The 72,089-nt window shown below is 35.4% G+C and overlaps 1 pseudogene; it reads right to left on the bottom strand.

Annotated features, from left to right (window-relative positions):
* Nucleotides 1-34,203: 34,203 nt before the first annotated feature.
* LOC101720726 (NADP-dependent malic enzyme-like) lies at nt 34,204-56,957 on the bottom strand (annotated as a pseudogene).
* Between the last annotated feature and the right edge of the window lie 15,132 nt (nt 56,958-72,089).

Below are 72,089 nucleotides of genomic sequence, written 5' to 3'. Positions count from 1 at the left end.
TTATATCTACTATAGTCTTATTTCATTCCTTTTATTTATTTTAATTTAGTTTGTTCATTTTTAGTTCTATAAGTTGTAGTTTTAGCTTATTGATTTGAGTTATTCATTTATAATACTCATGTACAGCTATAAATTGTCCTTAAATATTGCTTGTACTGAATTACATGAGTCTCAGCATGTGTTTAAATTTTCATTCATTTCAAAATAGTGTCTAGTTTTCCTATTGATTACTTCTTTAACCCTTGGTTATTTCAAAGGCTGATTTTTAAAAACATCTATATATTTATGAATTTGCTAAATGCAGTTCTGTTATTGATTTTTTGTTTTATTCTGTTGTGGAAGAACACACTTTATATGATTTCCATCCTTTTAATTATATTGAAGTCAGGAATGCTTGTGTATGCTTATAATCCCAGTACTCTAGGAGGCTGAGGTAGGAGGATCATAAGTTCAAGTCCAGCCTGGGGAACTTAGCAAAATAGCAAGACCTTATTTCAAAATTTAAAAAAATTAAACAAGCCCTGGGATGTAGCTCATTATGAAGGTCCAGTGTTTAATCCCCAGTATTGCAAAATAAAGAAACAAGCAAACAAACAAATAAATATATTAGTACTTGTTTTATGGTATAATATATGACAGATATTCAACAATATTTTATAAGTGCTTAAGAAAATGCATATTATGCTGTTTTGTTATTGTCTTCTGTGTATATATGATATTCAGGATTAAACTCAGGGCTTTCACACAGAGGTACATCTCCAGCCCTTTCTTGTTTACTTACTCATTTTCAGACAGGGTCTTACTGAGTTGCTATGTCACACAGGCTGAAATTGAATTTGTGATCCTCCTGCCTCATTCTCCTGAAATGCTGGAATTATAAGCAGGTGCCACCATGCTTGACTTGTATTGTGTTCTTGTTAGATGAAGTGGTCTGTAGATGTTTCTTAGATCTTGCTGGTTGATAGTGTTGTTCAAGTCTTCTGTTTACTTTCTGATCTTCTGCCTAGTTGTTCTTTCCATTATTGAAGGAGGGTAATGAAATCTCAATCTATTATTGTTCACTTGTCTGTTGTCTTTTAATTCTATCTTATTTGGTTCTTGTATTTTGGACTTATGTTCTTATGTACACATATGTTTATAATTGTTATTTCTCCTTAATAGATTGAATCTTTGATCATTTTATAATATTGTTTTTTGTTTCTATCAGCAACTTATTTGTTAATGTCTATTTTGTGTATATTAGCTATCCTAGCTCTTCTATTACTGTTTGTCTGGTATAGATTTTTTCATCCTTTTACCTTTGAGGGACTTGTACTTTTGAATCTAAACTGTACCTATTATAGATACTATAGAGTTATATCATGTTTTTTACTCATTCTTCTAACATTTGCCTTTCATTTGTATAGCTTAAGCTGTATCATGTAGTCTAATTACTGATGAAGTAGAATTTATGGCTGCTATTTTGGTATTTTTTTAATATACCTTTTGTCCTTTTGGGTTCTCTTTTCCTTCTTTAGTGTCTTCCTTTTTGTTAAATAGATATTTCTTAGTATATCATTTTAATTACCTTGTTATTTCCTCAATTATATTTTAGTTTCTTACTTAGTGTTTGCCCTGGGGATTATAATTAACATTTTATAGTAACAACTTAGGTCAAATTAATAACAATTTGCTATCTATTATATACAAAAATATTCGCTCCAATCCTTTGTTCTTATTATATAAATTGTACCCTTATACATTGTTTTTCTATCAATGCAGATTTATAATTATTGATTTACATAGTGTGTTTTAATTTTGATAGATGCAAACCCGCAAAGCTATTGAGTAAGCTAAACATCTCCAGCACACCAAATGCAGTAATCTTGAAATTCCCATTATGTTATATCACCACCAAGTAGTTCTTGAACTAAATCTCCTCATGTACTACCTTCTTAGAAAGATTAGTGGGAATACTCCTGTTGATAGACACAGAGAATAGAGGACAGTTAATGTTTATAACAGTACACAATTGAAAATTAAATCCTAGGTGTTCTCAATTAATAAGAATGGGCTAGATGAACATTTGCATGTATTAAATGAGATATCAGCTTTTATTTCTACCATTTGAAGCCATGAGTGAGTGATAATGTCAGATACTTTGGAATAAAGGACCTATACCGCAGCAAAACTTTCTCATCAAAATGTATGATAAAGAATTTAATTTAACCTAAAAAAGTGTTATCTTATTTGAGATACAGCCTAAACCTAGATTAGAATATTACTTTATTGTTTTCTTTTTGAAAAATATTAGACAGTATTTAGTTTATAATTCATTTAAATATTTTTTAAAATTTTTTATTAATTTTATTGGTACATTTTAGGTATACAATATAATGACATTCATCATTGGAAATTTACACCTTTACATAATCTCTCTTGGTTCTTATTTTTCCCCATTCCCCAGCCCTCCCTTCAACCCCTCCATCCCTCCCTATTTACAAAGACTTTGTTTCTATTTTTTCATTTTCTCATATTAATTCCATTTCCTTCTTTCCTTTCCCCCACCCCTCCCAGTTCCCCTTCCCCTTTGCCCCTTTTCTTCTTATTTCACATTATCTATTATACCTTTTAGTTATTATTTACACTTTCAGTTTCTCACACTAGAGAAACTATTCAGTATTTACAAATGTGTGTCCTATTTATTTCACTTAAGAGTATTGCCTCAATGTGCATCCATTTAGCTATAAATGTCTCTAACTTCTCATTTTTTATGGCTGAATAGTACACCATTTTACTAAAAAACACATTTTCTTTATCCAGTCTCCAGTTGATGGGCAATTGGGCTGCTTCCAAGTTTTGGCTATTACAAATTGTGCTGCTGGAAGAGAGGTTAGGTAGAATTCTTGAAGACATTGGTGTAGGAAAAGATTTTATGAACAGAACCTAAGTTGCCCATGAACTAGCACAAACAATCAACAAGTGGGATCTCTTCCTATTAAAAAGCTTCTGCACAAAGGCCGGGGATTTAGCTCAGTGATTCTGCTGCCTGCCTCGCAAGTGCAAGGACCTGAGTTCGATCCCCGGTACAAAAAAAAAAAAAAGAAAAAGAAAAGAGCTTCTGCACAGCAAGAGAAACCACCAACAGTGTGAAGAGACAACCCACCATGTGGGAAAAAATTGTCACCTGCTGTTCCTCAGACAAAGGTCTACTATCTCTAACCTATAAAGAACTTACAAAAATCAGACCTCCCAAATTTAAAGACCCAATCCAAAAATGGGCATCTGAAATGAACAGACATTTCTCAGACAAAGAAGTAGAAATAGCTAATAAAGATATAATTTAAATATTAAATGTATTGATTTTTTTAACCTCTAGGGGAGTAAAACAGGAAAAAATGTCAACAACTTAAGAAAATAGTTTCAATTGGTTTTGATTGACAACATGGACACCCTACAAGAAAATTACCAAGAATTGACTGCCCTTGAAATGACCTTATAAAAAGCCACTACTTTGACTAGCTCTTGACTTTTCTCTTTAAAAAAAAAATTCAAGAAGGATCTCAGGGAGACTGGGAGAAAAATGTATGTTGACAGATGAGTGAGCCTTCCAGTGCTGTGCTGCCAGGTAAAATGAGTCCATTGGAGTTGCAATCCATTTCTTCTACAGCTGCAAGGCAGCTGGAGGCATGTTTCAGTACTTGTTAATGTAGACCCATTCCATTTGGAAACTGTCACAGGAAATAGCAATTTGCCATTTAATAATTCATTTGTTGCTGAAGTCAATAGCTTGGAATGGTATGTGAGACATCCCCTATTTAATAGCAAGAGCTTGAGCTATATAGCTCCCAAGGTCATAACACCTTGCTGGTTTTTGAGGCTTGAAATTTAACAGCACAAAAAAAAAGATGACCCTATATGTACATAAGATCTCATGGAAAAATTTCCCCATTAATTCCTCAAAAAGGTAAACTTTCTTTTGAAATATTAATAATGTATAAATGCAAATACACAGAGTTTATGGAACACTCCTTTTCTAATAGAAAACACTCCCCAGAAAGCTCACCTTACTCAGGTGATGGAGGTAGGAAGACAGGGCAAAAGTAAAAATATTCATTATGTCCAAAGCTTTACGTATGTTTTCTCACCTAATTCTCAAAACAGAAGTATGGTAAATGTATAATTGATATTGTGAAATATGAAGAAAAGCTCCAAAGGAGTAGGGGAAGTGGCAGGGGTAGGGGAAAGGAAAGAAGGGAAAAGAAAAAATATGAGAAAAGGAAAAAATGGAAACAAAGTCTTTATGAATAGGGAAGGCAGAAGAGGGTGAAGGGAGGACAGGGGAATGGGGAAAAAATAAGAACCAAGATACATCACGTAAAGGTACAAGATACATCACGTAAAGGTACAAGATCCCAAAGATGAATGTAACTGTAGTGTATAGCTAAAATGTACCAATAAACTTAATGAAAAAAAAAACCCCAGAAGTATGGTATTGGTGCTAGTTCTCATTTCACAAGGAAATAAGGCTATAGAAACAATATATTTTTTTAAATTTTACATTTAAATTTTTTTATTTTTATTTTACATTTCAAGCTTTTATTATATTTTATTAGTACATGTTTGCAATGCAAGCAGTTTACAATCATCTTGGGGAGTGTTAGATGTACGTATTACAGCTTGTTTTTTTTTTAAATCCTCACCCCCTTCCCTCTCCTTACCCTTACCCTTCCTCTGGTTCCCCTATCACCTGTTTTGTACTTGTTAATATTATTTTTCTTAACACATGTCATGGCATATAATGTTTACATTGATTGGGGGTATTAGCTTCCTGTACATGGTACACATTTATTCCTCTTATTTTCCCTTCTCCTCCCCCTCAACCTTCTTCCCTTAGATCACTTCCTTACTGGGTGTTATCTGTCCCCTTGTACCTTTCTATCTATCCTTTATCATTTTCTTTGTTTGAACTTTGCCTCACTCAAATGAGAGATACCATACAACAGAATTAGTAAATACTAGGACAAGAAACAATAATTTAAGTATGAAGTACTAAACAATACATGAATTAATTGGATTGAAAGTCAAATCTGTCCTACTCCAAAACCTGTATACCTTTTATTACATCATGGTAGGCTTATGTAATTCAAAACTAAAGGGAGTTGGGAAATTTTTAGTGGTTAAAAAAAAAAAGAAAAAAAATCGCTTAAACTTGTGGAGGAGTGCTGAAAACTTACCCTTATGAATATATGCTTTACTTTCATGCTTTATTCCAGTTCAAAGTAAAAGAAAGCTGAAGAATATACTCTGTGAATCTGAATTCTCCAAGTTTGGTTCTATGGAACATTAATAATGACTGATTTTTAGAGATATCTGACAAAAGGGTTAAATTACTTTACCAAGATGCTTGGTTAAACAAAGTCAAACAGATTTCTTCACTGTTGAATTTTCAAAGCTTTTAACTGTTAATATTCATGGAAAAGTTCCAAGAAATGCTACAAAAACACAAGTTTGTATTTGTTACAGGAATCTGCTTTATCAAATTTGTTTCACAGAATGCCAACTTGAAAAATCCTCTTTTCTGCTGGTTCAGTGACTGACAGCCGGTGTGAAGGAAGAGAAGCAGGTTTGCTGAGGAAAGAGGAGGAATGACTTGAGTACCTTGGGAGTCAGGGAGATGTATTAAAAAATGGAAGCAAGGAATCTTAAGTCTGCTTTATAATTGTGTTTATAGTTGACTACACTTGAAGAAATACCTCAAAAACCCAACACTTTCAAGGCCTAATTACCCAACAATCAATTTTTTTATACCAACAAGTGATGGCTAGCTATAAATTGGTATAATGAATTTGTTTCTATTGCTGTTTCAGTGTGACTAGCGCAATTTAAATGGCAGCTTTTTCCCATTGCCTCACTCTATGACAACATTATTCAACCAGCAAATACAGGTGGGCCATGCCATAGAAAGAGCTGAGGATATTATATGAAGATGGACCAAAATAAAGGAGTAGAGCTGCAGTTCTCACCTGTGTCACCAATGTCAGCCTCCTGTGTAGTTATAGTCAGTGGTTGTTTATGTCCTTAAATATCCTCACACTCCCCCCCTAAGAAATCATAATGTCTAAAACTTTGCCACTGAACATATATTCTTTGGGTTAAGTATTGCCCTCTCTGGACATCCAATTAGAAATGAAAAACACCACCAGAAAGAGTAATAAATGAAATCAATTAGCACAATTTTTCAGAAAATTTTTTTCTAAGGAGAAGAATAAGGTCTCACAGGTGGAAATGAATAATTGGTTTCTGTAGAACATGAAAGAAAGACTTATTTCCCACTTAAACTATGGACACCAAGCCAAGAAAAGCCTACAAAACAAAGCAAATGCAAAAAAAAAAAAACCTCCCTAAGCTCATTTTTTTCTATAATAGACATCAATTTCTATAGCTACAAATAGAAAATCAGTCCAAGAGACTTCACAATCCAGTGTTGTGGCCAATGTAGAAGGAGGTATGAATCATAGTGGTGATGAAAGCTCTGCCCTGTCATTTGCAAATACTGTTCAAACATATATTTGGAGAGACAAACAAGATCCATGAAACAACTGAGGACTAAAATATGTGTTACCAACTATAAAGAAAATAAGATTTCTATAGAAGAAGAAATGAGTGTGGGCTGGAAAAATAAAGGAAGCTTTCTGCAAAGGGGACAACTTGAGCTAACTTTTTGAATTCTCAAAATTAGAATAAGATACAGAAGTAGTAGTTGTTTCTATAGGATCAAGCAGAGTTAGCAAATTGGTTTCATCTCTTGTTCCAGTTCCAAATAATATATAGTGACTGCTGCCTGCCTAAAGCACCATGTTGAGAGGGATACTGTAACTGCTTCCAGGCTCAGAATAAAAGAGTGCTATGTTCAATTTAATGTTATCTGTCAGGGACTACAAACATCTTATCTGGATATGGAAGTAAGAGCTCTGCAAAGGCAATTTTGAGCTGATACTGATAAGATCAAACATCTCAACTATACCTGGCCCAAGAGAAATCAATAGAATACAGTCCCTCTCCACTGGAAAATCCTTTTCCCTATGGTCACATAATTTGTAATGGAGAATCTCAATAACCGTTTCTCAGCATTATTTTCTTTTACAGATAGGCAACAGCCACCTTGTAACATGGAAAATTTTAATTTTCAGCTTAGTTGAGTTCAAGTCATGTTAAACGGTTAAAAAATAATTGATGGGCTCTGTCTTAAAAATTATGTATGCAGTAAGAATGTTAAAACACAACCTGCTTAAATGTCTGAGAACCAAAAGGATCTATTTCTCTTTGGTGCCAATTTCTGGCTCTACACCAGATGGGCCTACTAATGGCTGTGGGCCTGTGAGTTTTAAGAGGAGTCAGAGGGATGGAAAATTTCCATTACAATCCATCTCCATGCTACCCTCACCATGGCTCTTCTCATAATTATATCTCTTCAGAAATCAGAGGAATCTACATCTTTTTTAGTATACCCTTGGTTTTTATGAATCTAAGATTATATTTGAGTATATTATGTTTAGTGAGCTTTGCTTTTTTTCTTCACCAAATTGTTGTGTTTCCCTTTAAGAGAATACTTTGTGTTATGTTGTCATAGCAACAAAATGTGCTAGTAGGTTCAAAAACTGACATTTCCCCTTCATATTATTATTCATGAGGCAGACACCATTTTTCCCATCACCTCCATCAGTACTAAGGGGTCTCTCCATTTAAATGTAAATTGACTATAAAGAGATAAAAGGCTCTACTTTCACTTGCCATGAAAGGTGTCCCTCTTTGCTGGTTTTTTGTTGTTTTTTTTTTCCTGTGCTTCGGATGCAATACCTCTAGTGACAATCTTTAGAAGCTGAAGAGACATTTGCCACTCCAGCCAAATCTTGGGCCTTTTTTTTTGTGCACATATTTTGCCAAAAGAGAAGGAAAATTCTTATCAGTAGAGGGAATAATTCTGACTACTATTTATAGCGAATAAACTTTCAAATTATTTACACAAATATCTCAACCAGTTGTCTTTTCTGGGCTTTAGACAGGCTAACAATATTTTACCTTCTCTACAGTCTTCAAAACTAAAGCATGCACAATCAGCTTGTTTCCAGTTTTAAAATAAGATATTCAAAAGCACTTCGCTAATGGTGGTTTTTGTGCTGATAGGCCTCTGTGAGAGCACACAGAATGTTTGTTTTCCAAAAACCTCTTTTAACCACGTTTTACTCAGACAACTTGTTCAGCCCATGTTTTCTTCTTAGCACAATGTAGGTTCCAAGGAAGCAAACAGCTTCAGTTCCATTTAACATTTGTATAGTATGAAACCATGAAAGCAAATGCATTTGTGAACTTGTCTTTCTTTGTTCATTTATCTTTTTAGATTTTTTAAGTAAAGAATAATCTTTTTACTTTTTGATATCAGATCAAATGAATGAGGTTGAGATTTTGGTCTCAATATAAATGAAACAATTAGATGAATTGGAGATGAAGTTTTTTTTGTTGTTGTTGTTCTTTTTTTTGGTACCGGGGATCGAACTCAGCACTCTGTGCTTGTGCGGCAGGCGCCAGAACCACTGAGCTAAATCCCCGGGCCTGGAGATGAAGTTTTTAGAAAAATATTTGAAGGCTAATCCAACTTCGAACTATTGCTGGGTTTTGGCATACTGAGGTCTCCTAGAAGTGTTTCCTAGGTTCTTCTTGTCTTAAGCAAAGAATTGAACAAAATGAGCACAAATAATGGCAAGGTTTTACATTTATTACAGGTAGGAAAAAGCACATGTTCTGCAGATAGAGTGTGGCCCAATTAAAAGCAGGAAAAGTAGTATACTTTACAGGATGAGAGCAGACCACTGTGAAAGAATAAGTTCAACGGTGGCTTTTTGTGTCTCCATTACTCAGGCTGAGTTCAGATTTAGGCTGTCCTATAAAAAACCTGCTTGAGTTCTTGCAAGAATTGAAGATAGCACTTTCTGACTGATGTAACTTGCAGGGCTTTGGGAACTGTTCTGTGCATACATCCTGGAACTTTGTAATTAACAGGTTATGCCCACTTCCCCAGCCACTGCCACACCCTAGCCTCCTGCCTCAAAACTATTAGAATTTTGAAGTACTTTTGCATGAAGAGAGGAATCTTACAATTAATCAAATGGCTATGGATAGGACAGATAGGAAACAGAAGTCCCCTTCATTTCTTCTAATGTTGGTAATGACTTCGCTAAATTCTTGGTGGACTTTTCTGCCTCAGTAAGTGGAGCCTAAAAAAAGAATGATCTTTCTTTCTCTCTTTCTCTTTCTCCTTTCTCTCTCTCTCTCTCTCTCTCTCTCTCTCTCTCTCTCTCTCTCTCTCTCTCTCTCTCTCTCTCTTTCTTTCTTCCTCTCTCTTTCTTTTTTATTGATATTATTTTTAAGGCTGTTGAAGGACCTCAGTTTATATTGGGGCCATTAATGATTACAGTGGCAATATAGTTAGATATTCAAGCAATAAAATCAGAAACATGTTGATTTGCATTCTTGGTATGGTATTCACTAGGCATATATGGTCATGGGAAGGTAAGTTTAATGTCTAGGGTTTTAAAATTTCTCACCAACAAAATATATTTTAATGTTGTGCCCAGATCGCGTAGTCCCAAAGACCACCAGGAAGCCAATCCCGATGTAAGCACACGAGGGTCGTTTATTCAAGCTCGAGCAGGGACTCTCAACTGTCACCGACGCAGCGGGTCGAGATTGAGAGCCCCTAATTTCAAATTAGCGGGGTTTTTATAGAGGTTACAGCAAGGTTTGGAGATTTTCCACTTAGCAGTTACATGATTGGTTGACAATTAGCAAGCATGAAGTGTACATTTCTGATTGGCTAGGTGCATCGAGGGTTGAGGGGTGGCTACATGTAGGTTTTAGGAGGGAAAAGAGGGACAAAGGTTAGTGGCCGACTGTCACGTACTGATGGTCAGCACATCTACAGATTGTTCTATGGATAGTGGGCCCGGAACATTCATTTCCTGGACAAACAGATGGCTGAGTAATTAATTCAGGAACTTTGCTTCGTTACAGATTGTATCTTTTGTCCCAAAGCAAGCACATTTTAACCATTAATTTGTGAGAGACTAGGGGAATAGTGGATTTTAGCAAAATGGAGTCGCTTTGGTCTCACACTTAAAACAATGTTTATATTATTTATCATCATGAACATAAAGTGAAATCATTCACGTTATATGACTAGTCTAATATCTGATATATAGTAAGTATTTACTGAATGTCAACTAGTTTTATTAACATAAAAGCAGGAGCTAAGCAAGCATGGAAAGCCCCCTGAAATGTCGTGACTAACCATATTCTTGATGTGAAAATTTTGTATTTGGTTCTTTGATTTCAATAAATAGGGGATATATATCCAAATTAAGTTTATCAGTGAATGATTTTCACCAAACTCAGAAAAGCTTCATAAAAGCTTTATATTCAGATTAGAAGAGAACCCAAGTCACACACTTAGAAACTGTTCAATTTATATGCACTAATTTTTGGTATTAAAATATTAAAATAATTCTATATTTAAGTAATTTATCTTGAATATAACTGGAAATTCTCTGGCTTATATTTAAACAACCTTCTCTTCTTACTTCTCTGATGAAGAACCACTGATCTTTATGACTGTTTTAATAACTCTTAACAGAACCAGTATTTAATCACAGAATTAGATCTAGAAACTAGCATTGGGTATTTGCTAGTGCAAAGAACTCATTTTTCAGATGAAAAATGAAGCTGTCATGAGAATTAACATGTCTAAAGTCGTGATGATACTGAATGACAGATGGTCTAGAACCCAAGTTTCCTGCTTCCCAATCCATTGCTTCTACTATGAAATCATTCTGTGAAGCACTGGCTCTGTGATAGACATTACTAATAATCTTAGTTGAGTTTCTCCTGATAGAAGAGGCTGAGACAATAACTTGGCTATAGAGCATTCATATAGGAAGTCATTATAAGAACCCAAGGTAAGTGAGGGAACAGGGAAAGCAAAAAAAGCCAATAAAGAGTGTCCTATTGACTAATTTAATTGACAGCAATGATGGCTCAATCTTGTTGGGGACTTGGGCAAAACAAAAAAGCATTTAGAAAACACTTCAGAACTTTCTTGAAAGATTAGATGGTTAGTGCATTTATTTACTGATCTCCTTTTCTTTAAGGATTAGCTTCAAGCACTTCAACAACATCAGCTTGCCATGCTGCACCTTTGTGTGAGTTGAGCAGCCTTTCAATGCTTTGGAGACAGTGTTAAGATGTAAGAGCAGAGACATTATTGAGTGCTTGAGGTGAGATGAACTGTCTACTACAATTGCACTGAAATCAGATAAGCTGAGAGGCTATTTTTCAGGAGAGCACAAGTGTTTGCCATAAGAAATTAAAATATGAGCAGCTATATCTATCACATCTGGTCTGACACAATTAAAAGCCCATATGCAATTCTCTAGTACCTCTCCTACCTTGTAATAGCAATCGTGAAGGGAACCTTGAGATTGCAAGGCCAAAGTCCAAAGCATCCTGGATGGAAGTCATCATATGGGAGACACATACCCTTTAAAGTCATCTTAGGACACACAATGGACTGTATCTAAAGAAGAAATAAACTTTTGTTGTATCAAACCACTGATATTTTACAGCTTATTTCTGCGAAATATTTAGCCTATCCTAACAGAGGCTCTGTCATCACAAGTCAAATTATCTTAAGATATCCCTGAATTTCTATAGGTGTACTTTAGTGAAATACTCCACATTCTTTATAACCATTACTATTTATTTTTATTTTTTTTTATTTTCTTATTGGTACATTTTAGGTATACAATATAATGACATTCATCATTGGAAATTTGCACCTTTACATAATCTCTCTTGGTTCTTATTTTTTCCCCATTCCCCTACCCTCCCTTCAATCACCCCTCCACCCCTCCCTATTTACAGAGACTTTGTTTACATTTTTTCATTTTCTCATATTATTTCCATTCCCTTCTTTCCTTCCCCCTACCCCTTCCAGTTCCCCTTCCCCTTTGCCCCTTTTCTTCCTATTGCACATTATCTATTATACCTTTTAGTCCTTATTTACACTTTCAGTTTCTCACACTAGGGAAACTATTCACATGTGTGTCCTATTTATTTCACTTAAGAATATCACCTCAATGTGCATCCATTTAGCTGTAAATGTCTCTAATTTCTCATTTTTTATGGCTGAGTAGTATTCCATTGTATAAAAAAAAATCCCACATTTTCTTGATCCAGTCTCCAGTTGATGGGCATTTGGGCTGTTTCCAAGTTTTAGCTATTACAAACTGTGCTGCTATGAACATGGGTGCACATAGATCACTGTGGTATGATTCTTCTAATTCTTTGGGGAAGATACCCAGAAGAGGAATAGCTGGGTCAAATGGGACTTCCAGTCCTAGTTCTTTGAGGTATCTCTATACCAATTTCCACAGTGGTTGCACCAGTCGACACTCCCACCAGCAGTGGAGCTAGGTTCCTCTTTCCCCACAGCCCCACCAGAATTTGTTATTGGTTGATTTCATGATAGCAACCATTCTTTCTGGGGTGACGTGACCATCACTATTTTTGTCCATAGGCTGGTCAACATTAGAGCTACAACCTGCAAGCAGAGTAAAGAGAAAACTGAATGTAAAGACTAGATATATATTCTGAAATATTATTACCATACTTTAGTCATTAAGATAACAGACCACAGCCAAACTATAGTTTAACTGATATAACTTCTCAGCTGTGGTTACAATACTTACATCTATGGCAACACTTCATTAGAGTAATAAAGAAAATTATTCTAACACTGATTCATTTTCCTATCTATCAAAAGTTTTTGCTTTTTTAGGCATCATGACTTATGCCATTTTTGCCGGTACTTTCTTCATAAGAGCATTTAGCACATCTTTGTCAGTGAAGATTCAAGCTGTTCAATGATAATTTTAGTAAGGCTTTAGAGACAATATAATTTTTACTCACTTAATTTTCCTTTGTATCATTCTCCTTTGTTATTCTAGTGATAGAAAACACACATCTACGGTCTGAAAGCCATATTCTTGAGGCTTTTCAGAGACATACCCTCAATAGAGAGGCCCAACCCTCAAACATCTATCTTGGCTTCATCATCCTGTACTACTTCTTGTGTTTAGCTCTGAACTGCTGGCCTAGATGTAAGTATTGTAACCACAGCATAGTTGATTTGGCAGTTAATCTATCATTTGACTGAGCTTTGTTACCACAATAGTTAACGTACGGCAATAATGAGGTCTAGAGTATGTAACCAGTCTCCACATTAACTACTTTTCACTGTGGTCACAGACTATAGCTAACACATGCGATACTTTTTGTCATTGTTGTGGTGTAGGACTTTGGCCAAAACGATAAACCCACTTTTTTCCCACTGGTCAGTGTTTGTTTACCTATTTATACTCTTTCTGGTTTTGATTATTGTGCTGCCACTCACCACTGACGCCAAGGCAGCAAACATAATCTACTAATAATAAAGAAATAAGACACTTTCTTGAACATTTTAATTCCATTAACATATCAGAAGACTTCTTGGCTAGCTGGATATTATGCACTGTCCAAATAGTTTTGGTGAAAAAATTCTAACGGACATTTCCAATGTCATGCAAAAGCATCCTGGAGTGCTATACTGCAAAGTGAATGTGCTAGGATGCATCTCAGGAATAAATTGGACCATTTATTGCAGTCCTTTAGCTATGAGCATGACCATTCTCATCGGACAAGGTAAAAGATTACTGTTCAATACTCATACTTTTTTCAAAATGATTCAGTACATTTGAGACTAATGGTGGTATTTAAGTCATGTTCTTTCTTACACTGTAATTAAATTAACTTTAATTAGTTTCTCTCCCACCTCACCCCCACCTCAGTGCTTCATATAATTGAATTTCCATTTTTCCTCTAAAAATCTGAGTCATCTCCTGCAGAAACTACTAACATAGTTATTAAAATAACACCGAGAGACACTGTATAATAGCATGGCAGCAGTCAAAGAGGAGGAGGAAGAATCACTAATTCATTTTTGTTTGATTATAATGGTTTAATTTCTTTTTTGGTCACTGAATATCTATTGTGTATGACACAGTCCTAGGAATATTCAGTGATATGGAGTCATATAAAGAAAATATATTTTAGTTATCCAGAAAAAGATAATTTAGTATGGAATAAGATATAATCTAGTTACAGATACAGATAGATGACAGATAGATAGCTAGAGAGCTAGCTAGAAAGATACTTTAAAAAATGAGTTCTTAGGGCTGGGGATTTAGCTCAGTGGTTCCGGCGCCTGCCTTGCAAGCGCAAGGTCCAGAGTTCGATCTCCAGTACCAAAAAGAAAAAAAAAAATGAGTATTTAGGGAAATTTCCAAAGGTCCATTTGAGCTGTGCCTTTGGTATATAAATAGTATGTCATCTGATCTACATAGAGTAATAGTGAAGTCTTTCAGGGAAAAGAAATAAACAACATGAACAAAAGTATAATGGTAGCAAAAGGAAAGGCGGTCCTTCAGATTGACTTACTTAGTCCTATGATCCAGGAAAGGGACTAGTGCTTGATAAACTAGAGCAACAGACTCACCCAGATCACAGAGGGCCTTAAATCACAGACTGAGAGAACTTTACCTAATGCAGTTAATAATGGGGTGTGACTGATGAGTTTGAAACTGGAAATTCATATGATGATTCTGTGCTTGGAAGATTAATCTGGTAGCAGTGTGTATAATGGATTAGAGGTGAGTAAAAATAAGTGTGCTTGGGAAGGATCATTATAAACTAATGGCACATTACACACTGATTAATACATACCTTTAACCTACATATATTTAATTATACACACTCCATAACAGAAGGAAAATAACAACAACAAAAAAATTGCGAGCCAGGAGCAGTGACACATGTTTGTAATCCCAGCACTCAGGAGACCAAGAGAAAAGAATAGTGAGTTCAAGGTCATCCAAGGTTACATAGTGAGACATTGTACCAAAAAATGTGACATGTTTTGTCTACCATTCCATTCAAGAAATGCGAAGCCTACATTAAGCTTGAGGTGGAAGCATGAGTACACCATTTCATTAGCCAATCCCTCATTTCCTATGGGCCTCTCATATGATACAGGACTGTCATATCTCACCACAGATGCATTTTGTTTTGTTATAGCATTATTCCCAAACTGACTACTTTGAAGCTTACAAAAGGGACCAATTCCAAACCTCCAGCAATTACTGACTGCCATGGATCTTTTGTGCATGATATCAGTTTTCAAAATGATGTTTTCTGAAGAATTTAATACTAACTTTTAAGACCTAACCTCTATGATTGTAGTGTGCTGTGATAAGCCAAGTGAGATCTAATAGGGCCTTAAATAAGCCTGGTAGTAGACAGGAAGAGACCAAAAAGATTTCTGTATCAGAAATTTAATCTACATTAGCTATTAAACTGGGTAATAACTCCTAAAGTTGAGGCATGTACAACAGGATTAATAAAAATATGGAATTTGCTATAAATAGAGGATTTAGTCAAAGGTGAGGGATAAGATAATGAGTCTTGTACAAATTGAGTTGGAAAGCTAATGGCCCATTAGTCCAAATTTCCAAAAGAAAGAAGCATGGATTAGGATCTGGGTCAGTGGTTTCAAAACTTTATTATACATTGGAATCACCCGAGGAGCCTTCAATCCTAAGTAAAATAAATCAGGCACACAAGTTTAAATATCACATTGTTTCTCTTGTGTGAGAAACCCAAAGTGTAAATAAGGAGCAAAATGAAGGACGGATATTGGGAAGTAGAAAGAACTTGTTCAAATGGGAAGGGAAGCAATGGGGCAGGGGGAAAGGAAGGAAAGGAAAAGGGATTTTGAAAAGAGATTTCAAGGGAAAAAATAGAAGCAGAGCTTTTGCAAATGGGAGGACAAGAAGGGTTGGAGGGATTGGAGGAGAAGGGGGCAAAAAACAGAATTAAGATGTGTTATGTACATGTACAAATCCCCCATAATGAATATGATCATTAAGCAAATATATACTAATAAAAAGTTTAAAAATGCTGGTTCCTAACCCAAGAATATATTATTTAATTAATATTGTTTACATCCTTGGTATTGGGAGCTTTATAATTTTTAAAAATAATTTTAATGTGCAGTAATTCTGTAAACTGACATAAACAGAGAAATAGGGATTAAAATAAAAACTTGTGGCTAATATACAGAGAGATGATAAGTAAAACTTTAAGAAGGTTGGCAATTACTTTGCAGGTAAACAATATAAAGATAGAGGGCAGAGCCTTGGAGGACTTCTGTCCAGATATTGGCCATAAGACCATGATACTTCAGACAATAGATAACTGAGGTTAAGGATGTAGTGTCTTGCCACAGATAGAATAAAACTATGAAGGCAATGGCCAAAACCTCTATCATAAATAATAACTATCACTTCTTTGTGTCAACTACTCCATGCATTAATTACCATCATTATCACCATCACTATCACAAACAACAGCAGCATTACCAGCATTGCCAACAATATTATCCAACATTCACTGAATAGTTATGATATTCAATCCACATGTACTGTGCTCGGCAACTCAAACACATTATTTTACTTTAATCTTCACAGCAGTCCTATGATGTCCTCTTATTACAAATAATGAAAATGAGGCTTAGAGAGAGAATTAATAATTTTTCCCCAGTACATATTTCCAGACCCAAATTTGAATCCAGAAATATCTGACTATACAGCCTGGAATATATACTCATGCTATGCTTCTACTGCTCCAGGTAATTATTATCAGTAATAACAGAAAACAAATGCCACAAATGCCATGAACTTTCTAAAGAACTTTCATATCCCTCTTTTATTTGAGTCATTTGGAGAGGACATCAGTGGCCTAGTTTTACAGATGAGAAAACTAACTTGAGAAAATTTACATGATTTCTTTAAAGGAACACAATTTTTTCTTTTTAAATTAGGTTAGCACAGATTCAGAGATTTTATAACCTTTTCTTTTGGAAGATTTCTAAGACCTGCTATCCCTCCCTGATTGGATGAAATACTTGTTTTCTGTGTTCCCATGGCCTTCTGCTTTTCCTTTCAGCTCTTACCATACTGCATTCTAATTGGTTTATAAATATCTCTCTCATTATACTATGAGCTTAGTGAGGACAAAAATCTTGAGCTTCTTATTCGCTCTCATGTACCTCAAGCCTTAGAACTAAACCTATCATCCATTAGGTGCACTATAAAAGTTGGTTTAAGTAAACTGAATTTATTAAAAAATTTATAGGTGGAATGAGGAAATAGGGAGAACAACAGTCTCTGTCTTCTTTCTCAACAAGTGTAAAACTGGCTGGTCATTGTCTACTGTATGCATTATAATAATCTTCAAAAATTACAAGAGAATTATAGCATTTATATGCATAGCCACAGAATTTTCTAGATTCTTTTCCACAAACATGAAAGTTTCTCTTTTCATCCTCATGCTAATGTAACAGGATAGCACAAATCAATAAAGTAACCACAAAACATTTGTAAAGATGATACAAATAAATATAAAGATGTTATTTCCTGAATTGGAAGACAATATTGTTAAGATGTTCATACTACCCAAATATAAAAATTCAATGTAATCTCTATTAAATCCCATTAGCACTGCCTTTATATAAATGAAAAGATATCCTAAAATTTATATAAAATCACGAAGGACTATGCATAGCCAAAGCAATCTTGAAAAAGTAGCTAAAAACATCATAGCTAAAGACACCATACTTCTAATTTCAAAAAATATTATGAAGCTATAGTAATCAATACAATATGGAATCTGGATGATGACAGATGAAGGCAAACATGGAACAATGGTCCAGAAGAGAGAGCACAGCAATAAATTGACATATATATTATCAAGTGATCACTGACAGTGATGCCAGGAACACAAAGCAGAAAAACAGTTTCTTTAACACATGATTTGGAGAAAATTGGATATCTGCATGTAAAAGAATTAAATTAGACCCTTTTAGCCCAACATACACAAAAATCAACTCAAAACGTATTAATGATTTCCACATAAACTCGAGAAACTGTAAAATTCTAGAAGGAAAAATAAGGAAAAACTTCTTGATATTACATTTAGCAATAATTTCATAAACATAACACCAAAAGTACCTACAACAAAAGCAAAATTTATTAAGTGGGACTACATCAAATGAAAATGTTTATGAACCTCAAGGGAGCCAACAATGTAAAAGCAACCTACAGAATGGGAGGAAACATTATGTATAGATTGTATATCAGATAATGGGTTAATTTCCAAAATATATAAAGAATTTTACAGCTTAATAACAAAAAACTAACAATCTAATTTGCAAGCCATCATATCATCTACCAATCTAACTTCTGAATATTTATACAGAAGGACTAAATTCAGGAAGTTAAAGAGACAGTTGCAGTCCAATGTTTATGCAGCAATATTCACAAAAGCCACAAGGTGAAAGCAAACCTAATGTTCCGCCACAGAAGAATGTTAAAACAAAATGTGCTATATCCATACAATAGAATATTCTGACACAAAATTACACCTTGGATGAGGATATTGCACTGTTTCAAATAAGCCGATAAGCAGACAAATACTACAAAATCCCACTTACCTGAGGTTTCTTAGTCTAAATCACAGAATCAAAGAATGGAAAAGTAGCTGCAAAAGATAATAGAAGGATGTATAAAATTTCAAAGGGTATAAAATTTCAGTAATGTAATTTGAGTCACTTCTAGAGATTTGCTGTACAACACGATGTCTATAGTTAACAGTATTAAAATGCGCATTTAAAAAGCTATTAAGAGTATAATCACATGTTAAATGTTCTTATAATAAAATTAAAATGAAAAAATAAAAGCTAACTAAATGAAGAAGAAATACTGAGGAAAAGTAAAGAATTGGTTTTCCAATTGGGAACTTGACTCCTTTCTTTATCCCTTGATTTTGCTGAGAAAACAGAGAGGAATAAAATGTCAAACTGTTTCCTTCTGTGAAATGAACCTAAAATAGAACCTGGAAGTCCAATATTTGTGGATTTGACTAAATCCCTGCTGTGAACTTCTTTTCTAATTATTTGCTTCTTTCTCTTCAAAGCACAGGGAACATTTATTAAAAGTGAGATAATGAAGGTCTAATTCAGTTTTCAGGTTTTATTGCATAGGGGATTCAAAATGCAGTAGTCAACAAAGATCCTGACCTTGACATTGAATGTGAGATACATGAGTTGGTTTGACACAAAATGAACTAAATTAGCTATTTAAGGATGGTATGAGAGCAATTTTATGATGGTGGTAATGAAAAATGTAAATGTATCAGGAGACAGTCAGCAGAAAGATCAGAGGTAGGATTAGAAGAGAACTTTTATGTGGGCAAAATCACAATGTAAGAAAATAGGTTGAGTTTGAGAAAAAACTTGTACTTCACCCAAACTAAGACACACAGAGCCAATCATTTTGAAACTATTGTCATATTCTTTTAAGACTAATTTCCAAAAGAAGTGTGGACAAGCTTACATGTTTTAGGCTCAGTAGAAAATCAGTAAAATTAACAACATTGTAGGCCCAAACATCATCACTTGCGGACTTCTGAAACAACATGATTTCAGAAAGCATTCAGATTCTGTCACTTGCTTTATTGGCTCACAAAAATTTTTCTGAATGTTTAATCCTATTCTGTGTTGCCAAAACACCCACCAGTCTGCAGTGGGCTTGGTTTATGCTAAGCAAAGGAAGAAAATGAACTCCTGGAAATTCTGCAAGAACCATTTTTAATATTGAAATTCTACATGCTGTGATACATATAAAAAGAGGAATTTTTGTCTTTTTTTTTTTTTAGTTTTTGCAAAATAGGCCAATTCAGGAAACAAAAAAGCAAGGAAACAACCATGGAATAAGAGAAAAGTCTGAAGTATAGATTTCAAAGGACCACAAGTAGGAATTTTGGCAGGTAATTCCAAGGTTTTTGTAGAAAAAGATAAATTGAAGCAATTTTCTATATAATCTGAAGTACTTTTCAGAAGTTACCTGGATCTGGCACCTAGGATCAAAGGTACTTGTTTCTACTCATTTATTGCAAATATAAAGTGAATAGCAGGCAAAATGCAATTTGCAGAACAACTTTCATCACCCATAAAAGGACAGTTGTTAGGTTCTTACTTTCTCTTTGAAAAGATCTAAAAATGGCATTTTTCATTCTATCTCAGCTATGCAGTCCCAGTGACATGTGAGACTCACTTCATTTTCATAAAAGTTGCATGTCCCTTGAAATTAGGAATTCAGACATTCTAGCCTGCAGCTCAATTTCTTGTTTTTCCAGTTCCTCACATAACTTTGCTGCAATAGGACTTCTGTTTCATCAAGACCTCCTCTCCATTTTCCCTCTATTCTCAGTTACCTAATGCTTCACTTTCTTCCCATTCAGTTTATAGCTGATAGCTCATCATCTTATGAGCCTTTTAGAAATGTTGGAGAAAGAGCACTGGACTAAATTCTACCGCTGTTCACGGCAAAAGCCACCAGGAGACCAGAAGTAGAACAGAACCCTCTCAACAGATCAAAGACATGTACTCCATACTTCCAACAAAAACTCCTTCTATGAATGGAGACGAGTTCTCTTTCTCCAGCTGGTGACAGGATCATGTGACTTTCTCCTTTCCTCTGTTGAAATGATTACTTTTGGGGGTGGATCTTCCAATGCTGAGCCAACACTACCAACCCTATAGTGAAACCACTTTCTACATACTGCCAGATCTGACTTCTAAGAGTTTGTTCTGTTAAACAAATTTCTATCTATGTCCATACTTTTTTCTTCTATTATCTTTATCCATTTTTAGGATTAGCACAATGTTCTTTTCTTAAAATGAGGGGAGAAGTGTTCCTTCTTTTTTCTGTTTTAAATGTTTGATATAATTTACCAGTTAAAATGTATATGAGCCTGCTGTTGTCATATAGGGAGGTTTTCAAGCTAGGAATATACTTTCTTTAATAAGTGCTATTCAAATTTTATATTTCCTCCAGAGTTAGTTTCATTAATTTGTCTTCTAAGTTACTTCTTAGAAGTTGTCAAATTTATTTCAAAAAAGATTTTTGTAATATGCTTTCTATATCCTTTTAAATTCTGTAAAATCTGTGGTAATGTCTCCTAGATCTTAATATTGTAATTTAAAAAATGTATAACTGATATTGTGTAACAGGAAGTAAAGGTCTAAAAGAGCAGGGGAATTGGGAGGGGTAGAGGAAGGGAAAAAAAGGAAAGGAAAAAATATGAGAAGAGGAAAAAAATGGAAACAAAGTCTTTGCAAATAGGGAAGGGTGGAGGGGGTGAAGGGAGGGCAAGGGAAGGGGAAAAAAATAAGAACCAAGAGACTCATGTAATGGTACAAGATCCCAATGATGAATGTAACTGTATTTTATACCTAAAATGTACCAATAAAGTTAATGGGGAAAAAAAAAGAAATGTTAATGCTCATTTCTTTCCTTTCTTTTTTTTTTTGTATTGCCAATAATATACTAACACAGATGAACCCTACCACCATTCACATGTTCCTCATAAATTTAAAAGAAAATATAAAATCTTTAACAAGGCCCTGAATTACCAACCACTGATATCCCTATTTCTAGCCAGCAGCTTTTTCTAGCAACCAAGACTAATTTCACTGTTTTTTAGAATTCAATATATATGTTTCTTCTTCAGAGTAATCTTGAATTCTAATTTAAATTAGATCTCCTCACAATTTGTAACTGTAAATTTACTTTCACAATTGCTTATTTAACATCCATATTACCATGAGATTGCTTGATCCATGAGGATGGTGATTATTATATTGTTTACCACTGTATACACAGTACCTAGCACAATGGCTGGTATATGCCATCTAATTGCAAAAAGTTAATCAAAGAATAAATAAATGACTAATAACCAAACAGTGGAATTTTTAGTATTAATAGGATGTCATTTATCAACTCAATTATTAAATATACCTCTAAACTTTTTTTTTTATTCTTAAGTTCTTTTATTGGTACATTCTAGGTATACAATACAATTACATTTGTCATTGGGTGATTGTACCTGTACATGATGTATCTTGGTTCTTATTTTTTCCCCATTACCTGTGTGCCTTTCACCCCCTTCACCCTTCCCTATTTCCATAGACTTCATTTCCATTTTTTTTTCTTTTCTCATAATTTTTCCTTTCCCTTCTTTACTTTCTCCTTCCCCTCCCATCACCCCTACCCCTTTGGACTTTTCTTCCTATTTCAAATTATCAATTATTCACTTTAATCATTTTAACCCTTATTTATACTTTCAGTTTATCATACTAGAGAAACTATTTGGTATTTACACATCTGTGTCCTATTTATTTCACTTAAGAGTATGACCTCACTATGCATCCAGTTAGCTATAAATGACTCTAGTTTCTCGTTCTTTATGGCTGAGTAGTACTCCATTTCATAAAAGAAACACATTTTCTTTATCCAGTTTCCAGTTGATGGGCACTTGGGCTGTTTCCAAGCTTTAGCTATTACAAACTGTGCCGCTATATACATGGGGGCACATATATCGCTGTGGTATGATTCTTTTAATTCTTTTGGGAAGATACTCAGCAGGAGAATAGTTGAGTCAAATGGGACCTGTAGTCCTAGTTCTTTGAGGTATCTCCATACTGATTTCCACAGTGGTTGCACCAGCCTGCACTTCCACCAACAATGGAGAAGGGTTCCTTTCTCTCCACACTCCCGCCAGTATTTGTTATTGGTTGATTTCTTGATAGCAGCCATTCTTTCTGGGGTGAGGTGGAATCTCAGTGTTGTTTTCATCTGCATCTCTTGAATGACCAGTGATGTTGAACATTTTTCATATATTTATTTGCTGCTTTTCCTTCTTTGTCTGAGAAATGTCTGTTCATTTCAGAAGCCCATTTTTGAATTGGGTCTTTGAATTTGGAAGGTCTCTAAACTTTTTGACCACCTCAATATGATGTAATAAAAGAAACAAGAGCTTTAATCATTAAAAAGTAGAAAATTTTCAGTATTTACTTACTGCCCAACTAAAAAATGAGATGTAACTGAAAATTTTACTAAAACTTTTATGGTATTTTAATATAGTAACTAGTACTAAACTAAATATAAAAGTGAATATTTCTTTTATAAGGAATAACCAGAGGAAGGGCCATAGGAAAAATTCATTTCAAGTGTCAGGAAAAATACATAACAATTGGGTATATACAACTAAAAGTTACAGGTGTCAAAGCAAATGTGACTAATGCTCTTCTCTGAAACCAGATAAAAACAATGAGGAGAATGATAAAGAAAAAAAATTCATCGTCAATGAAACATAAAACACAAACACAACCCTCAGTTACAATGTAAGAATATGACCATCCAGTACAGAGGAAATTGGTTGAATGAAGAAACCAAGAGTATAAGACAAGTCTCAGATCTATAGTAACATGAAAGGTTTTATACAAAGTAGATATACATCCTTAGGAGTCTCTTAAAGATAGTGCCCCTGAGCATTCTTAAAACCATAGAATGGCAGAAGAATAGGGCCAAAATGAGAAAATATGCAGACTTGTCATCTGTCAGTGGGTGTATGTGATAAAAAGGCCATTGGGAGTCAGCCCTGCTCAATAATTATACAGACTTTTAAGATACACACTTCATTGCTGATCAGTCTTCCAGTAGTTCTCAACTGGGTATGGTAAAACCCTCTACCATTTAGGGCAGGATTTCTCAACCTAAACACTACTGATATTTTGAACCACTTAATTTCTTGTTGTGAGGGCTGATCTATGAATTGTAGGATGCTTAACAAGATTCCTGGCCTCCCAGTTTTGATCATCAAAAATCCTTAGATATTGCCAAATGTCTCTGCATTAGCCAAGTTCTCCAGAAAAATGAAACCAACAGGAGATACATATAGATATGAATGAGACACACACACACACACACACACACACACATACACACACAAAGAGAAACAGAGAGAGAGAATGACAGAGAGACAGATAGAGAAAGGGAGAGGAGAGAAGAGAAAAGAGAAAAGAAAGAAGAGAAGAGAGGATTTATGAGAAGTAGATCATAAGATCATGAAGCTGAAACATCCCATAATAGGCCATCAGCAGGCTGGAGACCCTGGGATGCCAGTAGCATGGCTCAGTGTAAGTCCAAAAGCCTAAGAATCCAGGAAAGCAATGGTGAAATTCTCCGTCTTGGCCCAATTCCCCAAGAATCAAGGGGAGCTGCTGGCAAAATTTCAAGAATCTAAAGACCAGAGAGCCTTGAGTTCTGATATTCAAGGGCAAGAGAAGAATGTGCCAGCTCTAGGATAGAGAGAGTGAATTCACCTTTCCTCTGCCTTTTCCTTCTACCTGGGCCACCAGCCAATTGGATGGTGTCCACTCACACTGAAGGTGAATTTTCCACATTCAGTCCATCAATCCATATAAAAATCTCTTCTGGAACCATCTTCACAGATAACTTGGAAATAAAGGTTTACCAACTGTCTAGGTACCCTGTAATCTAATCAAACTGGTGCCTAAAATTACAATAACAGTACCTGAGTCAACAAAATGATACTGATTGACAACTATTAACAGGGAACATCTGTAAATAAATGGGTGTTTTGATTGACAAAATAATGGGAGATTGTTAATGTCATTTACCGAATAATATATATATATATATATATGTAATATCATATATCATATAAATCATTTAGTGAATAGTATACATAATCAGTAAAATTACCTCTGTCAGATTGAAAATTTCCAAGCTTGGTCAGGAGTGGAGAAAGAGATTAGTTTCAGGTTAGTTTAGATTTTTTGATATCTAAAAACTGTACTTTTTATTAATGCCTGAAAGTAACTAAAATGCTTTGATGTCTGTCTAGTATGTCACTTGGGGACACAAAAGATACATCAAAAAAGTAGATTTTATAAAATTGGTAAAAAATAAAATTGGTCATTGAATTCATAAAGATCAATCAATTTGATAATTTTGTTTTTAAAAGAACTGACATTATTTCAAAATAATATACAAATATTAAGGAGACAAAACTTTGTAAAATTTACTAATTTCAAGTCAAAGACTGAATCTGAGGCACACATGCAAATCAATCACTTATAAATGGAACTAAGAACTTAGACTGGTCTCAATCCTCCTGAAAATATACAATAAAATTCTCCAAAATAGAAAGTGTTACTCAAGAATATTATGCCTATCTTAGCTAGCTGTCAAACATAAAGATAACTGACAACTATCATGTTACAATGATGCATATATATCCATTTTTATAGCAGCACTACTCATAATAGGTAAAACTTGGCAGTGGCCTGTATGCCAACCAACAGATGAGTGATAAAAAAAATGAAGTATATATACACAATGGAGCACTACTCACCCATAAAGAATAAATATGAATTGTTTGTAGGAAAATTGATGCATCTTCAGATCATAATGCTAAATGAATTAAATCAGACATGGAAGGATAAATATTGCATTTTTTGTTTTATGAAAAACACCAAGTATAAATAATTTAAAGTGAAAAATAGAAGGTAGATGATAGGAAACAGCTAGCTATTCATTGTAGCGATGAGAAGGGAATCTAGGGAAGGAGAGAGAGGACAGAATGAAGGAGAAGGGGAAGAAAAAAGGATCAAAATGCAATATGTATATGCACCTATTTCCCAGGATGAATGTATTATTATTTATCATAAACTTATATTAATAAAAAAACTATAACTACATTCACTAACTCAGGATAGAAATCAAAGCAATTCTGAGAAAAGAAACGAGTTCAAAATCAAAGAAAAGAAATAAGAATGGAGAATAAAAACAATGTGAATGGATTTATAATGAGCATTAAATCTACTTAAATGTAAAACTAAAGTTAATAGCAGGAATCATAGAATACAAAAACCATATGGCTATACAAATATAGAAAAGTTAGTGAACAAAAAATAGAAACTGGTGACAGTTTCACATCAGATGCTGAGAATTGAGAAGAGCCTATCAACATCTACTCTCTACTTCTTCTTTCCCAGCTAAATTCAACTTTTATTTGGGGAAGCCACATAACCAGCTAAAACTTCAGTCCTGATTGGTCATATCAACAAGTTGTGGTCAAGTAGATATAAGCATAACTTGATATTTGACACTTTCTGAAAGCACTTTCTGAAAGCACTTTTAAACAGATGTGTTTGGCTGATGTCTCAGTCTGTTTAAGAAAAATACCACAAATACCAAAATACCATAAACTGATTAGCTAAAAAAAATACCACAAGTTTATTTCTCACAGTTCTGGAGGCTGAAACATCCAAATCCAGACAGATTCTGTGTGGTAAGGAATCGTTTTATGCCTCACAGATAGTAGAAAGCATGGTGGTCTCTCTGGGGCCTTCTTTTTAGTTGTTCTAATCTTAGAGCTCTTAGAGCTCTGCCCTCATGAAATAATCAGCTCCCAAAGCCCATACTTCCTAGTAGTATCATTTGGGGGAGATAGGACTCATGCATGATCGTTTCTCGGCCTTTTGGCTAAGATCAAGTGTAGGACTCATGCATGAATTTGTGAAGATCCAAACCTTCAGAACATAGCAGTTGTCACAATACTTTCTCCTTGTTTTAGATTTGAATGTGGACTTGAAGCTCAAGGTTACGTATCATGATGTTGCAGGAATGAAGTTGAATGACTACAAGTTAAGGGCATGTAGGCACATAGGGTAAAAGATGAAAGAAATCTGAGTTCTTGGTGGCTTTTCTGAGTCATAGCAACTCCAGAGTACCTACCCCTAAAATTCTAACTCCCTATACAATGAGCAAACTCTTTTACATTTAAGCCACCATTAGTAGGATATTTTGTTATTTTTAAACAAATACATTTTAAACAACACTGGAAGACTGGAGGTGTAGTATATAAAGAAGAGATACTTTTGATCAAAACAATTTTGTATTACTATGTTCTGGCATGTCAATATATTACATTGTTTAGTATTAATCTAGAAATAGTAACCAAAAGACTTAACAATAAAGAAAAATACAAAATATAAATAACTATCCCTAGATAATGTCTTAAAAAGAGGTTCATTATCTGACAAAAAAGCCCTCAAATCATAATTTTACTTGAATTTATGAAATGCTGATAAAAGTCATCTGGGAAAATAAATATATGAAACTCAATACAATTTTACAAAAAAGACTAATTCAGAGGAAGATACAATATTTGATACTAAAATTCCAATCATTAGAACAATAATACATATATATATATATCTACATAAAATTATAAATGTTTCAGAAAAATATTTTAATCTGTAGAAGAAAGAAGTAGGATTACCTACCACTTCAAATCAATGGGGAAAAAGAAATTCTTCAATAATGATGGTAGAAGAGCTGGTTGGCAATTTGGGATTTTTAAAAAATATGTGTTTATACTATCCTTTAAGATAATTCTAGATGGATTAAAATATTAATTACAGACTTCCACTTCTCATAAAATGGTGCACTCATTTTATCCACAAGACTAAAACAAGAGTTTTTTTATTTTTTTTAAATGCATGGCTTCACTCTCAAGAAAGAGAGGAACAGATGTCAGAAGCAAAGGACAATAAGCAGCAAGCTTACAATCTGATCTTTCAAAATACTCAAATATTAATCATTTCTTTCTCTTTTTTTGGTACCGGGGATCGAACTCGGGTCCTTGCACTTGCGCAGCCGGCAGTGAAACCACTGAGCTAAATCCCCGGCCCTATTAATCATTTCTTTATTATGAAATACTTCAAGGTTCTTTCTTGTAGATATTTTAAATGCACAATCTATTATATATAGTCACTGTACTTTACAACAGCATATCAAGATTTTTGCTCCTACCTAACTCTAAATTAGTATCTATTGATCAACCTCTTCTCATCCTTCTCACCTCTCTACTCTCCTCAGCCTCTGAAAAACACCATTCTACACTGGACTTCTAAGAGATTAACTTTTTAAAGATTCTGTCTAAGATCCTGAAGTGCAGGATTGACTTAATCCACTTAACGTAATGATCTACAATTCCATTAATGTTGTTGCATATGACAAGTTTTCATTCTTTTTATGGATGAATATTCCACTGTGTAGTTTCACCATATTTCTTTATCCATTCATCTGTTGATGGATTGTTTCCATAACTTAGTTATTATGAATAGTATGGTAAAGAACATGGGGACAGATGTCTTTTTGACATATTGACTGCATTTCCTATGAATATACAGGCAAAAATTGATAGCTGGATCAAAAGGTAGACATATTTTTCTTTAAGAGACTCCATACTGTTCTTTGTAATGGCTATACTAATTTACATTTCTACTAGCAGTGTACATTTCCTTTTATTGACATTCTCTTCAGATCTTCAGTCTTTTTCATAATAGCCATTCTTTCAAGAGTCAGGTAACATTGGGCTGGGGATTTAGCTCAGTGGTTCTGCCACCTGCCTCGAAAGCTCAAGGTCCCGAGTTTGATTCCTGGTGCAAAAAAAAAATAAGAAAGAGTGAGATAATATCTTATTGTGGGTTTGGTTTGCAATTCTAAAAAAGAGTGAGATAATATCTTATTGTGGGTTTGGTTTGCAATTCCCTCTAAATTACTTTTTGAGGCAAAAAATTACTTAATACAAAATATCAACTTGGATAATACAAGAAATAACAATATTTCAAACTTATTTATAATACAGATGCAAAAATTATAAATAAAATATTAGCAACAAATAACATGCACAAATAAAAATAAAATGTGCACTTTAAAAGACAATGGCAATATGTGGATTAATCTAGGATTGCAAATACGTTTTTTTTTCTTTCTTTCTTTTTTTTTTTTTTTGGTACTGGGGATCGAACTCAGGTCCTTGCACTTGCAAGGCAAGCGGCAGAACCACTGAGCTAAATCCCAGGCCCAAATATGTTTTAATATTACAAAATCTATGAATAATAATTTTAAGAGTGAAAGGGAAGTATCAAATCATCATACTGATGCTGCAAAATTTTTATAAAATGTTAAACCCATGCATGAATGAAACAACCACTTATGGCAGACTACAAATATATTGACTATTCCTTCACTGGATAGAAAGTTCTTTTTTTTTTTTTGGTACCGGGGATCAAACTCCAGACCTTGCTCTTGCAAGGCAGGCGCTGAAACCACTGAGCTAAATCCCGGCCCCTAGAAAGTTCTTGATACCAAAACAACAGTAGACTTGTTACAGAAAATATTCGAAATATTCCATTTTTAAAATTTTTGATGTGGTTAAACTAAAATTTATTATTTTATTTTAATGTAATAAAACCATATATAATAAAGAAAAATAATAACAATTCTATTAAAAAATAAAATTTCATAACAAAATAATTAGTGACAATGGTAAATACACTATGTATCATGATCTTAAAAGAATATATTTTCAGTTCCTAATCTATTTCTCAACTCATCTCCTAAGAAAATTATACCTTTTTTTGCTTAAAACGTTTTAATTATTAACAAAGTAGCTGACACTCCTCATTATTTTGAATAATTTCTATTTCACAATAGCTATTATATATTTTGCTTCTTATTTACACTTTCAATTTCTCACACTAGAGAGACAATGCAATATTTACATATCTGTGTTAGATTTATTTCACTTAAGAATATGACCTCGGGGCTGGGGATTTAGCTCAATGGTTCCACCACCTGCCTCGCAAGTGCAAGGACCCGAGTTCAATCCCCGGTACCAAAAAAAAAAAAAAAAAGAGAATATGATCTCAAGGAGCATCCATTTACCTAGAGATGTTTCAAGTTTATCCTTCTTTCTGGCTGCGTAGTACTCCATTATATAAAAAATCATCTTTTTTATCCACTTCTTGATTGACTGGCATTTGGGTTGTTTCCAAGATTTAGCTGTTTCAAACTGTGCTGTTATAAATAAACATGGGTGTACATACATCGCTGTGGTATCATGATTTTAGTTCTTTTGGGAAGATACCCAGAAGGGAAATAGCTGGGTCAAATGCAACCTGTAATCCTAGGTTTTTGAGGAATCTCCACACTGATTGCACTAGTCTATATTCCCACCAACTGTGAGAAAGGGTTCCTTTTTCTCCACAGCCCTTCTAGCATTTGTTGTTGTCAATGCAAATTAAAACAGCATTGAGATTCCCTCTCACTTCAGAAAAAATGGCTATCATCAAGAAATCAACCAATAAGAAATGTTGGCAAGGCTGTGAGGAAAAGGAACCTTTCTCTATTGTTGATGGGAGTATAAACTGGTGCAACCAATATGGAAATGATTAGGATATTCATAAAAAACTGAAGCTAGAGGTTCCATTTGACCCAGCTATTCCTCTTCTTGGTGTCTTCCTGAGAGAGTTAAAAACATCATATCACAGTGATATATACACACCCATGTTTATAGTGGCACAATTTACAATAGCTAAATCTTGGAAACAGCACAGATGCCCATCAACAGATGAGTGGATAAAGAAAATGTGGTTTGTGTTATATAATGGAGTACTACTCTACCACAAAGGAGAATAAACTTGAGACATTTTTAGGTAAATGGATGCCCCTTCAGACCATATTCTTAAGTGAAATAAATGGGAGACACATGCTTAAATATCACATTGTTTCTCTTGTGTGAGAAACCAAAAATACAAGTAAGAATGATAGATGTTGTGAAGTAGGAAAAAAATGTTCAAATGGGAAGGGGACCAAGAAAGGGGAGAGTGGGAAGGGAAGGAAGGGAAAAGAAGAAAAAAGAGAATAGAAAAAAATAGAAGCAAAGCTTTCATAAATAAAGAGAGGAAGAAGGGGTGAAGGGAGAAAAATGGGGAAAAAAGAAGAATCAAGATATATTATGCACAGGTACAAATTCCCTATAATGAATGTGATCATTATGTATATCAAAAGTGTGCCAATAAAATTAATTTACAATAAATAAATAAATACATACATGAATAGACTAAGAAATATAAAGTAAAATTAGGAAGTGGTATAAACAAATGTGATAATATTTATTTATTCATACTTTTTGATTCTACTCATACTTTTTGTATAGTAAAAATGAGCTTTCAATTCTCTATTTTTAAAATTTCTTCAAATATTTATACATTCTTAAAATAGAAAAGCAAAACATAAATCACAATGGTAAAGGCTGATAAATGTGGCTGTATATTCAAATTCCAATTAATAAACAACATACAAAGTTCTTTTATAGCAAAATGGGAAAATATTTGTAATATGTATGTAGAATGAAAAAGGAACATATAGGAAAGGCTGTGGCAGAAAAGGAACCCTTCTACCTACACTGTTGATGGGAATGTAAAGCAGTAGAACCACTATGGAAATCTCTATGGACAATCCTCAAAAAACTAAACATAATATTTCCACTTAACTCAGCCATTCCACTTTTAGGTATACAGTGATACATGTATACTCATGTAAATAAGACCACAATTGGTAATAACTAAATCTTGGAAGCAGGCTACATGTTCACCAACAAATAAATGGATAAAGAATGTAGAGAATGTATACACAATTCAAATACTTTTTTTAGCAAAACATTTATTGGTACTTTTTAGATATACATAATGATAACATTCATCATGGGGAATTTGTACCAGTACATGATATATCTTGCATCTTCTTTTTTCCTGTCCCCTCTTCCTTATGTACAAAAGATTTGTTTCCACTTTTATCCTATGATTTTCTTTTATTTTCTTGTCCCTTTTTTTCCTTTCCCCTTTTCTCTTCCTTGTTCCCCTTCTCATTTGAAAGTTTCTTCCCATTTCCCAATGTTTATTGTACATTTTAGTCCTTATTTTCACTTTTGATTTCTCACATCAGAGAAACAATACAGTATTTTAATATATGTGTTTGATTTATTTCACTTAAGAGTATGGTCTCAAAGTGGATATATTTATCTAAAAATATCTCAAGCTCATCCTTCTTTATGGCAGAGTAGTATTCCACTGTATTAAAAAGCTCATCTTCTTCATACATTTATGGGTTGTTGGGAATTTGGATTGTTTCCAAGATTTGGCTATTGCAAATTGTGCCACTACAAACATGAGTGTGCATATATTGCTTTGGTACAATGCTTTTAATTCTTTTGGGAAAATACCTGGAAGGGGAATAGCTGGGTCAAATGATTTTAGTTCTTGGTAAAACCTCCACATTGATTTCCACAGTGAAGTAAGGCTTCCTTTTCCCCATGGTCCTTCCAGCATTTGTTATTGGTTGACTTCTTGATAACAGCCATTCTTTCCACAGTGAGATGGAATCTCAGTGTTGTTTTAATTTGCATCTCTCAAATGAACAGTGATGTTGAACATTTTTCATATATTTATTTGCCATTTCTACTTCTTCATCTGAGAAGTGTCTATTTATTTCAGATGACCACTTTTGGATTGGGTATTTAAATTTGGAGGGTCTGATTTTTTTTATTCCCATATATTCTAGATATTAGTCCTTTGTCTAAAGAACAGCTGGCAAACATTTTTTCCCACACTCTGGATTGTCTTTTCTGTTGTGGTTTCTCTTGCTCTGCAAAAGCTTTTTAATAAGATGAGGAGATCCCAGTTGTTGATTCTTTGTGGTAGTTTCTGTGTTACTGAGGTTTTGTTCATAAAGTCTTTGCCTACACCAGTCTCTTTAAGAGTTCTACCTATTCTATCTTCCAGCAGATTAAGTGTTTTTGTTTCAATATTTAGATCTTCGATCTATTTCAATTTTAGTTTTGCATGGTGAAAAATACAAGTCCAGTTTTAATCTTTGGCAAGGGGAAGGCTGTTTTTCCAGCACCATTTATTAAAGAGGCTGTATTTCTTCCAGTATTTGTCTCCTTTCTCAAAGACAAGGTCCCTGAGTACGTCTGAAGTTGTTTCTGCATCGTCCAATTTGTTCCATTGATCCTGAGGCACTTTTTTTTTTTTTTTTTTGCGAGTACCATGCTGTTTAATCACAGTAGCTTTGTAGTATAATTTTAAGCCAGGAATTGTGATCCCTTCTGCCTTGCCTTTGCTGCCCAGAATTGCCTTTGCTATTCTAGGTCTCGTATGGTTCCAAATGAATTCTTTGTTACACAATTCAAATACTATTCTGCCATACAGAAGGATAAACTTGAGTCATTGATAGGAAAATGGATGCACCTCAAAACCATAACGTTAAGTGAAATAAATCAGAAACATAAGCCTACATATTCCAATGTTCATCTTATATTAGCAACTCAAAAATGTAAATAAAGAGTAAAGTGATAAATAGATAATAGGAAAAAGGGAGATACTGTGCATCTTTTGAAAGGGGCCGGGAGATGGAGGGAGGGGGAAAGAAAAGCAGGGAAGGGGATATAAAGAGAATTAAGATGTGTTATGTACAGGTAACAACTCCCCACGAGGAATGTAATCATTATGTACTGCAAACATGTACTAATAAAAAGTAAATATTCTATTTTGAATAAAAGGAAAAACATACATATAATCTGTATTGTTAGTGTATGAAAGCACTTTCATTGAGCTCAAAGATGAAGCAGCCCCAGGTTTGAGCCTCAGTAGTACAAAAGCACTCTCAAAATTGTTCATCAACTGCTGAACAATATTAATAAACTAGAATACATAGATTGATGAGCATGTAGGGATTGTAGCACATCAATTGCTGGAGGAATTTTAAAGAGCTAAGTTTTATGAATCACAACTGATAATATTTAAAAGAGCATTAAATTGTCAATACTAGACTTTAAGCTGATAAAAACGATGATCTCTAAGGAGTAAGATGACAGAAGTAACATAATTTTTATTTTACACACTTCTCTATTTTTGTGCTTAATTTGTGCTGCTTTCATAATTTAAAGTTATAATTGTTTTTTTGAGTTTTAATGTTGATCATATTAATTTATTAATAATTTCATTCTTCCCATTAATTTCTTATATAAAAAGATTAATTTTTCAGTAGTAGGTACAACAGCATTTAAAGAGCATTTGGGCAGAATAACTAAGATAGAAACCAAAAGGTAACCAAAAGGTAAATGAAGCAAAATTATCTAGTGTAAAATTTATCCTAATTTGTATTAATTTTCCATAAATTTTTAGATTGTTAAAATTATCTTAGTCTAAGCATATTATGAATCATTGTAAAAGATTCCAACATTTACAAATTATGAAACTCTTCAAGATCTCACTATGGAAGTTTAAAATTTCAGCTCTTATGCCATCTGTCAACTTTGGTCTGTATATTCTGGGCCTTCTCAGGGGAAGAGTAACAATCAGGGAGAATCTGGTCATATTCTGTGCTATCCATCTGAGAGGAGACAAATGCTTCTTTGTTTTGTGGTTCAGGATAAACTGCGGCTGTTTTTTCTTGGTATGCATCATTCACAATCTTTACTGCAATTTTCAGTGAAATATCTCTAATAATATTCAAAGGAGGATAGAGTTGGCCGTCTTCCAGGTGTTTACCTGATACTTGCTGAGATATAACCTCAGCAGTAGTGAGAAAGATCTTATCTGTGATGTTCCTCAGTCCACATGCCGCAACTCCAGGGAACACATAGGAATTGTTCCCTTGGCCAGGATATAGGGTCTGTCCATTTGCAAGAGTAACTGGATCAAAAGGACTGCCACTGGCAAAAACTGCACTTCCCTGAGTTATTTTATAGCACTGCTCCGCAGAACATTCTGCTTTACTGGTTGAATTACTCAAAGCAAAAAGAATAGGTCATTCGTTGAAGGCAACCATATCTTTGAGAATTTGCTCTGTGAATGCACCACAAATTGCAGCAACTCCTATGGGAGCAGTTGGTTTCATTTCTTGAACAATGGCTTCTAGGTTCTTCATTTCTTTGGGTTCATGGGCAAACTTCTCTTTCTCTTGTGTTAAGGATGCACTTCCCTTTACTATTAATCCTTTTAAATCAACCAACCATATTTTTTGATTGCTTTCTCTTTTGTCAGACCTTCCTTCTCCATGGCCATAAAAATCAGGTGTGCAATCCCTAAGGCAGCCTCTCCAGCTCCTTGGCATAATATTGTTTGATCAGATAGTTTGTTCTTGGTTATTCAAAGAGCTGCAAGGAGACCTGCAACTGCAACAGATGCTGTTCCTTGAATATCATCATTAAATGTGCAATACTTTTTTCGAGACTTGTTGAGAAGATGAAATGCATTTACACTGGCAAAATCTTCAGACTGAATAAGGCAATCCATGCCATACTTTGAAGAAAGTGCCTCCATGAATTCATCCAAAAAGTCATCATATTCTGGACCCCTCACTCTTCTCTGCCGTAGTCCAATGTACAATGGGTCATTAAGTAACTCCTCATTTTCTGTACCTGCATGCAGAGTCACAGGCAGACAATGCTGAGGATTCACCCCTCCACAAGCAGTATATAATGCCAATTTACCCACAGGGATGCCCATTCCATTACAACCAAGGTCTCCCAAGCCAAGAATATGCTGTCCATCAGTCACCACAATAGCCTTAACAACATTTTGGCCATGCATTTAGATTTGAAGCAATATGCCCTCGATCATGGATTCTAATAAAAAGACCTCTTGGCTTCCGAAACACTAAACTATGTTGTTGGCAAGCGAGACCCACAATAGGAGTGTAAACAATAGGCATGAATTTTTCAACATCAGACATTAGTACTTTATAAAAGAGCTTTTCATTTCTATTTTGAAGATCCATTAAGAGAAGATACCTGTCAAAGTCAGAATTCAGACGTTTAAAATTTTTAAGTACCCTAAGGACCTGAAGGTTCTGACTGATGAAGCTAGGTGGTAACAATCCATGAATGTTCAATTTCTGTCTTTCTTCCAGAGTAAAAGCCAAGGCCTTGGTGAGGTGCGAGTCACGCGTCAGCAGGTAGCCGCCTTGGTCCGTGTGGAGGCAGCGCAGGGTTCGGGGCTCCTTGGAGGCTGGCGCGGGGCGGGGTCTTCTGCGTGCTGGGGCGCAGCGGAGGCTGTCCAGGCGACTCCACCGAGTTCAGAGGCGGCTACAATTGTTTTTCAACTTACATATTTCAATGGGAATTCCACTCTGAAAGATATCACTCTAGGGAAATTACAAACATGGGCACAAAATTTGATATATTATATGATTTTTATAAATTTTATGAAACCTCAATATAGACACATCCTTAATATTAAAATGTAAAGAGACAACTAAATATATTATGATGCACACAAATGATGAAATAATAAGCTAATATTAAAATATGTTTTTAAAGATTAATGAACAAAGGAAACATTAAGAGATAGTAAGAAAAAAGGTAGCTAGCTCAATGATTTCATTTAGTGTCAAGTTCATAGAGCGGTTTCACAAAGCAGTCTGAATAGAGAGAGGGGAAATGGTCACTGTTTATTAACGTCACTATTATGATAGTAAGAGAGCAATTAATCCCCTATGAAGATCCAATCAATGGTTTTGGGAGGAACGAAATGACCCCTGTGAGAGATGTAGTTTTTCTGTTTTTAATTTTGTTGCTTCCCAGAATATAAAAATGTTGAATAGCAGACTAAAACCTGAAGTGGAAGATCACCCCTGACATTCTTCCTCCCCCATATCTACCTCCAAATACAGGATGAAGAACTCCTCACCCTCTCTGGCAGCAAAGGCAGTTTCAACTGACAGCTCATGCTACGGATTAATTATTTATATGAAGAGAGACAGAGATGGCCATTGATCTACAATTTATAGATATCTGATGGAGGGTTAACAAGCCCAGATGAAATAGGGGAAATTGATGGTGAAGAAGGAAAGAAAGAAGTTAAAAAGAGAAGCACAATGAAGAGAAAAGAAAACAGGATAACACGAGGAAAAGAAAAAGCAGGCCACCTTCTCCACACAGCTAGATGAAAAAATGCTCATGAGACAATGTGTAAATGTGACCAACATATATTCAGTAAGAACAGGAGAAGAGAGAAAGATCAGGACTAATTGATCAATTTTAAAAGCACTGTATATTTGATCAACACTCATTATAGTTTGGGGTCATCACCAGAGAACTTGAGAAAAGAGCTGCTTGAACTCCTTTCTAGGATGTCAGTTTGGAAGGGTCACAAGATAATAACTGCTAGAAAGGGGAGAAAAAACATGCGCATTCCCCAAAGAATTCACGGAACGGTCCATGAGAGTCAGAGGACAAATCCCAAAGAAATAATAATTCAGGCAGAAAGCTTGCTCTTCTATTCCTCTGCTCCCCAAAATATCTAAAGATATATGTACCCCTCAAAAAACCTAATCTGAGAGTATATGTGCATATAAATATATATGGCAATAATATTACATCTAAAATTAAGCAGAGAGAGAGAAAAAAGGAAATTCCATTAAATATGTTCAATGTTTCCCTGGGATTCAGAATTACAGGCAATTCTTTTTTATTGTTAATTAAGTTTATTGGATATATGTATATATAATACATCACATTAATCCTATGCAATTTGTACCTGTACATGATATATCTTGATTCATATTTTTTTCCAGTCCCCTTGCTTCACTTCACCACTTCTTCACCTCCTTATTTTTAAAATAAAAATAATTTTATTTTATTGGTACATTTTAGATCGACAATATAATGACATTCATCATTGGAAATTTGTACCTTTACATAATATATCTTGATTCTTCCCTTTTCCCCATTCCTCTGCCCGCCCTTCAACCCCTCCCTATTTACAAAGACTTTGTTTCCCTTTTTTTCCCTTTCTTATATTTTTCTTTTCCCTTCTTTCCTTTCCCCTACTCTTCCCACTTCCCCTACTCCTTTAGACTTTTTCTTCCTATTCCACAATATTAATTATACATTTTGAGCCTTATTTACACTTTTAGTTTTTCACACCAGAGAAACTATTCAGTATTTACACATGTGTTTCCTACTTATTTTACTTAAGAGTATGGCCTCAATGTACATCCACTTAGCTATAAATGTCTCTAGTTTCTCTTTCTTTTTTTGGTATCAGGGATCAAACTCGGGTCCTTGCGCCTTCATAGCGGATGGCAAAACCACTGAGCTAAATCCCCGGCCCTCTTTCTTTATGGCTGAGTAGTACTCCATTTATTTATTATTTATTTATTTATGTATTTATTTATTTATTTTATATAAACCCACACATCTTCTTCAGTCTCCAGTTGATGGGCAATTGGGCTCTTTCCAAGTTTTAGCTATCACAAAATCTGCCCGTATAAACATGGGTGAGCATATATCGCTGTGGGACGATTCTTTTAATTCTTTTGGGAAGATACCCAGCAGGGGAATAGCTGGGTCAAATAGGAAATCTAATCCTAGTTCTTTGAGGCATCTCTATATTGATTTCCACAGTGGTTACACCAGTCTACACTCCCACCAAGAGTGGAGAAGTGTTCCTTTCTCCCCACAGCCCTGCCAGCATTTGTCATTGGTTGATTTCATAACAGCTCTTCTTTCTGTGGTGAGGTGGAATCTCTGCTTTGTTTGCATTTTATCTTTCTTTTCTCATTTCTTCCTTTTCCCTTCCTTTCCCTCTCCCCACTCCCTTGTTCCCCTAACCATTTGAATATTGCATTTCTATTTCACAATATCTATTATACATTATGGTCCTCATTTACATTTTCAGTTTCTCACATCAGAGAAACAATGTGATATTTACATGTGTGTGTCCAATTTATTTCACTTATTAGTGCGATATCAAGGTGCATCCACTTAACTATAAATGTCTTGAGTTTATCCTTATGGCTGTGTAGTACTCCATTATAAAACAAAAAATCTTCTTTATCCATTCATCAATTGATGGGCATTTGTGTTGTTTCCAAAATTTAGCTATTACAAGCTGTGCCACTATAAACATGGGTGTGCATTTATCACTGTGGTATCATTCTTTCAATTCTTTCAGAAAGACATTGAGAAAGAAGGTAGCTGGGTGTAATGGAACTTCTCTCCCTACTTTTCTGAGGAACCTACACTGATTTCTGCTGTGGTTACACCAGTTTACACTCCCACAAAAAGAAAAGAAAGGTTTCTTTTCCCCCACAGCCCCTGCAGAATTTGTTATTGGTTATTTTCTTGATAATAGCCATTCTTTCTGGAGTGAGATGGAATCTCAGTACTATTTTTTTCTTCATAAAGTTTATTGGTACATTTTAGGTATACAATAGTTACATTCATCATTGGGAACTTGTACCTTTACATGATATATCTTGGTTCTTATCTTTTTCCCATTCCCCTGCCCTTCCTTCAACCACCCCTCCACACCTCCCTATTTACAGAGACTTTGTTTCTGTTTTTGTCCTTTTCTTATATTTTTTCCTTTCCCTTCTTTTCTTTCTCCTACCCCTCCAACTTCCCCTACTCCTTTAGAACTTTTCTTCCTATTTCACAATATAAATTATACATTTTGATCTTTATTAACATTTTCAGTTTCTCACAACAGACATACTATTCAGTATTCACTCATATGTGTCCTATTTATTTCACTTAAGAGTATCGCCTCAATGTGCACCCATTTAGCTATGAAGTCTCTAGTTTCTCATTCTTTATGGCTGAGTAGTACTCCATTTTACAGAAAAAACACATCTTCTTTATCCAGTCTGCAGTTGATGGGGAATTTCGCTGTTTCCAAGTTTTAGCTATTACAAACTGTGCTGCTATGAACATAGGTGCACATATAACACTGTGGTATGATTATTTTAATTCTTTACGGAAGATACCTAGCAGAGGAATATCTGGGTCAAATGGGACCTCTAATCATAGTTCTTTGAGGTATCTCCATACTGATTTCCACAGTCCTTGCACCAGTCTGCACTTCTACCAACAATGGAGCACCTGCATCTCTCGAATGACCAGTGATGTTGAACATTTTTTCATATCTTTATTTGCTGCTTTCACTTCTTTCTCTAAGAAATGCTTGTTTATTTCAGATGTCCATTTTTAAATTGAGTCCTTTTATTTGGCGGGTCTGATTTTTTAAAGTTCTTTATATATTCTAGATAGTAGTCCTTTTCCTGAGGAACAGCTGATAAAGTTTTTTCCCACATTTTGGGTTGTATTTTCACTCTGTTGGTTTCTTTTGCAGTGCAGAAGCTTTTTAATAAGATGAGATCCCAGTTGTTGATTCTTTGTGCTAGTTCCCATGCTACTGAAGTTTTGTTTCTAAAGTATTTCCTATGCCAAAGTCTTCAAGATTTCTACCTTCATATCTTCCAGCAAGTTCAGTGTTTCTGTTTTAATATTTAGATCTTTAATCCACTTTGATTTTAGTTTAGTGCATGGTGAAAGATAGGTGTCTTGTTTTAATCTTTGGCAGGTTGAAATCCAGTTTTTCCAACATCATTTATTAAAGAGGCCATCTTTACTTCAGTAAGGATGGTTGGCTCCTTTATCAAAGATAAGGTGGCTGAGTATGTCTGGAGTTGTTCCTGCATCTTCTAATCTATTACACTGATCCAAAGGTCTGTTTCTTTGCCAGTACCATGCTATTTTTATCACAGTGGCTTTGTAATATAGTTTCAAGTTGGGGACTGTGATACACCCGGTCATGTCTCTGTTGCCTAGAATTATCTTTGCTATTCTAGGCTTCTTTTGGATTTAAATGAAATTTTGGATTATTTTCTCTCGTTCTGTGAAATATACTGTTGGGGTTTCAATCGGGATTGCATTGAATCTGTATAGCAGCTTTGGAAGTATGGCAATTTTCACTGTATTTGTTCTTCCTATTCAGGAAGAAGGCATGTCTTTCCATTTTCTTGTATACTCTTTGATCCCTTTTTTCAGAGTGCTGTAGTTTTCAATGGAGAGGTCTTTTGCTTCCTTGGTTAGATTGATTCCTAGATATTTCATTTATTTGATGCTATTTTGAAAGGAATTGTTTCCCTAATTTCCCTCTCAGTGAGTCCGTTTTTGTGTACAGGAAGGCTATTGATTTTTGCATGTTGACCTTGTATCTAGCTACTCTACTGAATCTTTCAATTAAGTATAAAAGTCTTTTGGTGGAGTTTTTTGGGTCTTCTATGTAAAGTATCATATCATCAGCAAATAATGACAGTTTAAATACTTCCTTTCCTATCTTTATTCCTTTTATTTCTTTCTTTTGTTTAAATGATGTGCCTAATGTTTCCAGAACTATATTGAACAGTAGTGGTGATAGTGGACATCCTTGTCTTGTTCCTGATGTTAGCATGAAAGTTTTCAGCTTTTGACCATTTAGTATGATGTTGGCTTTTGGTTTTTCATGGATAGTCTTTATCAGGTTGAGATAAAGACCCTCTATCCCAATTTTCTGCAGGTGTTTTTATCTTGAATGGGTATTGGATTTTGTCGAATGCTTTTTCTGCATCTATTGAGATGATCATATGGTTATTGTCCTTGGCTCTATTAATATAGTCTATTACACTTATTGATTTATGTATGTTGAACCATCCTTGCATCCCTAGGATAAATCCAACTTGGTCATGGTCTATGATCCAGTTTTTTTGTTTTTTTTTTTAGTTTTTTTATTGGTACATTTTAGGTACACAATTCATTTACATTTATCATTGGGTGTATGTACCTGTACATGATATATCTTGGTTCTTATTTTTTTCCCCCGTTACCTGTGCACCCTTCACCCCCTCCGCTCTTCCCTATATACATAGATTTCATTTCCATTTTTTTTTCTTTTCTCATAGTTTTTCCTTTCTCTCTTTTACTTTTCCCTTCCCCTCCCTTCACTCCTTCATCTTTGGACCTTTTTTCCTATTTCAAATTATCAATTATTCATTTTAATCATTTTAACTCTTGTTTACACCATCAGTTTCTCACACTAGTGAAACTATTCAGTATTTACACATGTGTGTCCTATTTATTTCACTTAAGAGGATGGCCTCGATATGCATCCATTTAGCTATAAATTACTCTAGTTTTTCATTCTTTATGGCTGAGTAGTACTGCATTTATAAAAATAAAACACATTTTCTTTATCCAATTTGCAGTTAATGGGCACTTGGGTTGCTTCCAAGCTTTAGCTATTACAAACTGTGCCACTATGAACATGGGTCCACATATATCGCTGTGGTATAATTCTTTTAATTCTTTAGGGAAGATACCCAGCAGGGTAATAGCTGGGTCAAATGGGACCTCTAGTCCTAGTTCTTTGAGGTATCTCCATACTGACTTCTACAGTGGTTGCACCAGTCTGCACTCCCACCAGCAATGGAGAAGGGTTCCTTTCTCCCCACAACCCCACCAGAATTTGTTATCGGTTGATTTCTTGATAGCAGTCATTCTTTCTGGGGTGAGGTGGAATCTCAGTGTTGTTTTCATCTGCCTCTCTCGAATGACCAGTGATGTTGAACAGTTTTTCATATATTTGTTTGCTGCTTTTACTTCCTTGTCTGAGAAATGTCTGTTCATTTCAGATGCCTAATTTTGAATTGGGTCTTTGAATTTGGGGGGTCTGATTTTTTTTCAATTCTTTATATATTCTAGATAGTAGTCCTTTGTCTAAGGTATAGCCGCTAAAAATTTTTTCCCATATTGTATGTTGTGTCTTATCTCTGTTGGTGGTTTCTTTTCCAGTACAGAAGCTTTTTAATAAGATGAAATCCCAGTTGTTGATTCTTTCTGCTAGTTCCCGTGCTGCTGAGATTTTGTTCATGAAGTCTTTTCCTATGTCAATGTCTTCAAGAGTTCTACCTAACTTTTCTTCCAGCAAGTTTAGTGTTTCTGTCTCAATATTTATATCTTTAATCCACTTTGATCTTAGTTTAGTGCATGGTGATAGGTATGGGTCTAGTTTCAACCTTTGGCAGCTTGAAATCCAGTTTTTCCAACACCATTTATTAAATAGGCTATCTTTCCTCCAACGACGGTGGTTGGTTCCTTTGTCAAAGATGAGGTGGCTGAGCGTGTCTAGAGTTGTTTCTGCATCTTCTAATCTATTCCACTGATTCTCAGGTCTGTTCCTTTGCCAGTACCATGCTGATTTTATCACAGTAGCTTTGTAGTATAGTTTCAAATTGGGGATTGTGATACCCCCAGCCATGTCTCTGTTGCTTAAAATTGCTTTAGCTATTCTAGGTCTCTTCTTGTTCCAAATGAATTTTTGGATTGTTTTCTCTAGTTCTGTGAAGTATATTGTTGGAATTTCAATTGGCATTGCATTAAATCTATATAGCAGTTTTGGAATTATGGCCATTTTCACTATATTGGTTCTTCTTACCCAGGAACAAGGGATGTCTTTCCATTTTCTTGTATCCTCTTCTATCTCTGTTTTCAGAGTGCTGTAGTTTTCAGTGTAGAGGTCTTTTGTTTCCTTTGTTAGATTGATTCCTAGACGTTTCACTTTTTTGGATGCTATTGTAAAAGGAATTGTTTCTCTAATTTCTCTCTCAGTGAGTCTGTTATTTGTGTACAAGAAGGCTATTGTTTTTTAAGTGTTGACCTTGTGTCCCGCTACTCTACTGAATCTATCGATTAAGTCTAGAAGTCTTTTGATGGAGTTTTTTGGGTTTTCAATGTAAAGTATCATATCATCAGCAAATAGTGACAGTTTAACTTCTTCTTTTCCTATCTTTATTCCTTTTATTTGTTTCTCTTTTCTAATTGCTGTGGCTAATGTTTCCAGAACTATATTGAAAAGGAGTGGTGATAGTGGGCATCCTTGTCTTGTTCCTGATTTTAGCATGAAAGTTTTCAGTTTTTGACCATTTAGTATGATGTTGGCTGTTGGTTTTTCATATATAGCCTTAATCAGGTTAAGATAAAGACCTTCTATTCCAATTTTCTGTAGGGTTTTTTATCATGAATGAGTGCTGGATTTTGTCGAATGATCTTTCTGCATCTATTGAGATGATTACATGGTTTTTGTCCTTGACTCTGTTAATATGGTGTATTACATTTATTTATTCATGAATTTTGAACCATCCTTGCATGCCCGGGATAAATCCAACTTGGTCAGGGTGTATGATCTTTTTGATGACTCTCTGTATTCTGTTTGCCAGTATCTTGTTGAGGATTTTTGCATCTGTGTTCATTAGGGAGATTGGCCCGTAGTTCTCTTTTTGGGTTGGGTCTTTCCCAGGTTTTGGAATCAAAGTAACACTTGCTTCCAGGAATGAATTTGGAAGTATTGCTTCCCTTTCAATTTCCTTGATGAGTTTAAAGAGTAATGGCATTTGTTCTTCCTTAAATGTCTTGTAAAATTAAGCAATGAAGCCATCTGGACCTGGGCTTTTCTTCGTTGGTAAACATTTTATTACATTTTCAATTTCACTCATTGTAATTGGGGTGTTTAGAATTTCTATATCTTCATTTAACTTTGGCAGTTCGTATGTGTCTAGGAAGCTGCCCATTTCTTCTGTGTTTTCCATTTTATTGGAGTAGAGGTTCTCAAAGTAGGTATTGATGATCCTCTGGATTTCTGTTGGATCTCTTGTGACTTCACCTTTTTCATTCTTAATTGCATGTATTTGTGCCTTTTCTTTCCTTTTTTCAATAAGGTTGGATAAAAGTTTATAGATTTTATTTATTCTTTCAAAAAACCAACTCTTTGATTCATTGATTTTTTTGTATTGTTCTCTTAGTCTCCATTGCATTGATTTCTGCTCTTATCTTTATAGTTTCCTCTCTTGTATGAGCTTTGGATTCATTATGCTCTTCTTTTTCTAGGAGCTTGATGTTCTGCATTAGGTTATTTATCTGAGTTTTCTCTGTTTTCTTAATATGGGCATTCACTGTTATAAATTTCCCATGTAGAACTGCTTTCATTGTGTCCCATAGACTCCTGTATGTTGTACTGGCATTTTCATTTACTTTTAGAAACTGTTTAGTTTCTTCTTTAATTACTTCTGTGACCCATTGGTTGTTCAAGAGGGTGTTATTCAGTTTCTATGTGTTTGTTGGGGTTTTGCGGTTTCTTATGTTATTGATCTCCAATTTTTTTCCTTATGGTCTGATAATATACAGGGGTAACTTCAATTCTTTTACATTTTCTTAGATATGTCCTATGAGCTAGCATGTGGTCTATTCTGGAGAATGACCCATGTGCAGAAGAAAAGAATGTGTATTCCAATTTTGTGGGGTGGAACACTCTGTAAACATCTATTAAGTCCATTTGTTCAATAGTTTGGTTCAGTCCTAGAGTTTCCTTGTTAACTTTTTGTCTAGATGATCTGTCTATTTGTGATAGTGGGGTATTAAGGTCCCCCACTACAATTGCGTTAGTGTTTATTTGGTTTTTCATGTCTATTAATACCTGTTTTGTATAGATGGGGGCATTTGTATTTGGTGCATATATTTTTAGAATTGTCATCTCTTCTTCTTGGATTGTTCCCTTCACAAGGATATAGTGACCATCTTTGTCTCTCTTAATTAATTTTGGTTTGAAATCTACTTTGTCTGAAAATAAGATTGCTACCCCTGCTTTCTTCTGGGATCCTGTGGAGTGGAGAACTGTTTTCCATCCTTTTACTTTCAGTCTGCTTCTTTTTGAGTTAGGTGTGTTTCTTTTATACAGCATATTGTTGCATTTTCCTTTTTAATCCATTCTGCCAGTCTATTTGTTTTGATTGGTGAATTGAGGTCATTAACATTGATGGTTATAATTGATAGATATTGATTTATCCTTGTCATGATGTTTTACTTTTGTTGGCTCTTTTATTTCTTATTTTGCCCCCTTTCCCTTTAGGGTCTTACCTTGCCTGGTGGCTTCCCTCTGTTGGGCCTCATGGAGTTGTGACCTTCGTTGTTTTTTTTCTAGGATATTGTTTAGAATTGCTTGTAGTGCTGGTTTTGTGTTCATGAAATTTCTCAGGTGTTCTTTGTCGTGGAAGTATCTAATTTCCCCATCAATTTTGAAAGATAATTTTGCAGGATACAACAGTCTAGGTTGGAAGTTATTTTCTTTTAAGGCTTGAAATACTTGACTCCAGGCTCTCCTTGATTTGAGGGTTTGTGTTGAGAAGTCTGCTGTGATTCTGATGGGCTTTCCTTTGTCAGTGATTTGTTTCTTTTCTCTAACTGCTTGTAGGATTTTGTTTTTCTGTTGGGTTTCTGGGTTCTTGACTCTTATACCTCTAGATGTAGATTTTTTTGATCATGGCTAGTTGGAGTTCTATATGCCTCACTTATCTGTATGTCCAATTGTCAACCTCTGTCTGGGAAGTTTTCCACTATTACTTCTGTGAACAGGTTTTTTTTATGTCAATTGTGCTTTCTCCTGTTTTTTCATGGACTCCTACCAGTCTTATATTATTCTTCTTTGCATCGTCTAGCAGTTGTTGGATTGATTTCTCATGGTCCCTTACTATTTTTAAGAAATTTCAATTTTCATGGTCTCTAACCATGATCCTGTCTTCTATATCTGATATTCTATCTTCAGATTCCCTTATTCTGCTGTGGTTCCTTTCAGTGGAGTTTTTGATCTCCTGAATATCTGTTTGAATCTGTTTCATGGATTCCATTTCTTTCTTATGTTGGGCGATCATGGTTTCCATTTCTTTCTTATGCTGGGCATTCATGGCTTCCAGCATGTTTCTGAGCTCATCTTTTTTTTTAATCTGTTTCTGTCCTAGAGCCTCTAATCATGTCTTTCACTCTGCTAACCATCTCTGCGGATATCTGGGAGATTATTTCTGCTTTGAATTTTTCTAGAGCCTCATTCATCTGTTTTGTTACTTCCTGTGCTATCAGTTCAGGGTGTCCAGGTGGTTGATTATCACATTTTTGCACCTCATTTCCCCCAGTAATTGCCTTTTGTGGGGTGGAAGTCTGGGTTTGTGACTTGCTTAAACGCCTTCTCATTTTTGTTTTTGGTACTGTCCTTGGTTTAGTTACTGGGTTGATATTATGAAGTTATTTATTGTAAGTATCTTTGTTGATCTAGTTAAAACCTTCATGGAATGATTGCTTCTCAGAGGTATCTTCCAGAAATAGCTGGTCTTTAGGTTTTGAGTATATAATGACTCTGAAGCTATCTCATTTTTGTTATACCAGGAAGGAAAACTGTTTAGATCAATCATGACACCTTAGCCCAAGTCATACAATCAGCAACACCATAGCATCAAATACCTCTTAAAGAATGACAATTTTTGGTAGTTATTATTCTATCACCTTTAGCTGTGTGACTTAAATCAAGATCGAGGATCAACCCAACATATAGTGAATAAACTGTTCAATATAACAACTTTACCCTTTGGGATGGGGAGTTAGAAGGGGTTGGGGAGGGAGGGATAGATGGGAAGAAGGATAGGGGAAGGTTAGTAGTGTGGTCAGAGAACACAGGTGAGAAGGAAAAAGAGAATAATAGGAAAATAAAGAAGAACTCCAACTGAGGACCAAAACAGGGACAAAAAGGGAAGATGAACAATGTGGGCGAGCAAGAGAGTGAGTGTAAGAAAGAGAGAGAAAGGAAAGAGAAAGAAAGAAGAAAAGAAAAGAAAAAAAGGAGAGAAAACAAATATTTGCAAAGAGTAAGGAAAAAAAATTAAAGATAAGAGGAGCAAAAGAAAAGAAAAGAGAAAAAAACAAAATAATAAAACTAATTTTGGGAATAAAAAATAACCATGAAGTCGAAAGGCCTCTTTCAGGGTATGTGTCTGCTGTCACAATAGACAACGTGGGTTGCAGTGTGCAGATATAAGTCAATGAGTCTTAGCATGCTAGTCACAGACCCATGAGATTCAGGCAGATTTCTGGCTGCATGTCCCAAGTTGAGTTCTCTGTCCTCCTGTAGGGTTGAACTCTGCAGAGTTGTATTGCAGGTTCCAGCTGCCCTTCCCCTGAAGATAGTCCCGGTCCTGATGGGAGGTGAAGATGACTCTAACTTACCCAGTACAGTGGTCTGGTGGTCCGGTGTCCTCTGTGTCTTTGCAATGTGGAACCAGGTGACTGTACAGAGGAGCGGGTGGGGGGGTTGTCCAGTGGATTGCTGCCAGGGCACGGGCTGATTCGGCGCATTTGACAGGACTCTCGATGTTGCTATGGTGTCCTTAGACCTGCCTGTCTGCAGCAGGCTGATTCCGCGCGTTCCGCGTGACTCACGACGTTGCTATGGCGTCCACAGATCTGCCTGTCTCCAGCAGGCTTGGTGTATGAACTTCTTGATAACCCTCTGTATTCTGTTTGCCAGTATCTTCTTGAGGACTTTTGCATCTATGTTCATTAGGGAGATTGGCCTGTAGTTCTCTTCTTTGGTTGGGTCTTTCCCTGCTTCTGGAATCAAAGTAGCACTTGCTTCCAGGAATGAATTTGGAAGTATTGCTTCCCTTTCAATTCATTTAACAGTTTAAAGAGTAGTGGCCATAGTTCTTGTCTAGATATCTTGTAGAATTTGGCAGTGAAGCCGTCAGGACCTGGGCTTTTCTTTGTTGGCAAATTTTTACTTACATTTTCAATTTCACTCATTGTAATTGGGGTGTTTAGAATTTCTATATCTTCTTCATTTAACTTTGACAATTCATATGTATCTAGGAATTTGTCCATTTCTTCTGTGTTTTCCATTTGGATAGAGTGCAGGTTCTCGAAGTAGGTATTGATGATCCTCTGATTTCTGCTTGATCTGTTGTGACTTCACCTTTTTTGTTTCTAATTGTATGGATTTGAGCCTTTTCTTTCTGTTTTTGGATAAGGTTTTCTAAGAGTTTATTTATTTTATTTATTCTTTTGAAAAAACAACTCTTAGATTCATTGATTTTTTTTGTATCATTCTTTTAATCTCCATTGCATTGATTTCTGCTCTGATCTTTATAATTTCCTCTCTTTTACGAGATTTGGATTTATCATGCTCTTCTTTTTCTAGGAGTTTGAGGTTCTGCATTAGCTTACTTATCTGAGTTCTCTCTGTTTTCCTAATATGGGCATTTACTCCTATGAATTTCCCTCGTATAACTGCTTTCATTGTGTCCCATATATTCCTGTATGTTGTACTGGCATTATCATTTACTTGTAGAAACTGTCTAATTACTTCTTTAATTTCTTCTGTGACCCATTGGTTGTTCAGGAGAGTGTTATTCAATTTCCATATGTTTGTGGGGGTTTTCCAGTTTCTTATGCTATTGATCTCCAATTTTATTGCACTATGGTCTGATAATATACAGGGGGTAACTTTAATTCTTTTACATTTACTTAAATATGTCTTATAAGCTAGTATGTGGTCTATTTTGGAGAATGACCCATGTGCAGCCCAAAAGAATGTATAATCTGATTTTGTGGGGTGGAACACTCTGGATACATCTATTAAGTCCATTTATTCAGAAACTTGGTTCACTTCTTGTATTTCATTGTTGATTTTTTTTTCTAGATGATCCATCTATTTGTGACTGTGGTGTACTGAAGTCCCCCACTACAATTGTAATAGTGCTTATTTGGTTTTTCACATCCACTAATATTTGTTTTGTATAGTTGGGGTCATTCATATTTGGTGCATATATATTTGTGATTGTGATCTATTCCTCTTGGATTGCTCCCTTCAAAAGGATGTAGTAACCTTCTTTATCTCTCTTAATTAGTTTTGGTTTGGAATTTACTTTGTCTTCAAATAAGATAGATACCCCTGCTCTTTTCCATAGAACATTGTTTTCCATGCTCTTACTTTCAGTGTATGAATTTCTTTTTAAATTAAATGTGTTTCTTGTATAAAGCATATTGTTGGATTTTGCTTTTTAAATCCACTCTGCCAGTCTATTTCTTTTGATTGGTGAATTGAGCCCATTAACACTGATGATTATAACTGATATGTATTGACTTATCCTTAACATGTTATTTTCCTTTTGTTGGCTTCTTTATTTTTTTTCTCCTTCTCCCTTTAATTTTTTTTCCTTGCCTGATGGCTTTGTTCTGTTGGGCCTCATGGAGTTGTGACCTTCATTGTCTTTTTTTAAGATATTGTTTAGAATTGTTTGGAGTGCTGGTTTGGTATTAATAAAGTTTCTCTGGTGTTCTTTGCCATGTAAATATCCTATGTCACCATCAATTTTGAAAGATAGTTTTGCACGATACATCAATCTAGGTTGTAGGTTGTTTTCCTTTTGGCCTTGAAGTACCTCATTCCAGGCCTCCTTGACTTGAGGGTTTTTGTTGAAAAGTCTGCTGTGATTCTGATGAGCTTTCCTTTGTATGTGATTTGTTTCTTTTCTCTGTTTGTAGTATTTTGTTCTTCTTTTGAGTTTCCAGGATATTGACTATTATATTCCTAGGTGTAGATTTTTTTGTCTGTAATTAATTCTGTGAACAGTTTGTTTATGCAATTTGTACTGTCCCCTTCTTTTTTGTGCACTCCTATCAGTCTTATGTTATTCTTGTTTGTGTCATCTAGGAGCTGTTGGATTGTCACTAACTTGTATCCTATCTTCTATATCTGAAATTCTATCCTTGCATTGGCTCACTCTGCAGCAAAAACTTTCAATGGAGGTTTTAATCTCCTGGATATCTGTTTGAATCTGTTTCATGGATTCCATTTCTTTCCTATATTGTATGTTCATGATTTCCATTTCTTTCATATGGTGGACATTTATGGCTTCCATCATCGTCCTGAATTCATCTATTTTTTTTTATCGATTTCTGTTCTAGAGTCTCTAATCATGTCTTTCATTCTGCTCACCATTTCTGTAGTTATCTGGGAAATTATTTCTGTTTTGAATTTTCCTAGAGCCTCGTTTATCTGTTTTGTTACTTTCTGTGCTATCAGTTCAGGGTGTCCAGGTGGTTGATTATCAGATTTTTCCACCTCGTTTTGCTCAGAATTTGCCTTTGCTGAGCTGGAAGTCTGGGTTTGCACCTTACTTAGGTGTCTTCTCATTTCTATTTTTGTTGTTGGTGCTGTTTTTGGTTTAATTCCTGGGTTGTTATTTCAATATTGTTTGTTATAAGTATGTTTGTTGCTTTTACTTAGAACTCTTATGGCATGACTGCTTCGCAGAGGTATCTTCTAGATATAGCTGGTCTTTAGGTTTTGAGTCTCTAATGACTCTTAGACAATATTGTTTCCAGTATACCAAGAAGGACATCTGATTAGATCAATCACAATACCTTAGCCCAAGTGATACATTCAGCAACAAAAATAGCATCAAGCCCAGCTTAGAAAATGACAATTTGTGGTAGCTATTAATCTATAACCTTTAACCTTGTGAATTAAATCAAAATTGAGGACCACTACAAATATGTTTGGAATAAATAAACTGTTCAATATAGCAACTTTACCTGTCCAGATGAGGACTTAGAAGGAGTTGGGGAGGGAGGGATAAATAGGTAAAAGGATAGGGAAAGGTTGCCAGAGGACATAGAAAGATCATGCAAACTTTTGGAAATTGTTGAAGACAAGAGGAATAGACAGAACAAAAGAACAAAGACAAGAGCAGAACAAACTAACAGTAATAGGGAAGCTAGAAACTGTACTCACTTTCCTATAAAACTAATGACAATCAAGAGAAGGAAAAAGAGTGAAGAGAAAAAGAAAGAAAAAAGAAATCCAAAATAGGACAGGAAGAGGAGCAAAAAGGGATAGAGATGAAGAACAACGTGGGAGAGAGAGTGAGAGAATAGCCTCATTCTTCTACTTGTTTACTTCTTTTTTAAAATTAAGTTTATTGATACATTTTAGGTATACATTATGATAACATTCATCTTGGGGGTTGTGGGAAAGAAAAGAAGGGAAAAATATGTTTATTTACGTCTGCTGCTATCATTTCAGAAAATTCCAGTGGGTGGCTTATGATTTCCTCTATCTTATTGTCCCTTGGATCTTTTCTCGATGGGCTGGAAGCATGGGGTTTAATTTTGCTTCTGCATTTTGTCATTTTCTATTTTTTTTAATTTTAATTTTTTTCTGTGTTGTTGCTTGTAAGTTTCTTATGTTAGGTTGCTTTATCACTAGTATCAAGGCTTCCTTAGGAAACATGTGTTCCTCAGAGATGTCTTCTGTGCGTAGTTGGCTCTTGATCTTTGTGTCTGTCCCAACATCATACCTTCCCAATTTATTAGGGATGAGAAGCTGCTATCTGTTTGGCTCTGCTCCCAGTTCTTTGTTGCTGGACTAGGTGATGACTCCAGACAATCACAGTGTTGTCATACAAGGGAAAACCACTGATTGCAATATGTATGGCATTCTGATTAAAGTAGCATAATTAGCAATAATAATATCAAGTAAAGCCTAGAATTTGACAAACTGTGGTAACTGCTAATTTTGGTACCTTTATCAATAAGAGCAAGACCTATAGTTATATAACAACATCAAACATAAACCAGGAAGTTGTATGCAGTGAATTTCCCCTTGACAGAATGATTGTATCCTCTGAGGGAGAGGGATTTAAGAGGGATAGAGGACAAAACAGAGTGATAACTGAAGAGAAATATAGCAGAAGCAAAGCTGAAGGATAAGGGATGCTTTGGGAAACTGGAGAAGGGGACAGGAAAGAAAGAATGAAGGAGAAAGCAAAATAATATTGAGGTAAACCAGAAAGACTAGTGGCAATGTTCATTCACATGAAAATATCAAAAAATCGAGAGAGACATTTGAGGAAAGAGAGAAACGTGATAGGCCAAACAAAACAAATAATAAAAGAAAAAAACCTAAACATCTCTTCCCCCCCGCCAAAAAAAAACTGACAGAAAAAGTAAAATGAAACAAACTAATAAACAGATAGAGGAAGAATAAAAAACAATTCCTCTGGTACCCACAGTTTTGTGGTAGTGTTCAACTCAGAGCCCAAATCTCTGCTGGGTAACTCTGCAGAGCCTGCAGTAGGATTAGTGTTGGGTTCTGGGCTGATTTAGACCTCTGGATGTGCAGCCAGTCTTTATCCAGCAGATTTCTGGATGGCCTGCCCACTTCTCCTTACTCTGTTTGTCTCTGCATTGCTCTCCCAGTTGCTGTGGCACCCTCAGATAGAGACAGCTCAAGGCTGCTCCCAGACCCATGTACAGCTGGCCCTCCCTGGCCTTACACAGCCTCCTCTGTTCCACACCACTGGCTTCTCTCACCTGCTGCCTTCCTTGTTCTGTTGCCACAGCCCAAGGCTGCTGTGCTGCTAATTTCAAGTTGCACAGCTGGTCATAGGGTGGGGGAGTAATAATTTCCCACTCCTTGTTCCTGCTGCCCAAGGCTGCTTGGGCCACTGGACACAGCTGCATCTGTGGTCCAAGTCCTCTCTTGCTCTGGTGATAGGACAGGAGAGGTTGGGTTGATTCACTAGCTATCCTCAACACGGCTGTCAGTCGCTAACTTTGTTGTTGCTAGAGGTTCTAGTTAGACACTATGGTGCACAACAGAAAAAAAAAATAGCAAAAAACTGACGGCCCTTCAAGAAGGCAGTAGTTTTCACCCCTGTGTGTACCAGAGAAATTTATTGCCAGGCTTCAGTGTCCTCTGCTTGCAGGGAAGCAAAAGAGGTAAGGGGCCTTATATTTCAGATCTATCATGTGTGGATTGAGTTTGCCACATATTTTCAGTCTCTCTGTTTTTTTGCGGGGAGGGGGGCTTCCCAGGAATGGCAGTTGTTGCTGTGTGTGGGCTGGATAATCATTTTATAAAATCAGAAACCTAAGTTTTGCTTAATCTACAAGTACCTTATTTCAGATTGATTTGGGCATCAGGATGTATATCCCTCTCTTTCTTCCAACTACTTATGTTTTCAGTTGATTTTCTCTGAGTAGCTCCAATGTGGCTCCTCCTCTATTGAACCATGCTGCCCAAACTATGACTGCAGGTGATTCTTATTTCCTTATGTAACATGAGAATTTAAAAAATATTTTCTGTACATATTTTTCTCAATAATTTTCCTTTGTACTATAATACATTATAATATAATAAAAATTTCATCCTGGGAATAACATATCAAAACCTCAATGACATATCATTTCATCTGAGTTAGAAGGAACCTCATCTTCAAAAAAGGAGCCGAACACCCTCACTGGAGGAAGGACAGGCTCTTTAATAAATGGTGTTGGAAAAATTGGGCTTCAACTTGCCAAAGATTAAAACTAGACCTATATCTCTCACCATGCCCTAAACTAAAATCAAAATGGATTAAAGATCTAAATATTAAAACAGAAACACTAAACTGGCTGGAAGAGAGATTAGGTAGAACTCTTGAAGATATTGGTGTAGGAAAAGATTTCATGAACAAAACCTCAGTTGCATGTGAACTAGAACAAAGAATCAGTAAGTGGGATCTCTTCTTATTAAAAAGCTTCTGCACAGCAAGAGAAACCACCAACAGCGTGAAGGTCAGAAAAAAATTTTGTCAGCTGTTCCTCAGACAAAGGTCTATCTAGAATATATGAAGAATTTTTAAAAAATAAGACCTCCCAAATTTAAAGACCCAATCCAAAAATAGGCATCTGAAAGGAACAGACATTTCTCAGACAAAGAAGTAGAAATAGCAAATAAACATATGAAAAAAATGTTGAACATCACTGGTCATTCGAGAGATGCAGATGAAAACAACACTGAGATTCCACCTCACTCCAGAAAGAATCGCTGCTATGAAATCAACCAATAACAAATGCTGGTGGGGCTGTGGGGAAAGAGGAAACCTACTCCACTGCTGGTGAGAGTGTCAACTGGTGCAACCACTGTGGAAATCAGTATAGAGATACCTCAAGGAAGTAAGATTAGAGGTCCCATTTGACCCAGCTATTCCCCTAATGGGTATCTTCCCAAAAGAACTAATAGAATCATACCACAGCAATATATGTGCACCCATGTTCATAGTGGCAGAGTTTGTAATAGGTATAACTTGGAAAGAGCCCAATTGCTCATCAACTGGAGACTGGATAAAGAAAATTTGTTTTATAAAATGGAGTATTTCTCAGCCATAAAGAATTAGAAATTAGAGACTTTTATAGCAAAATGGATGCACACTGAGGCCATCCTCTTAAGTGAAATAAATGTGACACACATATGTAAATACCCAATAGTTTCTCTGGTGTGAGAAACTGAAAGTGTAAATAAGGATCAAAATGTATAATAGACAACGTGATATAGGAAGAAAAGGGGAAAAGGGAAAGGGGAAGTGGGAGGAGTAGGGGAAAGGAAAGAAGGGAATGGAATTAATACGAGAAAATGGAAAAATTGAAACACAGTCTTTGTAAATAGGGAGGGATGGAGGGTTGAAGTGAGGGCAGGGGAATGGGGAAAAGTAAGAACCAAGAGAGATTATGTAAAGGTACAAATCTCCAATGATGAATGTCATTATATTGTATGCCTAAAATGTATGAATAAAATTAATTAAAAAAGGAATGACTTATCAAAACACAAAATACCATTAAATACTGACAAAGGTGTCAAGAAATATGAGCTCTTTATAAAATAGCTTTTTATAAGCTGTTTTGGGTAATGTGAATTAGTACAGCCATTATGGAAAACATTATTGGAGGTCCTCAAGAAACCTAGAAATAGAACTACTATATGGTTAAGCAATCTCTCTACTGGATATATATCCAAAGGAATTAAAATCAGCATGTCAAAAAGATGTATGCACTCCTGTATTTATTGTAGCACTATTCACAATAGGCAAGATATGGAATCAACTTATGTGTTCATGGACAGATGAATCAATGAAGAAAATCTAGTACAGATAAGCAATGGAATATTATACATCTATAAAAATAATGGAATGCTGTCATTTTCAGTAACATAGATTGAACTGGAGGATATTTTGTTAGTTGAAATAATTCAGGCACAAATGAATACCTCATGTTCCTACTCATATGTTGTATTGGTCAACTTTTCATCACTGGGACACAATAGAACAACGTAAAGGAGGAGATATGTAAATTTGCTCATGGATTCAGGGGACTAAGTCTGTGGTTACCTGGCTCCAATGTGTAAACATCATGGAGGAAGTTCTTAGCAGAACCAAGATCCAGGAAGCAAAGGAGGAGTGCCAGAAAGCAAAGAAGCCAGGGATCATATATAGTGCTAAAGGTCACACCTCTGTGACACATCCAAAAGTGTGCTTTACTAATCCAGGCAAGTTGACATATTATGATTAATGATCACAATTCACCCTTTATCAACTTGACACCACAACATGTCTCCTTTAAATATATTTAATCTCTAAGTAAACACAGTAATACAATAATTCTGCCACATGAAGTAACTATCTTGCATACAGGTGGAAATGCACTAATTCCCTCCCCAAGGTCTCAAGAGTTCCAATATTTCTGGAAAGCTCAAGTCAAAGTCTTTTCTGAAACTGAAGGCAAATTCCTAGTTATAAAGCTCAGGAAAAATTTTTTTAAAGTTACATAATCACAAGGTACAATGGCTCAGGATAAACATTCCTATCTAAAAGGGAGAAATAGAGAGACTGAAAAAAAGTAGAATCACAGCAACCTCAAAATCAGCAAGGCATGAGCCGGGTATTTAGCTCAGTGGTTTTGCCGCCTGCTGCGCAGGCCCAAAGACCTGAATTCAATCCCAGTACCAAAAAACAAACAAACAAACAAAAATCAGCAAGGCAGACATTAAATTCTGTACTTCCAAATGTAGCATCCAAGATACACGGTGGTAAGATGTTCACTTTAGATGGCTTGGGTGGCTCCAACACTATGGCTTTGTGGGTTGCAGCTCACATGTCCCTTAAACTGACTCTGCTCACAGACATTCCATGTGCCTGACATCTCTAACTCCCTGAAATCTCCACTACATCTTTGGCTTCTTTCTCAGAGTTTCATACACTGCCTTCTTAAAAGCTTCTTGCCTGGCCTACCAGGGCTTTCTTTGAAATATGGATGGAAACTTCCAGGATCCAACAACTCTTATTCTGCATGCTGGTAAAACCAGAATCATGGGGATGATACCTTGAGACTGCAATGAGTTGTCTTGCTAATTCCTGAAATACCTCCAGGGCATCTTTTTTCTTGCCCCTGAATACAGTGCTTGGTTTCTTTTTAATGTCAGTGATCTCTTTAGCAGACACACCTCTGTTGTCCTCAACTTTATACATGGTTGCTCCTGAGCCACAATTTAAGTTCGTCAAATTTTTCTGCTTTGATTTTGCCTCCAATTCTATAAATTTGACTGAAAGCGGCCAGAAGTACCATACCTTGGCCTAAATGTTGGGTTGCCTTGAAGTTTTCTCCACAAAGTTTTAGGACATGGACAAAATCTAGACAAATATTTTGCTGGAGTGTGACATTCATGGCCTCTAGTCCAACTCCCCAAGAATCCTAATTCTCAACTGAAACCTTGTGAGCCTAGCTTTTACTGTCTGCATTTCTATCACTATTCTGGTCATTTGGGCTCTAACCAGAACTGTCCAGCAAGCTTTATTTACTACATTCATTGGCTTCTCTATCCTGCATTTCTAAGCCTTTCCAAACTCTCCTGCAAACCAGATCTAAAGACTTGTGAACCATACAGTCAATATAGCTATACCAGTGGCCCTACTCCTGGTACAAATTTCGTTTATTAGTCAACTTTCTTAATGATGGGACACAATACCTGATCCCCCAAACTGGAGAGGTTTAATTTGTATTATGTTTGCAGGGCTTTCAGTCAATGTTGGCTGGTTCCAAATCAGAAACATCATGAGAGAAGGGGATAGCAGAAAAAAAGATGCTTTGTTTATGGCAGTCAGGAAACAGAGCATGGGACCAACACCAGAAATGAATGGGGCCAAAGTCCATATATACTGTCCAAAGTCATGCTTCCATGATCCTCTCACATATACGCAAAACTGTACTTTACTAATATGTTGGGCCTTTCTTAATCCAAATAAATTGACATTTCATGATTAATAGTCACATATGTAGAAGCTAAATGTCTATTTTAAAGAAGTAGAGAATAAAATAGTGGTTACCAGATCCTGGAAGGGGTATGGAGAAGGGGATCATGGAGAGAGAATAGTTTATCTGTGCAGGAGTAGAGTTGGAAGCTAGAAATATTTTCTAACATTTTGTAGCACAGTAGGATAACTATGATTGGCAATTAAGTGAAGTTTAAAAGTAGCTAGTAGAGAGTATTTTCAATGCTTCCAAAAGAAGGAAATTATAAATTTCTAAGGTGATGGGTATGCCAGTTACCCTGATCTGATCATTAAGTATTTTACGTACGTATTTAAATTTTACATTGTACCCCATAAATATATAAAACTTATATGTGTCAATAAAAACTGGAAATATATATATTTTTGATTTTATTTTATTGGTACATTTTAGGTATACAATATAATGACATTCATCATTGGAAATTTGCACCTTTACATAATCTCTCTTGGTTCTTATTTTTTCCCCATTTCTCCTGCCCTCCCTTCAACCCCTCCATCCCTCCCTATTTATAAACACTTTGTTTCCATTTTCTCATATTAATTCCATTCCTTCTTTCCTTTCCCCTACCCCTTACACTTTCCTTTTCCCTTTGTACCTTTTCTTCCTATTTCACATTATCTATTATACCTCTTAGTCCTTATTTACAGTTTCAGTTTCTCACACTACAAAAACTATTTGGTATTTACACATGTGTGTCATATTTATTTCACTTAAGAGTTTCACATCAATGTGCATCCATTTAGCAATAAATTTCTCTAACTTCTTATTTTTATGGCTGAGTAGTACTCCATTTTATAAAAAAACACATTTTATTTATCAAGTCTCCAGTTGATGGGCATTTGAGCTGTTTCCAAGATTTACCTATTACAAACTGCTGCTATGAACATGGGTGTGCATATATCACTGTGGTATAATTCTTTTAATTCTTTGGGGAAGATACCCAGCAGGGGAATAGCTGGGTCACATGGGACTTCGAGTCCTAGTTCTTTTAGGTATCTCCATGCTGATTTCCACAGTGGTTGCACCAGTCTACACTCCCACCAGCGATGGAGAAGGGTTCCTCTTTCCCCACAGCCCCACCAGCATTTGTTATTGGTTGATTTCTTGATAGCAGCCATTCTTTCTGGGGTGAGATGGAATCTTAGTGTTGTTTTCATTTACATCTCTCGAACAACAAGTGATGTTGATCACTTTTTCATATGTTTATTTGCTACTTCTACTTCTTTGTCTGAGAAATGTCTGTTCATTTCAGATGCCCATTTTTGGATTGGGTCTTTAAATTTGAGAGGTCTAATTTTTTTAAGTTCTTTATTCATTAGAGATAGTAGACCTTTGAGGGACAGCTGGTGAAAATTTTTTCCAACACTGTGGGTTGTTTCCTCACACTGCTGGTGGTTTCACTTGCTGTGCAGAAGCTTTTTAATAAGAAGAGATCCCACATGTTGATTGTTTGTGCTACTTCATGGGCTACTGAGGTTTTGTTCAAAAAATCTTTTCCTACACCAATGTCTTCAAGAGTTCTTTCTAAACTCTCTTCCAGCTGGTTTAGTGTTTCTGTTTTAATATTTAGGTCTTTAATCCATTTGGATTTTAGTTTAGTTCATGGTGAGAGATATAGGTCTAGTTTTAATCTTTGGCTAGGTGAAACCCAATTTTTCCAGCACCATTTATTAAAGAGGCTGTCTTTCCTCCAGTGAAGGTGTTTGGCTCCTTTATCAAAGATGAGATGGCTGAATGTGTCAGGAGTTGTTTCTGCATACTCTATTCTGTTTCACTGGTCATCAGGGGTGTTTCTTTGCCAGTACCATGCTGTTGTTGTTGTTATCACAGTAGCTTTGTAGTATAGTTTCAATTTGGGGGTTGTAATACCCCCTGCCATGTCTCTGTTGCCTAGAATTGCTTTTGCTATTCTGGGTTTCTTCTTTTTCGAAAAAAATTTTTGGATTGTTTTCTCAAGGTTCATGAAGTATGGTGCTGGATTTCAATTGGGATTGCATTGAATCTATATAACAATTTTGGAAGAATGGACATTTAGACTATGTTGATCCTTCCTACACAGGAGCAAGGGATGTCTTTTGATTTTCTGATATCATCTTCAATCTCTCTTTTCAGAGTGCTATAGTTTTCAGAGAAGAGCTCTTTGATTTTTTTGTTGGGTTGATTCCTAGGTATTTCAGTTTTTTGGAAGCTATTATGAAAGGAATTGTTTGCCCTATTTCTCTCTCAGTGAGTCTGTTGTTTGTACAGAGGAAAGCTATTGATTTTTGTGTGTTTACCTTATATCCAGCTACTTTACTGAATTTGATTATTAAGTCTAAAAGACTTTTGGTGGAGTTCTTGGGGTCTTCTATGTAGAGCACCATGTCATCTACAAATAATGACAATTTGACTTCTTCATTTCTTATCTTTATTCCTTTTATTTCTTTCTCTTGTCTAATTGCAATGGCTAATGTTTCCAAAACTATATTGAACAGGAGTGGTGATAGTGGACATCTTTGTCTTGTTTCCGATTTTTGTGTGAAGGATTTCAGTTTTTGACCATTTAGTATGATATTGGGTGTTGGTTTTTCATAGATGGCTTTTATCAGACTGAAGTAGAGATCATCTATTCCAATTTTTTGTAGGGTTTTTATCATAAATGCATGTTGGATTTTGTCAAATGGTTTTGCTGCATCTATGGAGATAATCATATGGGGTTTTTTTTTGTCCTTGGCTCTATTGATATAGTGTATTACATTGATTGATTTGAGTAGGTTGAACTGCCACTGCATCCCTGGGATGAATCCCTCTTGGTCAGCATGTATGATCTTCTGATCTTCTTGATGCTCTTCTGCATTCTATTTGCCAGTATCTTATTAAGGATTTTTCCATCTATGTTCATTAGTGAGATTGGCCTATAGTTCTCTTTTTCAGTTGGGTCTTTCTCTGCTTTGGAGATCAAGGTGATGCATGCTTCCAGGAATGAATTTGGGTGTATTGCTCCCCTTTCAATTTCATTGAAGTGCTTAAACAGTATTGACAGTAGTTCATCTCTAAAGGTCTTGTAGAATTGAGCAGTGAAGTCATCAAGACCTGAGCTTTTCTTAGTTGGTAAGTTTTAAATTATGTTTTCAATTTCTTTGATTGATATTGGGTTGTTAAAATTTTTAGGTCTTCTTTTTTCAACTTTGGTAATTCATACTTATCTAGGAATCTGTCCATTTCTTCTCTGTTTTCCATCTTATTGGTGTATATGTTCTCAATGTAGGTATTGATGATCCTCTGGACTTCTGCTGGGTCTGTTGTAATTCCACCCTTTTCATTCCTAATTGCATGCATTAGGGCCTTCTCTTTCCTTTTTCTGATAAGGTTGGCTAAGGGTTTGTCAATTTTGTTTATTCTTTCAAAGAAATAGCTCTTGGCTTCATTGATTTTTTGTATTGTTGTCTTAGTCTCCATTGGATTGATTTCTGCTCTGATCATTATAATTTTGTCCCTTGTATGAGCTTTGGGGTTGTCCTGCTCTTCTTTTTCTAGAAGCTTGAGGTTCAGCATCAGGTTGTTTAATTGGGCTCTTTCTGTTTTCCTAATATGCATATTCACTGCTATGAATTTCCCTCATAAGACTGCTTTCATTGTGTCCCATAGATTCCGGTATGTTGTATTGTCATTGTCTTTTAATTGAAGGAACTGTCTGATTTCTTCTTTAATTTTGCCTGTTACCAATTGGTTATTCAGAAGTGTGTTTTTGATTTCCATGTGTGTATGAAATTTTTGCACTTTCTTTTGCTGTTGATCTCCAATTTCATTACACTATGGTCTAATAATATACAGGGGATAACTTCAGTTCCTTTGCACTTACCTAAATATGTTCTATGATCGAGTATGTGGTCTATTTTGGAGAACAAAACGTGTGTAGCTGAAAAGAATATGTATTCTGATTTTGTGGGGTTGAACACTCTGTAAACATCTGTTAAATTCATTTGTTCAAGAGTTTGATTGTGTTCTATTATTTCGTTGCTTGTTTTTTTTCTAGTTGATCTACCTATTTGTACCAGTGGGATATTGAGGTCCCCCAGGACTATTGTATTATTGCTTATATGATTTTTTCATGTCTGTTAGTATTTGTTTTGCATAGTTGGGTGCACTAGTGTTTGGTGCATAGATATTTATGATTGTCATCTCTTCCTATTGGATTGTTCCCTTTACAAGGATGTAGTATCCTTTTTCTCTCTTAATCAGTGTTGGTTTGAAATCCACTTGGTCTGCAAAGAGGATAGCTACTACTGCTTTTTGGGGGGTTCCGGTCACATGGAGTATTGTTTTCCACCCTTTAACGTTCAGTCTATGAGTTTCATTTTGAATTATGTGTGTTTCTTGTATGCAGCATATTGTTGAATCTTGCTTCTTGACCCATTCTGCCATTCTATTTCTTTTGATTGGTGAGTTGAGACCATTAACATTGATGGTTATAACTGATAGGTATTGACTTATCATTGTCATGACTTTTTTTTTGTTGGGTACTCCCCCTTTGCTCTTAATTTCTTGTAGTGACCAGTGGATTCATTCTTATGGGCTTCCTGGGGTTGTGATCCTCATTGTGTTTTCCTAGGAATCTTTCTAAAATTTTTTGGAGTTCTGGTTTGGTATTCATGAAGTTCCTATGGTGCTCTTTGTCATGAAATTATCTTATTTCTCCATCAATTTTGAAAGATAGTTTTGCAGGGTACATCCATCTTGGTTGGAGGCTTTTTTCCTTTAGCACTTGCAATACTTCACTCCAAGCTCTTCTTGCCTTGAGGATTTGCACTGAGAAGTCTGCTGTGATTCTGATGGGCTTTCCTTTGTATGTGATTTGTTTCTTTTCTTTAACTGCTTGTAGAACTTTGTTCTTCTGTTGGGTTTCTGGAATCTTAACAATTATATACCTATGTGCAGATTTTTTTTGATCAAGGCTATTTGGAGTCCTACATGCCTCACTTACCTGTATGTCAAGTTCTTTTCCCCTGCTTGGGAAGTTTTCTGCCATCACTTCTGTGAACAGTTGTTTTTATGTCATCTGTACTCTCTCCTCTTTCTTCATTGACTCCAGTCATTCTTATGTTATTCTTCTTTGGATCGTCTAGTAGCTGCTGGATTGATTTCTTGTGATCTCTTATTATTTTAAACCAATTTTTCTTTTCCTGGTCACTAATTGCAATCTTATCTTCTATATCTGAAGTTCTGTCCTCACATTGACTCATTCTGCTGCATAGACTTTCAATGGAGATTTTAATCTCCTCGAAATCTGTTTGCATCTGTTTTATGGACTGCATTTGTTTCCTATGTTGGGATTCCACCATGTTCCACAGCTCCTCTATTTTTTTATCTGTGTCCTCTTTAGATTTATTGATCATGTCTTGCACTATGGGCACAATCTCTGCTGTTATGTGAGAAAGTATTTCTGTTTTCATTTTTTCTAGATCCTCTTTTTTTACTACTTCAGGGAGTCCTGGTGGTTGAATTTTAGAATGTTCCATCTCATTTACCTTTGTGGTTGCTGTAGGTGATCTGGAAGTCTGGTTCTGAGGCTTGTTTACCTGTCTTCTCATTTCGATGGATTGGTACTGCTGGCACCTGCCTGGCTCACCTCCTCTGTGCTGAGAGCGATGGGAGGTTGGCCTGGAAGCCTCCTACTCTGCACTGGGAGCTGCAGCATGTTGACCTGGAAGCCTCCTCTGTTCTGGGAGCTGGAGCACGATGACCCAGAAGCTTGGAAATAGATTTTTTAAAGAATTGTTTCTAATTGTGAAGCTTATTGCCCTAGGGAAGAAAGGACAGATAATAGTCCAAAATAAAAAAGAATCATTTTTCCTATGTTTGAGATTTAGAACAAAATGACAAAGTCCTTGGCTGAGAGAGTCTGAAAGCCAAAGAAACTTTGGTTTGTTAGAGTGAGGCAATGAGAGAGAAAACCAGTGTTTCTGAATTCTAAAATCTTTCTTTTGTGTACAAAGAGCAAAAGCTAGCAGACTCAGGGTTTTCATCATGAATCATCTCACAGAAAAAATAATGTAATGCATGAGTAGATTTCAAGCTACAATAAGAACAGAGAAGAATCTTTTCTGTACTGAGGGAGAAGTGTGGAGAGTATTGAGAGATGAAAGTAAGAGACTACAAATGCTAGCATGCAGCCAAGCTTCCTAATATTCTCCTCAGGTCTAAATCCATGGAAATGAAAAAGATTGCAAAATTTTAGGTAGTTTTCAGGATTCTAAATATGCTCCAATTCCCAGCTTCATCTTTTGGAAGAGACAGGCTCTAGGAGATCCTTGGCTGACCAAAGAATGGCAGTGTACCATGTTTTGGCAGAGAGGAACTGGTATACCACCAATTATCCCTTGCCTTCCGGAGTACACATAGGGAGTTATAAAAGTTTCAAGATATCTAAATGGAGAAAGGAAATGACTAAGAATTGAGGAACAGTCTGTCTGCCAAGGCATCATCATAGCACAGTGAAAGCAAACTGGGTAGAAAATCAAAACTGGGCGGTAAACCTGAAGTTCCTAAACTTGACTAAGTTTCAGCAATACTGTTTATTTATTTAGGTTAAAAAAAGACACTCAGTTAATCTGAAATTACTTCTAGGCTTCCTACTTCTGTACTTATTTCACCTCCAAACCCTTAGTAGGCATTGTCCATACCAAGGATGTTATATAAGTATGAACATCAGCATTGAATACTGACAAGCTGATACCCAAGATCAAAGTAGATAAGCCACATGCGCCTTAATGGAAGTCAGTAATGTAGTTTTTCATTTAGATCCAAAGGAATTTAGAACACTCATCAAGGAAGAAGAAAGAGTTCAGTACAGAGAATCATAAGAGACTGAGTTCAAAACCAGAAATACGTAGAGTGTTGTGTATTTTTGGCTTAAGATTACTATATAAAAAGGAAATTTGCAAAGCCTTACTTCTTTCCTTTGTGATTGTCAAACAGTGTCAGGAGAATAAACTGCTGTTTGCACCCCCTCCCCCCCAAAAATGGAAATTCAGGTTAAATGCTAGGTGAATTTCACTTGTAGACAATATAAAGATTTTACTCTTGTACATCTAAGTTTGTGACTCTAAGATTTTCTACTTACTATATTTTATTAAATTTTCTAGAATTTTCTATGTGTATTATATATTTGTATTTATTTACTTGAACCGAAACCAAACAAACATTAAAATAACACTAAAATGAAGCTATATTCATTTTTAAAGATGTACATTAATGTATGTTACTTTTATAAGTTTGGCACTGGTAAAAGTCCGAATGTATATCTAGAAGTACAGGAAGTCCTATATTGCAACATAAAGTGTGCAAGTTAGAAGATGATAAAGAAAGATCTAAAGCAGTAGGCGAAGTGGGAGAGGTAGAGGAAAGGAAAGAAGGGAAAAATAAAAATATGAGCAAAGGAAAAAAATGTAAAAAATAAGTCTTTGTAAATAGGGAAGGGTGTAGGGGATGAAGGGAGGGCAGGGGAATGGGGAAATTATAAGAACCAAGATACATCATGTAAAGGTACAAAATCCCAATGATAAATGTAACTGTATTATATAACTAAAATGCACCAATAAGCTTAATAGAAAAATTTTTTAAAATAAATAAAGATTAATGTTTAAAATAGAAAAAAAAGACTTGCTAATCACATTTGAAATCAGTACACATCAAATCTGTTACAAGCTGTTAAAATCTATGGGTAAGTGTTTAGAGAGTGAATTTTTTCCCTCAGAAATAATGAGAATTCTTCATTTCAAATAGATTATGACACTTTATAAATACCTTGGTAAATGTATAAACAAAGTGCTATAGGAGCAAATGCAAGAGAGCTATTAATTCCTTTGAAAGGTCTATAAATCTCTTACAAGTTGAATCTGCAAACCTAAACATATAAAATGATGACAGTGAGCAATGCTTTTCCTTTTGTGTGACAAATCCCCATATTGGGCAAGTGACAGAAGACAAGGTAAAGTGAATGTAATGGGTTATGTATTGCTACACTAGGATATATGCGGTGTTACTAGGGACAGAGAGAAATAAAACTTTTCCTGTCATTGTTGGACTCAATCCAGTGATTGCAAACTCTTAGGACTGGTTTATCTGGACCACAGACATGTTTATTTTGATTTATATAAATGTTCTTTTAAATATATTTGAATGTCCTTAAATTCATAATATGCTCTCCACTTCCTTCACTACTGGGTACAATATTCTCGTCTGGAAAATCAGTATCGTGCAACAAAGAAGAACAGAGACTCTAAAATTCAGAGTGCTTAAAATGAAATGGAACATTCATCACTTACTAGGCATGTAACCTTGAGAAAATGGCTTAATCTCCCTAAGCCTTGAGTCTCTCATCTCTAAAATGAGAATAATAGTAGTAGGCTTGTGGTGAGAATTAAATGAGGTAAAACTGGTAAAGCACTTAGAATAATGCCCAACTCTCAGAAACCACTGTGGAAAAGTGGTTAAATAAGTATTAGCTTATTCCCAGCGTAATTATGTTCTCTCCCTGGCTCCTATAAGTACCTGAATTCATACATGTGGCTTAATTTTGTCCGCAAGAAAGCTTTCATCTTGGTCATTCATGTAAGATATTTGGATGGCTCTTTCTACATGGTGTAAAATAAGGGAATTTCAAATGCTTTTATTCATGTACACATTTCCCTTATGTATACCATATGACTGACTGACTCATTATCATCATCATAAAAATCTTATGAAGTGATTAAACTCTAGAGAGAGTAAGGAACACAAGATGCAATCCCTGTCTTTAAAGGGATTACACCTCAGTGAGAAAGGGTAGAACTGTACAAGTACATATCAAATACATTATATATGCTAAATGTTAGGTGAATTCTGTTAGAGAATGTAGTGATCACAGAGGGATGGAGTGGACTGGGTCTATGAAGAGTAGAGTAGGGTCTATGAAGTATTTTGGAGTTGAGCTGGTTTTTGAAAGATCCATGAGGGCAAAATGCAGAGGCAAGAATATATCTAAAATCTTGAGCAATTACACAAAATTTAATTTGAGAAGGAAGTTGGTTATATATCAGAAATTATAGGACACAAATAGAGGTCCACAGATAAGGACTGCATTGTGGAAAGCAGTGAATGTCAGATGAATTGTGCTAGATTTTATCCTGAAAGCAGTAGAGAGTCAATGAAGATTTCAGGATTGTGAGAGGTTAGGGGGAATAGAGTGAATCATTTTGCAAAGAAATATTTTATGAAGATTTATTTGTTGAAAAGGGTGGAGGATAGATCGGGCCAGCCATTGGATAGCAGCATAGTTAAGACAGCAGAGAGGAAATACCAAATGAGCTGAGAGATTGTGGCAATAAACATTCTAAGACTAAGTTGCTGTAGATCTGGATGAGGGTGAAATCATGAACCTGGAATGGAAAAGAAGCAAGTCCAAAGACATTAATTAGGAAATGAAGCCTCTGAATAATTTTCATCTGATTAATTCTCTTCACAGATCAAAATGAACAGTTGCTCTTCTAGAACTCTATTCCCTCATAATCTTATATACATTTATTTATACTGCAGTAGTAGATCTGTTCTTTTAATTTAAAAGCTTCTGACGGTTATGGGATTTGTCCAGGTTTTGTTTGGTTTATTTGTCTCTTTAGAGTCTATCACATGTCTAATATATATTAAAGTCTTAAGAAGTGTAAAACTGAACCAAAGGTCAATAGGTACTTTCTGGTGAATAGAGAAAGAAGTAAGTAGCTTTTGCGGTTATTTTTTCCTCAGAAGATTAAGAGAATAGGACAAAATGAAAATCTCTCTCTCACTCTCTCTCTCTCTCTCTGTCTGTCTTTCTCTCTCTCTCAGTTTGAGCTTACTGCTTCAGTAGGAGAATCAATCAGTTTGAGCTCAAATTATAGGAGATAGTAAAGCATCTGGGTAATCTAGTATATAAAATGGGTGTGCAATAAGTTAGAGTTGCATAAATGAGATACATAAAAAGCAGGGAAGAGTTTTAGAAGACAAAAGGATTCCTCGACCAATGTAACAATCAGATTAATGTCACCATGAGTATAAACTTTGAGTTTGACTTTCCACTGTCCCTGAAAAGATGAAGTCACATACTACTAAAGGAAAGTTAAAAGGAAGAATTTCAAATATAGCCATGTTACCTTTGGGTTAACATGGTGTTTCTGTGGGCCACAAATGTCCTACCATGTCCACAGGCCCAAGGGCACTGCTTATCTTAGGGACTATCTTGTGAACAACTAAATAATGCAGAAAACTATCTCTTATCTCCTGGAGGTGGATGGATTTCAGGATTAAACAAGCTTATGAGACTTGACAATTCCCAGTGGCAAGGCATGTCCTTTTTATTGAAATGCTGAAGAGGTATCTGCTGCTTTTCATCTTGAGATAACCATGAAATTGTTTGGCTGATATTTAATTCTCTGGTAGTAATATAACATTCCAGTATGGTCAAACAAATCATCATCATCAGGAAGGCATGAACCTTAATCAGGCTGGGGTATGCATACTTGCTTAGTGTTTCTTAAATTAAACTGAATTTCACTTGCAGTGATGGTGATGAATTTTCTTTGATTTACCACATGTAATGAAAAGCCACCCACTAGTGACATTTCCAGTCAAAGTGTGGGTTATATTCTGTGGCCAGAAAATAGAGCAAGTAAATCTAACAAAACTAAGGAAGCAGACTTGGGATTTAGAAATTTCTTGGGCTTTACAGTAAAACATACATGGATTCGAGTATTGGCTTTAATACTTTCTAGCTCTGTGAACTTGGGCAAGCTTATTAACTTCTCTGAGCTCTAGTACTGCATCTTCAAAAAGAAGATTATAAAAACATTACCTCCTAGTGTAAATATTAGCATTAAATAGCATAATCTGCAATCATCAGGAAAATACATGTGAGAATCAGACAGTTTTAGCCTCATGAATTTAAGTGCCTTAACCAAGTAAGTAAATCACTGTTTTATTACAGCTTGACCGGTGTGCTAGAATAATGCCCCTTTCTAAAGATATCCGTATCTTAATCCCTATAAATTTAATACCTTACATAGAAAAAGGGATTTCACCAATGTGATTAAGTTAAAGATCTTGAGAAGGGTAAATCAACCCACATTATTTAGATGGACACCATGTGATTACAAGGGTCCTTGTAATATGGTGGCAAGAGGTGTACATTAGTCAGCTTTCCTGTCACTTGGACAAAATACTTGACACCTGCAATTTAAAAGAAGAGAGGTTTATTTTAGTTCATGGTTTTCTGAGGATTCAGTCCATGGTTCATTGGCTCCAAGGCATAAGTGGCATGGCAGAAGATAGTTGCTCACTCCATGGCAGCTGGCAAGCAGAGAGAGGAGGGAGGAGCTGGAGACAAGAATACAGGCATCCAGGTCATGCCCCCAGTGACTTTCCTCTTCCAACCAGGCCCCACGTCTTCACAGCACATGAAGTACTGAACTCATCAATGGGTAAATCCACTGATGGATTCTCTCATGATCCAATCACCTTCCAATTATTTGAGACTTTGGGAGGATACTTTAAGCCATAACAAGGGGCAATGCAGAAAAAAAAGAGATGCAATGACAGAAACAGAAGTTGAATTGATGTATTTTAAAGATGGAGGAGGGAGGCTAAAGGAACACAGATGACCTCTAAAAACTGACGAGGCAAGGAAACAAATTCTCCCCTAGAGTCTTCAAAAGAGATATGTCCCAGTCAACACTGAACTTGAAGACTTCCTACTTCCAGAAATGTAAGATAATAAATTAGTTTTAAGCCACTAAATTTGTAGTAATTTGTTATAGTGGCAATAGGAAATTCATAAGTCCAGATTTGATAAAAATGTTCTGTGAGACATCATTCTCCAAAAAAATCAGTATTTGGATTGAGATCATCAAATACTGCTATAGCTGGGCACCATAGCAATCATTGTCTAAATGCTCCAGAATTCTTTTTCTAAATCACAGTGTCACTCAAGAACAAAAGTCCTTGATTGTTCTCAATGGTATCATTTCTTAGAACATGTCCTAGAATTATTAATATGGGCTAAAATATTTGTGACCTGCCTCATGCATAATTCTCACTCTGGGGCTACAGAAGATAGAAGAAAAGATGGTCATTATTTCTTCTAAACTTTATGGGAAAAAAATGCCTGCTTTATCCACCTGTTCCGAAGACATGGTTCCAATTAACTGAATGATTGGTACTGTTCTTATTAGTAACATAAGCTTCTGGTTCCTGTTCAACAGAATTAAGTTGCAGCTGATGTGCAGGTGACACGCACACCATTCTAACTCTGCAAGTGTGAGATTCATACTACTTTGGTGTGAGACAGAGAAACTTCAGATCTGAGCTACTATACAAATATGCTTAGGTAAGTTGTTTGCCATTGTCATAAATACCCTAGAAAATGAGACATATTTGAATGTTTACTTTTACTAGGTTAGGAATGTGCTACTTTCAATTGTACAAAAACACTGAAGCAGTTTGCTCCATACTGAACCAATGCTAAATTATTTTCAAAAAAACCTACCTTACCATGTAAGCATTTTAACTGTAAAAGATGGTTGAGAATTTTGTTTCTTCCTTCATTTATTACATTTTTAGACATAAAGTATATGATGTAAAAATCACTGTGTACACAATGTTTACATTCTCTTTCAGTGTCAATATATTCAGCTTTAGTTTTTTAAAATAGTGAGCTTCTATATGTTGGAAATAAAACTTTAGCCACAAAGTTATTGAGGAAAAATGACAGATATATCCCCAAAAGACCAAACTTTATACGTCCCATATATATTGATTATGGAAATTCTAGATGTCTAATAATCAGAAGCATATAAAGTTTACCCAACTAATAGGATCCTTGTACTAATTCCTTCTTTTTAGGCAAATGACTAACATTAAAAGCCAAGCGAAGGTGTAGGGGAAGTGGGAGGGGAAGGGGAAAGGAAAGAAGGGAAAGAAAAAATTATGAGGAAAAAAAATGGAAACAAAGTCTGTAAATAGGGAAGGGTGGAGGGGCTGAAGGGTGCACAGGTAATGGGGAAAACATAAGAACCAAGATACACCATGTACAGGTACAAGCACCCAATGATAAATGTAAATGTATTGTATATCTAAAATTTACCAATGAAAGAATTTAAGCAAAAAAAAAAAAGCCAATCTCATATATCAGAGCTCAGCACAATGTCTGGATTTGCTCATGCATTTCATTCATTTCTCCATTCAACAAGAATGTATTGAAAATCTACGTTTTACTAGGTGTATAGTGATGAGTGATGGGAATATAGAAGTATCATCACCCTCATGGATTTTCAATTCTAACAAATGGTGCATAGTAGATATGTATTACATGTATGATAAATGAATAAATGTATTAATTCATCAATAGTACTCTGTGTGTGTTTGTGTGTGATCATATGATGCTTAGAACTAACAAAGGGGAGAAGACACCCTAGGGGGATGAATATGCTACGTCTGATCACCCATACCTGTGTCACTAACAATTCATTTTAAATCCTGTGATTGTCAATGATGGTCACTTATATTGTTATTAAGGCAAGAGAATGGACTCAGACATCTAAACTAAAGTTGGGAAGAAAAATGGTTCTAAGTAGCTTTAAATTAGTTTAATTATTTCAGAGTTGGTTAAAACTGCTGAATTAGTAAGTCATTTCAAAAGAACATGTAATACAAAGTCACTTAGCCTGGATTTGAATCTCAGCTATGTCTTGTGGATTTGAGTAACTCTCTAGACATCAGGATAATTTGAAGATGAAGATAAAAATAATTTCCCCAAAGAGTTCTGAGGACTAAAGGATATATTTCAAGTAAGTCACATATTACACAGCTGAAGAGAAAATTCTCATTAAAAATATTAATTGTAGTACTAACAGTATTAGTTGTGGTTTATGTTTGTCAGCTTTCCATAACTAGAACAAAATACCTGAGATAATCAACTTAAAAAGGGAGAAGTTTATTTTGACTCACAGTTTCAGTTCAGTCCACATACCCTTGGCTGTGTTGCTTTGGGCCTCTGGCAGCCCACTCTGCTATGACAGGAACATGTTTTTAGAGGAGGACTGTTCACCTCATGGTATTTGGGAAGCAAAGAAAGAAATAAAGGAAAGGGTTATGTTCTCGATATCTCCTTCAGGGGCATGCTTCTAATGGCCTAACTTCCTCCAAAATAGGTCCTACTTCTTAAAGGTTCCACCACTTCCCAGTAATGCCACAGGCTGAAGATCAAGCCTTTAGCACATGGGTCTTTGGGGATATTTCAGATCCAAACTACGATGTTGTTG

This window comes from Heterocephalus glaber, unplaced genomic scaffold, assembly GCF_053883595.1.
Source record: "Heterocephalus glaber isolate CG9 unplaced genomic scaffold, H.glaber_assembly_v1.0 deba00001729, whole genome shotgun sequence".
NCBI lineage: Eukaryota > Metazoa > Chordata > Mammalia > Rodentia > Bathyergidae > Heterocephalus > Heterocephalus glaber.
Note: the sequence above shows the minus strand (reverse complement) of the source record. Positions and strands in the feature narration are given on the sequence as shown.